This window comes from Dasypus novemcinctus, chromosome 4, assembly GCF_030445035.2.
Source record: "Dasypus novemcinctus isolate mDasNov1 chromosome 4, mDasNov1.1.hap2, whole genome shotgun sequence".
NCBI classification, from domain to species: Eukaryota; Metazoa; Chordata; class Mammalia; order Cingulata; family Dasypodidae; genus Dasypus; species Dasypus novemcinctus.
In genome coordinates this window covers 112,491,735-112,563,823 of record NC_080676.1, presented here as the reverse complement: position 1 = coordinate 112,563,823, position 72,089 = coordinate 112,491,735, and positions in this window count along the sequence as shown.

Below are 72,089 nucleotides of genomic sequence, written 5' to 3'. Positions count from 1 at the left end.
TTAGAAACTGGAAACATGGTGACCCTTGTGTTAAAGTGGCAGGTAATTTGGCAGAATTGAGTTCTGATGTCAGAGGGAAGGCAGAATTTGAGAGTGATGGGGTTAGTTAGCTGAGGAGATTTGCAAGCTATGTGTGGAAAGCACAGTCAGGTTATTCCACATAGCTTATAGTAATATTGAAAGGAATAAGTTGAGAACTGAATTCCTGTGCACACACAAAAAACAGAAAAAGATGGTTTAAAAATGCTGAATTTCTGGAAAGTGAGTCTCCAGAGAACAGTGCTTCATGTGTGGGTGTATGGAATAAAGCTGGAAACCAACAACAGGCAGAAAAAGGGAAAAATCACAAATATATGGAGATTAAACAACACTCTCTTAAATAATCCATTTGTGAAAGAAGAAACTGCAAGAAAAATCAATAAATATCACATGACAAATGAAAACAAGAACACAGCACATCAGAACCTATGGGATGCAGTGAAGGCAGTACTGAGAAGAAAACTTATAAGCTCTCAATTCTTACATTAAAAAGAAAAAAATAGCTAAAATTAATGACCTAAGTACACAGCTGTACAAACTAGAAAATGAAAAGAAAACTATTCCTAAAGCAAGCATTGTGAATGACATAACAAATATCAGGGCAGAAATAGACGAAATTGAGATTAAAACACAATAGAGAGAATTAACAAAACCAAAAGTTGGTTCTTTGAGAAAATTATCAAAATTGATCAATCCGTAGCAACAATGACAAAGAGAAAAATGACAGAAGATGCAAATAAATAAACTAAAAAATGAAAACAGGGACATTACTACTGACCCCACAGAAATAAAAAGAGATCATAAGAGGATACTGTGAACAACTGTATGTTAATAAACTAGACAATGGAGATGAAAAGGAAAAATTCCTAAGATTATATAAACAACCTACACTGACACTAGAAGAAAGAGAAGACCTCAACAAACTAATCACAAGAGATTGAAACAGTCATCAAACAACTCCCCAACATGAAAAGCACAGGACCAGTGGCTTCACATGTGTATTCCAACAAGTATCCACAGAAGATTTAACACCAATCTTCTTCATACTCTTCCAAAATATTGAACAGGAAGGAATGCTATCAATTTATTCTATATTTATTTTAAAATAATAAAAAAAAAGATTTTTAAAAAATGCCTTGAGAAAGTTATGGTGCAATGCACTGTGATTTGAGATAGCAAAGAATGGAAGACACCACTTGCTATTTCTAAAACTGTTTAAATAATATTGATTGAAAGAGAAAATAAATATATGTATAAAAACAAAACAGAAAAATTGTAAGCTAATAAATTCCCATTGTTCAAACCAAATCACTCAATATTACTTATTTTAAGCAGCCTATGAAATTAAAACACCAACTCCTTAGCAGTCACTGAAATATTGCACCATTCCATTAAAAATAAATCATATTTAAATGGCAATATTCCCTCTGTATTTAATATCTAAACAAGGACTTTCCAATAGAATAGACTGTTTTGTTTGAAATGTTCTATAGGAGCTGCTCAATATGGTGGTATTAGCCACATAAGGTTGTTGAGCATTTTCATATAACTGGTGAGCACAAGGAGCTAATTTTTCAATTTTATTTTCCTTTATAGAAGGTACCAGATGTTGAACCCAGCACCTCATATTTGTGAAGCAGAAGTTTATCCTCTGAGCTACCCCAGGCCTCTCATATTCCATTTTATTTGGGCCTCCAAATAAAATATATTTTAAGTATAGGTATATTTTTAAGTATAGGTAGCCACAGGTAGTTTATAGCTAGCATATTGGACAGCACAGCCAAGTTCTAATCCTCCTCATCCCCCAAAAAGTTGCCATTTATTTATTTATTTATTTATTTACTTTACAAGACAGAAGACAAGGAACAGGAAGGATGGTTTGATTTAATTCACTTTTAATTTCTTTTGATTTATTCAACTTCAGTACTTATTGTGTGCTAACTATGTGCTACAGAATGCATTAATCAGAAGGTGTTCTAATATGAAGATATAGATTCTTCCAGAAAGAGGTCATAGTGTAAAGAGCACTGTCCCTCGTTGCCTAGAACACCCTTAAAATAAAGATACTTAAAGGGGAAAGGCAAGTACAGAACTAAGATGCCTATGTGCATGTGTATGTATGTATATATGCATATTTGTGTTTGTGTGTATGTGTGTCCATTTATAACACTGGTATATCTGTATATGTGTGTCTGTTCATATGTTTATGAGTCATTTCCTGGAGAGAGTACTCTGACACTGAGATTTGTACAAAGGAAATTAATTTTCTTGAGATAGAACAGAGAAAGAAGTTGATTTGAAATACAGTCACAAAAAGAAACTTAGTTGATCCCACAGGTTTCTGGAGCTCAGAGTTATCACACCCTGGAGTGTGGGGGACATCCACTCATCAGTGGATTAGTCTAGAGACAAATCCAGGAGAGGGACTTGGGAAACCTCCAGGCACCACCTCTGAGCTGCTCTGTGAACAAGCCTCAGGGTGAAAATGTGTATGTGTGTGTGTGTGAGAGAGAGAAAGAGAGACAGACAGACAGACAGAGACAGAGACAGAGAGACAGAAGAGAGAGAAGGTAAAATAGAATTTAAACATGATTCTCAAAGTCCTTTATCATTTTTTCCTTCAGTTAGAAAAGAAATAGAGGTAATATAAGAGTAATTTAACATTCATCAGATTTATTTTATTAAAGTCCTTTAATTAAATGTGCTTTGTAGAGAAAATGCATATTTCCACAATGCTTCATAATTTTAAGAGGTCTGGAAATTATGAAGTCCACCTAAGTGCCTCTTAGTAGTTTCATGGACCTCAGGTGAAGAGTTCATATATATATGACTAAGAAAACAGAAGACATGTCACGTAGCTAAACTGGAATCATAGCAGATGAATAATGACATGAAAAGTCCTAGATTTTAAAAATCTTTAGAGCTGAACCAAAAGTTAACCAGAAACTTGCTTTTGGGTGAAGCATCTAGGAATCAAGTCGTGATGTTAGCAAAGCAGTTTAAGGCCTCTAAGGCTTTTAGATTTCACACTGCTATATCTGAAAGTGAAGAATTGGGGGAAGTTGGAGATTAAAGAAAGAAATGAGGAGGAAAAGGGAATGTGATTTGAAAATTAAATGTCCTTTGCAGCATTACATCAATGGAAGCAAATGAGAGCATAAAGATTAGTCAAATTGTCCATAAAGGAGAATGGCCAAGAAAACGTTTTTCATGTTTTTTTTTCCTTGGCTGAATTAAATTAAATCTTTTAAAATCCTTCTTGACTGAGTTATAATATCTTAAATTCTTCAGCATTTTTCCTAACAAACACACAGTATCTGTGAGTTATTATTTGGAAAAGAAGAAAATAGCCATGTCCTCAGTTGTAGTAAAACCTTATGAACTAAAGAAAATAACATGCATAACTCTGACAAGACAGTCTGGGATCTCTAAATAAAAGGCCAGAACAGCTTGGCTTCTAGCACTACCCTGGGAACATGGGAATGGAGGCAAGTGTGAAAACAAAAGATGATTTGTGGTTAAATGCAATGGAGACTTGAAATCTAACTTTGTGTTGTAAATGTGCCCTAGAATACAGGGGATTTCTTTCTATTAGGAATTTTTGTTTAACTTTCTTCTTGCTTTTGTTTTTACTTTAGGGTTTTATCATGAGAAATTATCATCATCAGAAATGGTCACTAGTTCACATTTTGGTAAAAGTTATAAAGAATGAAGTTACCTTTAACAAAAGGTCACACTGCTTTGTAACTAAAGCATAGCTAGAAAAATGTTCCCCAAAAGAGGCTACATTTTTATTCAGTAATTTTCCAATTAATATAAAAAAGTGTTTTCCAGTTTCTAGAAGTAATGTGGTTAATTTTTGTGTAAGAATGGCCTAACAACCATATAGAAAAGTTCATAAAACAATGCCCAACTTAATAAATTCATGTCAAACATTACCTAACAAAAAATCTATCAATGCCAATGCCCAAAAGCACTACTTGTACTCCTGTGAAAACAAAATTCCTGATTTTTCACTTCAATGGTAATCATTACCTTTTTTAAGGGTTTTGTTGATTTCTCTATATATCAGAACTACTTATTTTAGTAACATAAAATTAATAGAAAATCTAACAGAAAATTTTCCATGACATCAAAACTTAAAATTTAACAACTACAAAATTATATGAAGAGATATGCCAAACCTATTCCTACCTGAGTATCTTTGCTATTGTTATTTCTTCTTTCTGGGTTATCCATTCCCCTGATCTGCAAAGAAACAAAAAAATCTTCATTTTTAAAAAACAATTAAATTCTCTTTATTTCAGAGCTACCTTTATATGGAAACATTGCACATATCCTAGAGATTTTCCAAGAAACAGGAGCTGGAAAAAAATTTTGAGGGCAATTGGGAGAACTTAATTGTCCAAGTTCTGGAGACCATGCTTCCTAAAGTTCTTCCATTGTGGAGATGTGTAAATTCTGGCCAGGGTGCACTGTGACTAGCTCTAAAGGTAGTATCCATGATGGCTCTATCCTATCAGCTTGATGTTGGTTTAAGTTTAACACTTCTTCAGAAAGGCAGTCCCTGACCACCCAGTCCAAAGCAGTCATTCTTCAGTATCTACTCTTTCACCCTATACCATTATTCTCCATATAACTTACCACCGTCAGATATGCTTGATTGCTATGTTATTTTCAATTTAGCAATTTCCAGATTTGGCTGCTTGAGAGTAGGAAGCTGCTGGTTTGCTTCTAAAGTCCCAGTGTTCAAACAGAATAGGAGGTGTTGAACAAAATAGTTGAGTGAGTTAATTAATATACAAAGCTCTTCTCTTACGTCTATGGAGAAATTCATAATTTCTATAGTGATAAAGACATGTTTGAAATATAGTAGAAGTACATTTCTTTAACTTTATTTATGACCTAGTTTCTTCCCTTCTCCATCAACACTTCATCAGGCACAAAACTGATCATGTCTTTCTCCCTAGTGGCTTTCCATCACAATGAGATAAAGTACAAACCTCTTTGCAAATCATGCAATACCCTTTATAAACTTGCTGAGGATTTTCAACATCACCTACTATTACTTTTTTCCTTCTCTTCTATTAAACAATTTATACTGCAAGCACTATTACTGTACCATGCTCTTACATACCTCTTTAGCTTTGAGCATACATTTTTCTTGGTTTATAATGACCCTTCTAATTGGGTCCAGCTGCTAAATTCTTGCATATTCTTTAAAAAGCACAAATCAACTTCACACTGATTAGCTTTTCCTAAACTCATACAACTAAAGAGAATTTGCTCCTTGTTAGTTGTCCTGTCCAATGAAATGGAGAGTAAGTGTTGCAACTCTGCTGAAATGCAGGGTTAAACTGACACATGTATGGATCAAAGATTTAAGTCTCTGGGACATATATTTATCGAGTATAGTGCTAAGTATAGGTTCAAATAAAAGGGGCAGAAGAGCCATGTGTAGAGAACCTATAAATGACTGTAACTCTGTTACATCTGGGAGCATAAAATCCAAAGTAATTCAGGATGCTGAATTCCTCATCTATCTGCCCAACTTACAGTTTCTGGATATCTCTAGAGCCCTCAGGAGCCCCACTATTTGAGGTATTGTGGCAGTAAATGAGATCCTGCTGAGCTAACAAGGAGATGATGATGGACAATACCCATCCCAAGGAAAAGAGAGTGCCTGCACTGCAAGCAAGGTAGTTCTATCCATCAGCTCCCATGGGATCTAAGCTACCTCTCAAATAGAAGCAGAGTGGGCATCGCCATCCCCAAATCCTCAAGATTAGGGAATGAAGAGTGGACTAAAGTCAACTTATTATTATTCTACTATATACATTATTATTCTAGCAGTGGAAGAATTTGTATCATTGACATAAAGGCAGTGGCCACCAGAGATTCTGAGGGATGGGAGAAGGAGGAATAGGTATAATATGGAGGCATTTTTAGGACATTGGAGTTGTCTTGCATGACACTGCAGTGATGGATACAGCCATTGTATATTTTGTCATAATCTACAAAATTGTACAGGACAGAGTGTAAACTATAATGTAAACTTCATTCCATGGTTAGTAGTAATGCTTCAATATGTGTTCATCAATTGTAACAAATGTGCCACACTAATGAGGGATGCTGATGTGGAAAAGTGTGGAAGGAGAAGAGAGTGAAGCATATGGGAATCCCTTATAATTTTTATGTAACATTTATGTAATCTAAAGCTTTTTTAAAAATAGAGAAAATAACTAATAAACAAAGAAATATGAATATTTTTTCAAAAGGGAATTTATTACTACTTCCATTGTTTTACCATAACTTTTTTTTTTATTCATTTCTCCTTGATTCCTCAGTCCTTCTGTGCTCTCCTAAATTATAGGGGCTAGAACTCCAGTTTTATTTGGCATTTCTTAGGTGATATAAGCCTATTCAATGAAAGTACTCAGAAGGAATTTGGAAAGTGGAAGAAAGGCAGACACTTTTTACTGCTGTGGTGGCTTGTGTGCAACGTTTAGTTGATTGGAGTTTGAAGTGGAAGGATTCCCTTTTCCACCTTTGGTTGCCCTAAGGATGTGGAATGGTTGTGAAGTCTGCAATAGACCCTGACCACTTCTTGAGCTTTGAGTGGCACCAGTAGTGCCTTAGCTTCAAAGCCTATAAGCTGCCTTCTGAGTTGTTTCTTCAGCCTTTCTATATTGTAAGCACCTTATTCCCTTTTTAGGTCCATTTCCTCCATGGTACACTGAATAATGTACTTAACTAACCTGGATGGATTTATGACTCAACATTTCATAAACACATTGAAAGGATTAATATTTTCTAGCACATAACATGAAGATTTTAAAAAGGGTTTTCCAAGGGAAAGGTGATATTTATAGGGTTTCAGGGTTACAATTCAGAATGACCCCAAATCCAACATTACATTTTTGCAGATAATATTGTTCTGGAATTTTAGGAACTCCTTACTTTCTTTTTGAAAAGCCAAAAAATAGAGCTTCCTAAATGGAAAGATTCTTATGATTTATTTGAATATTTTTAAATTAGCCAATAAAAGTACATATAATAATATTAATATATTCAGTAAAATTATTTGCTTGACCAATTTGATGAACGTGGTAGTACAAAAATATGGAATATAATACTGGTGTAAATATCATGTAACTATAGATTTATAATGTCATTATATTAAATAAATATTATTTCTATTAAACAGGACAAATTGCTATTCAAAATAACTTATTGCACTAGTGTTTTATGTTCTGTATTTTCCCCATAGATTTAAAATTAAATTTGACTGGTCAAAATAAAAATTTGGGACACAACTTTGCATCTGTGCTGTACTCATCCTATAAACTAAAAAAATAAATATGATTAATAATGATAATACAATATGTTAGGTAACAAATTGGTTATAAAGAGCTGTATCTCCTTGAACTTTACTCCTTATTTTCCAAAGACTATGCTCCTATAAATGTCAAACTTCAGATATCCTACAGTTTGCTTTAATAAAGCTTTTTACCAAGGTTTCAATAATAATTCTAAGAATCTTATATCTATTCTAACCTAACATATGATAAAATGGAGTTATTCGGAAACAAACAGCAAGTCATTTCTCTCTGCCTAGATAGAGTATTTTTCATTATTCAAAATCATATTCTAGGCACACGGTAATGCAATCATCATGGTAAGACTGTCAGTAATAACTCCCACAACCTAAGTAACTTCTTTGAACAGCTGCTCTGATGCAATTTTAATCCTATGTTCCTCTGAAGGATAACAAATGACTATGTCTATAGAAATATTTGAAATCTTAATGAGCCATCTTGTGAAGACATTTACGTGTGCTGGCAGAGAATGCCCATTTTCTTACATGACACTTTCTGTCTTTAAAGCTTGTTTGAACATTAAAGACAGGGATATTCCCTAAGTTCAACATTTACACATATGCAATCAGACAAAATCTGAAATTTCATTATAGAGATGAAGAAAAATCCAGAACATTTCCCTAAATAATATATCCTGCATTAATAAAGTAACTCCTAGAGAAAAAAAATTCATTTCTTCATGCATCACTTTCTGACATAAACCATTGTTGCTGAAAGATGTAAATTATGAACATCTCAATTATGATTTTAAGAATTATAGACAGAACTTCTTTTGAAGGCAGTAACATCTTGTAGGTTTAGTCAAGGCCAAATTATTGACCTAGTCATTATTACAAATAAGAAAACATGATTTATAGAGTGAAGAGCTTTATCAAAATTCAAAGAAAAAGGAATGAAAGTAAAAATACTATGAGCGATATATTGATAATTTTTAGCATGACACTGAATCATTTCCAATCATTCTTTAATTTTTTTGGATTGGATCACATACTATCATATTCCATTTAATAATAATGAATTATTGCAAACATAAAGAGAATTAGAAAGGAGAAAATTGTTTAAATGTTCATCAAAGTTTTAGAGGTCTTAATATTTGGCATTATTTGCTTCTAACTATTCTTGCCCAGATTTGTATTAATTTAATAACATCTTCATAATTCTTTAATTTTCATTCTTTTCCTCTTTAGGCAAACATTTGACATCAAACTGCTAAAATATTTTCTTTAAGGTTAGTACTATCTTCAGTTTATATTTTTTGCTGAGTAAGTTTCAATTATAAGATCAGTTTTAAATTGCTTGAATCAAATTTCTGTTTTTTATTGTCAATGTTATATTTTAAAATATCCACGTGCTTTTTAATAAAATATATACTTTTCAAATTGAGTTACTAATATTAAAATATTTAGTTTCCTTTTCAATATCAGGTTCATCTATAAATATATCCTCATTTAAAAAAAAATGTGTTATTAGTTGCTTTTTTTTGTTTCCAATATAATGTTTTCCATTTTATCAGATTTTCATTAAACTGGCTTTTTAAATCCTTTCCAAATAACCTTTGTTTTCTATTTCATTATTTTTAATGCTGCTGTTTTTTTAAATAGACTTCAGTTTTTAGAATATGTGGTAATTTAAGATTATTTTATGAATCCTAAAAAGAGAAAGATTATGTTTTTAAACTGTTCTTGCGGGTGGGAAACCTTTTGATTACATTAAATTCCATTGAGGGCTCTTTGATTAGATTACTTGATAATATTGCTTCAAAGCTTTGGATTGGAGCATGTCAGTGAGGTGTGACTCAGGGTGAATGTTCATTCCCTTGCTGAGTCTGATAAAAAACCATGGAGACACACAGAAATAGGGCAAATAAAAGGAAGCCATCATATTTGATCCTGCCATGTTAGAGGTTCTGCCCAGAGCTAAGCTGCAAAGACAGAACACCTCAAGAGGCTCAAAGACCTGAGGCCCAAAGAGAGAGAGAGAGAGGAGGCCTGGGAAAAGGCCAATCCTGTGCCAAGGTTACCTACAGCTCCAGAAAGGCAGAGGTCTGGCAAAGATTGGTAGCCATCTTGCTTTGCCATGTGGTAGCTGACTTTGGTGAGAAAGCACCTCTTATGGCGGCCTGAAATGGACTTCTCATGGCCTTTGAACTGTCAGCCTTTACCCCAAATAAATACCTTTTATAAAAGCCAACTCATTACTGGTACTTAGCATTGGCAGCCCTTTGACAAACATAAACGGAATGGTTTCAAGGTTATAAGAAAATTAGGCAGAAAGTACAGAGATTTTCCATATAACCCATCTCTCCTAAACAAATAGTATCTTTTTTACTATTTTGCATAAATGTGGTATATATATTACAACCAATGAATCAATATACATATATTATTAATTTTTTTAAAGATTTATTTTATTTTCTCCCCTCCCCTGCCTGTTGTCTGTTTTTTGTGTCCATTTGCTGTGTGTTCTTCATTTTGTTCACTTCTGTTGTCAGCAGCACAGGAATGTGTGTTTCTTTCTGTTGTGTTGATCTTGCTGCCTCAGCTCTCCATGTGTGCAGCGCCTTTCTTAGGCAGGCTGCACTTTCTTTCGTGCTGGGCAGCTCTCCTATGGGGTGCACTCCTTGCGCGTGGGGCTCCCCTATGCAGGGGCACCCCTGGGTGGCACGGCTCTCCTTGCGCACATCAGCACTGTGCGTGGGCCATCTCCACAAAGGTCAAGGAAGCCCGGGGTTTGAACCACAGACCTCCCATGTGGTAGATGGATGCCCTATCCACTGGGCCAAATCCGCTTCTCATACATTATTAATTAAGTCCATAGCTTACATAAGGTTACAAGTTCTTTGGGTTTTGACCAATGACTAATATCATGTATCCAGTGATAAATGGCTAAATCATACATATGATTTTTCAGACCTAACCACAGGCAATTTTAAAGACTTTACCTGACTGTCCTCACAGGGAAATAGCTGCTTCCTAAACAGACATGGTACATTGCCATTGCATTGCAGTCTCAGAAAGGATTTGCAGTCAAGGACATAGGGCCCCTTCACTGGTCATGCTCTTGAGCATATTTGTACTCCTTGTTCAGGTACCTCCATTTGAGACCCAATAGGGGGTTCATAGCCAAGGTGTTCCTCAGGCAACATTGCTGAGACCTCTTTATCATGGGGAAGTTGGGGGGAGACCTTGAAGACACTTCTCCACTCTGACTAGGTACTCAGTAGTTTTCCACTCTTCTCCCCTATTATGTCTTCCCCAGTACTTGGTTCCATAAAATTACAGAGGCTTCTTTTTTCAGACTTTCTCAGCAATGAGACAGCCCCACATCTATGCTGATCCATGTGGCACTGTACCAGCAATAATGTTCCATGTGGAAAGTGGAATGGGAGGTGTTAACATCTTTCTTTTGACTTCTTGATCATGCTATTACAGTAAGTGATTAAAGGCTTAACTGTTATTATATGATTGTCTTAAATGGCTAACATTGGCACTGGTAACTTGATTCAGCTCCCTTTCAGCTTAGCTACACTTTTGACATGGACCATCATCATATCAAAAAGACATTTTTTCTTAATGTAAGAATGCCCCATGATCTAAATACTCAGCCTCACCTTCACTCTGGCAGCCACTGATCTTTTCACTCTCTCTACAGTTATACCTAATACAGAAGATAATATAGTTGGAATAATACAGCATGTTGCCCTTCAGGCACATGTCTTTCACTTAACTATATGCATTTAATATTTCCTCCATGTCTTCTCTAGCCTGGTAGCTCATTTATTTTTATTGCTGAATAATATTCCATTGTATAAATGAACCACAGTTTGTATATCCATTTCATCTATTGAACAACCTAAGGATACCTCCACTTTTTGGCAACAATGAATAATACTGCTGTAAACATCCTTGTGCAGATTTGTGTGGACTTAAGTTTTTAATTCTTTTTGGCAAATACCTAACAGATCAATTGCCAGAGCATAAGGAAAAACTATGTTTCATTTGCTATGAAACTACCAAACTGTCTTGTGAAAAGAATGCATAGTTTTGCATTCTCAACATCAATGAATGAGGGTTCCCATTGCTCCATATCAATGACAGCATTTGATATTACTAGTGGTTTAGATTTACCATGTTGTTTGTAGTTCAACCTTTTTTTTTTTAGTTTTTTTCAGTTGACCGTTGTGACAGTTTATGATAATTTTTTTGAATCCCTAAAAGTGAAAGATTATGTTTTAAACTAATATATTCCTCTGGGTGTGATAACCTCTGATTGTATTAGATTCGGCTGAGATGACTTTGATTAAATTATCTGTCAAGATTAGAGCTTTGATTTAGCCAAGTCAGTAAGGCATGACTCAGGTTGAGTCCCTGCCCCCTTGGTGGGCTGATATAAATGGATACTCACTCAAGAAGACACTAGAAGAGAGAGAGCTCTGTCATGTTTGATTCTGGGGCCATGGGAGATATGGATCATTTGCCTGATAGCCTATAGCTGACCTTGGGAAGACAGCTGTGGTGGATATAAGAAGCTCTGAGAAACAAGCCCTAACCAGGGTAGAGAGAGGACTGGAAGCCTGGAGGAAAAGGCAGAGATCAACAACCATGCTTCAACATGTGGTAATCAACTTTGGTGATAAAACAACCTTGAGTAGGACTCTTCAGATTCTTGCAACTGTATTCTTTCATCCCAAATAAATACCCCTTGTAAAAGCCAACAGATTTTTGGTACTTTGCATCAGCACCCCGTTGGCAGACTAATACAACCATTTTATTCATTATTTCAATATTTCTATTTTTAAACCATAAGTAGGTAAAGTTATGAATTGACGTCTAAATACATCTCATGAGTTTAATGCAGCATTAGTTTATTGTCATTCAATCTCTCTCTCCCTCTTGCAATTTATAATTTTTGCTATTATATTTATCATTGAAATGTTTTCTTTGAACCATGCAATAATCTTTAACCTTAATGCAACTTTGGCTCTTACTAAAATCCAAATTCTTGTCTGCCTTTGGTATGCGTTTTCTTAGTATGGCTTTCCATCATTTTCTTCTCCATTTGAAGTAGTTCTTTGTATATATGTTATTAATGGACAAACAAATTTTTAATGTATGTTACCCTGCCAAATTTATTCATATGTAAATATGTCATATATATTTTTAATATATTTTTATTAATTTAAAATTTTTCATAGTGTGGCTTGAGTTTTATTTGTTTTATAGTGTTCACATAACATTTTATTTCTTTGGACAGTATATTTTGATTCCCTAATATAGGCACTGTTGCAATTACTATAGTCACAATTTTTCCTAATCCTTTTAACATATGATTTTATATAATCTTTTTTATTTTTCTCAATATTCACTTTCTTATATTTAAATATGCTTTCACTGTTCTGGTGCTTTCTTTAATCAGTTCAATATAACTTTTTATCCTTGGATATAAAATAAGGGGCAGTAACATTTATGCTACTTCTTATTTGCTCTTCCTCATCTTTTTAAAATTTTCTTTGTATTTTCCCTATATTGTCAGAGTTTAAAATATATATACTATCTTGTATGGGAAATCTACACATCTGTATGATTGTTTTGGAAGTTTACAATATCTGTAGCAAAAACATATTTTAAAAATATAGTATAGGTTGAGGGAAAAATACACCCAATGTAAAATAAGGACTATAGTTGGTAGTAATATTTTGACTATGCTCTTGCATAGTTTGTAACAAATGTTTCATTCCAATGCAAAGAGTTGGTGGAGGGGTGATGTATGAGACCCCTGTGTGATGTTATGTATGTTTATTTTGTAAGCTTGCAATCTTTTCTACACCCTTATTGTTTATGTGTGTTCATGTATGAATGATATACTTCAATAAAAAATATAAAAAAATACATACTATCTTTTAAAATCTTATTTGCTATATTCTGTCTTATACCTATGTATTATTTCTCTTAACTCTATGACAAATTACCAAAATTTCAACAGAATAAAGTAACACAGGCTTTTAAAAACTTATTTCACAGCTTTCATGAGTCAAGACAGCAAGCATGGCTTAGCTGAGTCATCTGCTGAGGGTCTTACAAAGCTGCAATTAAAGTGTCAGCAAGGGCTTGGTCATACCTTAGGCTCAGGTTCTTCAATTGATTTTCTTGCAAATATGTGAGGGGACTTGCTTCTTCAAGGCCACAGGAAGAGATGCAGTCTCTTGACTCCTTTTATCTCCATCCTCTAAACTTTTCTTTGGATGGCTCACTGATTAGATCAGACTTCAGTCTTTCTTTCATTAAGAACGTTAACTAATTAGAGAACTTAATTACGTACACAAAATACTTTGTTCTTTGTCATAACAGAAGCATTGCAATAGCCCATAAAAATTTGCAATGATCTACTGGTAGGAAGCAAATATTAGGTGTCACTCACACTCAAGGTGATAGGATTATACAAGCAATGGGGGATTACATTACTATTCTGCCTGACCAACTCATAAGGAACTTTATTCCTCCATTTCTTGATTGGTAGAAGTTTGTCTTCTAATGATTTCTTCGAGCTCTTTTATGTTTGACAATATTAATTTGTTGCTTTTATATTTAAGTGACAGTTTGCATACTCAAAAAATTATTGGTTCATACTCACTTTCCTTGAGGGATTTGTTGGCAATGATACAGTTCCTTACAAAGTTATCTGTTGTGGAAAATTCTAAGGCCAGCCCATTGAATTGCCTTTATAGGTAGAATGAAATTTTGCTTCACTATCAATGGACTCTTGTAAGCTTTGAAATCATTTAGCTGTATTAAGATATTCCTATATTGATCACACTATCATTTTTTTCTACAACTGATATACCTTTTAATTGGCCATTCAATACTTTTTTCAATAAAATGTTCTTGAATTTAATGTTTATTCCTTTTTAAATTTTAAATTTTGTGAATATTTTAATTTCTCTTTCATACCACATATCGCATGTTTTGTGATTCCTCCAAGTAGTTTTTGATGCCCCTTTAGTTAGTCTGATTTTTCTCTTATGCTTCTTTTGAGAGATCAGCCAATATATAATTAATTTATAATCCTAGTTTGATAATTGCCACTGAGACTTTGTATGTCTGTTTTACATTCTGATTTTACAAAGTGACAAATTACATAGTTCTTAAATTTCATGGTCAGAATTTTGATCTTCATCTTCAATTTTTTTCTGTAATGAAAGGTTTTATTTTGTTTTTTGTTTTCTTCTTCTTAGATCTTGTAGACCCTATGTTTGATGTTTTATGTTTCATGAGATTTTGAATGGTGTAATTACTTTTAGGATCAGCTTTGATTGGGAGGTAATGATCATGATATACAATAACAGGATTTTTCTTTATGAAACAGGAGTGTGTGTGGAAATAGAATCTCTTGGATTGTATATCTGTCAGAAAGCAACAGACAGTTATTCCTAGGTAACTCACTGTGAAGCATCATTCTCCACTACCATGCCTTATGGAACAACCAAATTTCTGCACATGACTTCTCTATGGAATTGTTTATTTATTGCCAATTTCCTCATTCCTCTTCTTGCCAAACAAGGTTGGAAGGAAGAAGTTTCTCCCACCAGTCAATATATATATATACCCTTGTCTCCAACAAGCAGTTATTTGTTTTGAATCTCAAGATGCATCACCTAATTTGAATTAATTAACTTGGTTTAATTGGCATTTTGTGAATTTTCAGCCCTTGTCATCTTTCAACAGGGTATCTGTTTAACTCCTTCAAATAACCTTTCCCCACATAATGTGGTGCATGCTGCATAAATCTAGTACCATTGCAAATACATATTGCATTTCATATGTTTTACCATTCATTATTTTGAGAGATTTCTGAAAGAAGTATTGGAAAACCACATTTCCCCTTGCAATTTTTAAAATATAATTCTACCCTTGAGTTCAGAGTCTAAGAACAAAAAACTTCAAAAAAAATTATTTACTATTTCTATCCTGTATTCTTGTTGAAGAGGATTCTGTATATTAGTTTTTATTTTGTTTTCTTTTAGTGATGGTGTTAGATAACTATCTTGGCCACTGTGTAGTTCAAAATTAAATCTTAAATTTACCTACAAATTTGAAGGAATTTAACTAATATTCTATGTAACTAGTTATTTACCCCAGCATTTCTTCAGATATATTTTGAAGCTGAGAGAAAAATATCTTATATCACAATTTAGCAATAAAATTAAACTTATTTTTAAAACAAGTAATCTGTCTTTTCCTGCTTATAACAACAACAATAAAAATCCCTTAATCCAGTTTTTATGAAGTTTCTCTAGGGTAAAACTTGAAACAGATATATTTTATTTACCTTTTACAGTACTTCAAGTAAAATATAATGATGGAACTGATTTTTTCCTCCAATTATCAAAATTTCACATTGATTGTATCTTCCAATATTGCTCTGGATTTCCCTCCATGTTCTTTTCCTAAAAAAAAATTATTAACTTTTTGTTTGGCTATCTCGGTCTATCCCACGTATCTCATAACTTGTATCTTCTTTTCTTGTGAATTGGTGGCAACGTTCTCAGTAGTGTAGCCCAATTTCCTAAGATTCTCCCCACTTGCATATTATCTGAGGACTATCAATTGTATTACCATTTCCAAAATTTTCAATTCTTTGTCATAGTCAAAAATTCTTGTTTCAGTCTTCCCTGCTTTTATTTAATCCTGTTTTTGTATTTATATATTAGAGAATCATAAATATGCTAAAGTAAATACGTTTTTTTAGCCCATGTTAAAACAGTTTCATCTACGTCTCACATGCTATTTATTGTTATGTTGCTTTTTTTCACCTTCCTAGCATTAGTTTTCTCTTTTATTTTGGATTTTGGTATGTTAAGCCATTTGAAAGAGGATTTTTTTTTTTTTACTTTTTAAATATATTCCTCTACTTTTTAAAATTTCTTGTTTTATTTAAATTTTCTTTTATTTTCTCTTAATCCACTCTTCTGTAGTTTCCTTCCTTAGCCCAAGTCCTCCAAGTTCATGATGAAATTTTATAAAATTAATGAAATGTTGTACTTCCAGCACTATGATTTAGGGAAAGCTCTGAACTAATCGTGGAGCTACCATGTATCTTGTATTAGAGTATATGTTGAAGTTGTATATGTTTCTTTAAATTATAGCTTTAGGAGAAAACTTGCCAGATAAAATGTAGATTGTTCAGTTAAATTTTGCTTTTTAGTGAACAACAGACAATTTCTTAGTATAAGTAAGTCTTATTATGTTTAGTATTTCTACTTGCTAAATCAGGCAACCCTAGTGAAGATTAGTTCTTCAGTGATTTTTCTTGCCCCCTCTGATGGGAAGGAGAACTTAAGTTGACTCTTGTTCCCATATCACAGGATGCACTTGTCCTTTTATCATACAGGACTCAAATTCTTTTTTTTAAAGATTTTATTTATTTATTTATTTAATCCCCGCCCCCCTGCCCCGGTTGTCTGTTCTTGGTGTCTATTTGCTGCGTCTTGTTTCTTTGTCCGCTTCTGTTGTCGTCAGCTGCACGGGAAGTGTGGGCGGCGCCATTCCTGGGCAGGCTGCACTTTCTTTCGTGCTGGGTGGCTCTCCTTATGGGTGAACTCCTTGCGTGTGGGGCTCCCCTACGCAGGGGACACCCCTGCATGGCAGGGCACTCCTTGCGCACATCAACACTGAGCATGGGCCAATTCCACACTGGTGAAGGAGGCCCGGGGTTTGAACCACGGACTTCCCATGTGGTAGATGGACGCCCTAACCACTGGGCCAAGTCCGTTTCCCTCAAATTCTTTATGATCATTGTATTTCTCTGGGTTCAGAACTCCTAGTTTATAACACTGTTATCTTATTCCAATTTTTTTCAACCTGGCCATGTCTTTCCAACTAGCTACCTGTTTAAAGTTTCCTTCCTTTTTATATTTAAGCTGAAAAAAGGCATTGCAATATGAATTTACTGTACTATCTTGACCATAAATCCACTGTGTTTTTAAGAATTAAAATACAATGGGGAAGCAGATGCAGCTCAAGTGGTTGAGCAAGTGCTTCTCATGTACAAAATCCTAGTTTCAATCTCCAGTAACTCCAAGAAAAAAAAAACATTGGGCCTGGAAGAATGTTTTAAAGTAATGCCACCATAATTTGCTAAGCTGCCTTTTGTTTTTTATTTTATTCTTTTTTGAAGTTGAAATAATGTTTACCTTAAAAAATAAAATAAACACAATGGAAAGAAGTAAAGCATCACAATATTTTTCAGTGTATCTAGTTATTTATATAAATATATCATATTTCCTAATATAATTGTATATATATCAGAGAAAGATGTTTATAATTTCTCAATCAAAATTAAAACCAGTCTGATACATTATTGAAAATGCAAGTATTATCTTGCTATTGAATCACAAATCCAGTAAATATTTGGGAGATCCTGTCATTTGTATTCTGCAGTGTATAACACTGAACTTTTATGAAGTGCTTTATTATTAAGGATTAACTACAAAATTACCTTTTAATGGAATCATAAATCTTTAATTACAGTTCAATACGTTGCTGACTTAAATTGCTTTTGTACTGAAACGATTCTATTATAATATACAGTATATGAAGAAACAATTTCCTTACCTAAAATGAATATCCTAATTTCTAAACATTGACTAGGTGCACTTTGTGGTAGATATCATTTGGGACCCCCCCAAAAAACAAAAACACTCAGTAAGATATTCTATTTCCTAGAAAAAAATGCTTACCTCTACAAGGTGTCATTATTCACAAGAGAAGACCAGAATATGGATAAGGTTGAGGCTTTAAAGATCACTGTTTCAAACTACAAATGGAGTCTGGACTTACTTTCATAGCGCCTATGGCAATGTTAGAAAAGTACAACAAAAAACCTTTACTCAAAAATACACTATTTAAAGATATATATTTAAAAATACTTAAAAATTCATCTTTACTTTTAATGTGCTATATAGCTAACTAGTTCTTATGGAACCACATGCACAAATATAGGTACATATACACATACATACATGTATGCATGTTTATATGAGTAAACATTTAAATAAAATGATATGCTGGTTATTTAAGCACTAAAGCAATACTATCAGACTTAATAAATCTTAATATTTTGATCCAAAACAGAGTCGAATTTTTTAAAAAGATTTATTTATCCTTTTATTCACACCCCGCACCCTTGTTGTTTTGCCCTCACTGTCTGTTCTCTGTGTCTACTCATCTACTCATCATCTCTTTAGGAGGAACCAGGAACCAAACCTGGGACCTCCCTCGTGGGAGAGAAACTTTCAATTGCTGGAGTCACATAAGCTCCCTGGTATCTTGTATCTCTCATTGTCTTTCCTCTTTGTATCTCTTTGTTGTATAATCTTGCTGTGCCTGCACATTGTTCCAGCTCACCTTCTCCAGGAGGCTCCAGGAACTGAACTCCGATCTCCCATGTGGTTGGTGAAGAAGACTCAGTCACTTAGCCATATTAGCTTCCCCCAATCTGAATTTGAATACTGCCTTCACATTAAATTCTTTGTAACAGTCTTTTTAAAATAATACAGTTCTCTCAATCTCATTATCATAAATAAAATTGGGAATAATAATAATAGGCTAGAATTATTAAGCATTGATTAAAATATATACCTTACTTAGTAGCATAGTACTGTACAAATTATTTCTAGTATGCTCTTTGTGCTATAAATAATCATAATGTAAATTTATCATGAATATCTTTTGAGTATATTATGTTACATGCTCTGCTGTTATTCATTGGCTGCTATTGTCAGGCAAACTGGGTCCTTTTACATGTACAATGTAGTTGGTTTTCTTTCCCACTAAAATTGTTTACTTTTTGGGTGCATATTTTTTTAATTTGCATTTTTTATTATACTTTAACTACCTTCATGTTCCTGTTATTATAGTTATGAAGTTTTTTGTGTATGCCACTTTAGCACCCATCCTATTTTGGCTAAGCCACTTGCCTCAACACTGAATGTGAGCCTAGTTAATAAGGAGCTTTCCAGCCTTGGGCATAAACTTCCCTGAACCCAAACCTACATATTTGGCCACAACCCACACACCTCACCCAAAATCCACAACTGATCCCAAATGATAAGTTAATCATCCTCAACACCTTCAGTCCTCAGTTCTTTCAAAATTTATGTGTGTGTCTGCTTTAAACTAACCAATCCTTGACTCCTACAGGAAATCTACTAACTTCCACGTGGAGCTACAATACAGGCATTAGCCTATGGGTCCCTCTTCCCATCTGCTTATTGAGCCACTTAAGCCAATCACACTTCCCAAAGACTCCTCACGGCACACCTCTCTCTCCACACATGAGTGAGACAAACTATCTTTGCCAATGCATTTTGGTACTGGTTTTTCATTGTGACACACCTAAATGCCACCTAGACCCAAATTTAAAATACAACATAACAAGGATGTAAGCTGACACCTACATGGGTGAAATCTATGATAAGCTGGAAGTGAGTATTTGTACAAGGAAGGGATAAAATGGCGGAATAGGGTTACCTTTGGGTGGGGCTTTGCAGGCTTGAGGGGGGCTAGGGATGGGAGGATGGGTAATATTGCCCAAGAAATTGGGGAGAGGGTGGGGCAACATACGAATATAGGAGATTGTCAGGTATGTGGTTTAGAGTATAATGGTGAGAAAACTTTTTCAAAAATATAATAAGGAAGGTTACCTATTTAAGATGCTTAAAGGGGATAATCTGACACAGAACAGGCTCCTAGGGAGTATGTGAATGCTCATTTTGCCGTAGTGGGTTATATAATTGGATAGAGACCCATATAATGAGAGTGAAGGTATATCCACACCCTGGGGAGGACTGATGTTCTCAAATAGAGGGAATTGTATCTCCCGAGAAAAATGGTGGCTCCCAGTGCATTAGGGCAGTTGAGCATGTCAAGCCCTCAACACTGTTGCAAGTATCTCTGAACATGGCCCTTCAAGCAATGAAGATTGACTGTCACTGTGGGCCCTAAGGGCAGGGGGAAAGAGGTATTGAATAGATGGAACCAATGTAACTGTGTGGGCAATAGAAGTGTTCCACAAGAGTACACAAGGATGGATATAAGACATGTTAAATTACACCAAAAATATATAGAGGCTGATAGGATAAAATATAAATCATAATGTAAAACATAACTAAAAATATAGGAAATTGTATAGTCTAAAATATAAACCACAATGTAAACCCAAATATTACCTTATTTGAAAGCTATTGTCTCAATATCTGTACATCAGTTTCAGTAAATATAACATGAATATGTAAAAAGATTATTGTTGTGGAAGGGTAAAGGTTTTATGCTGGATATGTGGGAGTACTGTATATTGTATATATGAATTACTGTGATTTAAAACTTTCATGAAGATAAGCTTAATAATTAGGAAAAAAAATAAAAGATAGGACATAGACACTGAGGAAAAGATGGAAGTAGTTGGCTTGCCAATTTGCATGCAGGGCAACACTTATTGCAGTGATGGAAGACGAAATACAAAAAATAAAGCTTTTGCATTTTTAAGTTTTTTGATAGCCCAATTTATTTTTACCTCAATTTTTCTAAATTAATATGTATTCTATATCTAATCTTTAAACTCATTACTATTCCATTTTACTATTAATGGAACCTGGAAATATATTGGGCTTTGCTTTTGAAGAAGTTTTGGATCACAGAGAGGTTCAACAATGGCAAGGGAGGAATACTGGTGTGGGATGTTATTGACAGGGGGCACATGGTTGGCAGGGAGTCCTACAGGGCATATACCCAGGGTACATAAAAATGTTTGGATATATTCATAGTGGTTACAATTAAAAACAACAACTGAGGGAGTGCTGAGTTCCTAGCCAGGGGAGCCCTATCACAGTCCCTAAAGAAGAGCAACAATCCCCCAAGTCCAACCACAAAGACCAAAAAATAAGGGAGGTCCAACAATGAGCCCTTGATACCAATAACTATGCTTGTGAGCCTGTGCACCTGAAATAAGAACAAGGCCTAGAGCTGCAGGGTGCCTAAGAGTGACCTCCTGAGAGCCTCCATGTTGCTCAAATGTAGCCAGTCTCGAAGCCAAACTCAGCATGTAAATGTGTTGCCTTCCCCCCAGCATGGGAGGACTCCCAGGATGAGCCTCCCTGGTACTGAGGGATTACTACCAAGTACCAGCTGATGATGTAACTAGAAAATGACCTTGAATAAAAGGGTCAACTCGGACCAGCAGAATATCTCAGTCTACATATAATACCAGGAGTTAAAAATGCTTTTTGACCTGAACAAAAGGGGGAAATGGAAAGGATAAATGAGTTTATATGGCTATGAATCTCCAAAAAGAGCCAGGAGGTTATCAGAGGTGTTGCCCTTATGCACACCTGAACAGAGTACCAGGGACAGATTAAGTAGATACAACCCCAGGTATTGGTTCTCCTGAGGGCTACAGAGACCCACAGATTCTATATGGTCATGGCAGATGGAGTTCAGTGCCATGTCAGTTGGCCCTACTTTGGAGTTTGTGTTTCTGTGTGATGGAGCTGGACTTAGATGTAATCTGTCCACAAGTCTCTCCTTTTACTTTTACTGGAACTGTAGTTGGTGCTGGTGTTTAAAGTATACCCAGGGGACCTGAATCTCTGGACTGACCATGTGATAGCCAGGCCCTGAGCCTCAACAGACATTCAACTCCTACACTCTGGTTTATTTGACTTACCTCACTCATCTAATATGGAGGTGAAGGTCAAGCACCACACCAGGGAGCCAAGACTGCCTGCAACTGATAGAATTGCATCCAGCATCCATGTGGAATCTAAGCCCCCTCTTGATATAGATGTGGAATGGACACAACAATTCTAAGGTCCACAGGATGGAGGAATAGAGTATGGATTAGAGTGGACTTACTGATATTCTATTCATGGACTATTGTGATTAGTAATCAAAAAAAATGTGGCATTGCTGTGGAGAAAGTGGCCATGGTGCCTGCTGGGGGTAGGGAGTGGGAGGAAGAGATGAGATGTGGGGGCGTTTTTGGGACTTGGAGTTTTCCTGGGTGGTGCTGCAGGGACAGTTACCAGACATTGTATGTCCTCCCATGGCCCACTGGGTGGAAAGTGGGAGAGTGTGGGCTATGATGTTGACCATTGACCATGAGGTGCAGCAGTGCTCAGAGATGTATTCACCAAATGTAATGAATGTCTCATGATGATTGAGGAGATTGTTACTATGGGGAGTGGGGTGAGGGGGGTGGGCGGTATATGGGGACCTCATATTTTTTAATGTAATATTAAAAAAATAAATAAAGACAAAAAATACATAACAAATCCAAAATATCTTTTTTTAAAAAAAATCTCATTTGATACTGATGAATATGGCTAGCTCACTGCAATTTTAAAAATGCTAATAGAAAAATTCCATAAGGGAAAATATTTAGGTGTTTCATTTATATGTGGTTAAATTGCATCAATGAAGAAATTATTTCAGGGAAGAAATAAAAACAATAAATTCATTTTTTGGAAAAAAGTGATAAGTAATTCCAAATAAAGTTCCCTAAAACAAATAAAGTAGGAAGCCTTAGTTATTGGATATTCAATAAATGAAATATATGTAGTACATGAAAAAAATGGAAGCTATCTTGATTTTATTAACATTATTACACCTTTTTATTCTTATCAGTGGTATGTAAACATAGTAAATCTCTAATGTTTATAAACAGACATGGTATGGTTACCAAAAATAGTGTAAACATTCATTATTAGCTCTACAATGAATATAAAAAGGTGTGTGGTACAAAAACATGATTACGCTTGGATAATCATGGATTACACTTGGGTTAATAATTTTTTTAAAAATGGTAGAATACTTCTGAGTTTTCATTTATATATATAACTTTACCAAGTAGACCAGAGTAGTATTATTTGTTTAATAAAGACTATAACACTCTCTCTAAGCCTTATTATGAGATGCAATAATATATACTTATTTCTTATGTGTGGAGAGTGTTAAATACTTAAACTATATAGATAATTAGAAAAGGTAGGGAAGTGTTTCTATTTTAAACATAAGGTTTACATGGAGGGTCAATTTAGTAATTACATTTTAAATGTTACCTTCCCTATCCTTGTAAAGATTATAAAGAATATGTAGCACACTCAAAAATATGTTTAAATGTTCTATGGCTAACTAAAAACAGTAAATTGTTTGGAGAAAAGTTATACCAATAAAAAAGTTTAAAACATCACACTTTCATTGTGGCCATTTGGAAATTTTCCAAATTTCTCCCTTTCCAGGTACTTATTCAAAACTTGCCAGGTAGTCATTTGAGTTTCACAGTACATAAAGCACTGAGCTTATATATTTTTTCTTCTTTTCAGTCACTGGAAGAATATTAGATTCTTCCTGATTATGGACTATTTCAACCATTACATCTATCCTTTTAAATCTGAGTCATGAATAAAGAAATAAAGTTTTACATACAAGTGCTTTTTGTGTCCTATATCCTATCACTTTCTACCATTAATTTCAGTTTCAGTTGTCCCGGACAATTTCCATTTAAGTACCTGGAGTCTTTATGCTTTCTGTCTCAGGCCCTTCTCTGAAATCACAGGACTCTACCTGGCCAGTGTGCAAATCACATGGTAAACCCTCAATCAGTGATGAATTAATGCCCTGACTTTCCACATTTCAGATAAACAGTGCTGGGAGGCTATCCGTATTCTGTTCAGAGGTCCCAAATGAATTTGGGTTCTTTGAAAACACATTCCTATTTTTAGTTACTTTCTTTTTTGGTGTATTCTTCCTGCTCCCTCAATAAGTCTTCATGGGAACATCTTAGAATAATATATCTTCATCCAAATCCTTTTCTCAAATTATTCTATCAAAAAACAATAAAGAAAATGACAACAACAATAAAAAATCCATGAAGATTTCACACTATTCACAGATAGTGTGATTGTTCTAAGGAAATGAGTTTGTAATTAGAATCAACTTAAGTACTAACACTATTGGCATTTTCCAAATGGGATAACAGATGAAAAGAAATTTAAAAAACACTTTAAAATTTAGATTTACTTCTACATTCATGTGAACACTGATTTAACTATTTTTTGCTATAGGAATGTAAACAATATCTTAATTTTATTATTTCATCATGGATGTTCAGAACACCAATCTGAGACTTCAAATATAGAGGACCAAATATGGAAAAGGAAAATGAAAGGGACATGTAAAGATAGTGAATCATCTGAGTTTGTTTTATATGTTGGCAGTTTTCATATGGGTAAAACCAAACTCATACCTGGTGTCCTTAACCAGAAAAGTAAACAAGCAAAAATTTGGGCAATTTATTTTAAACAATGATATTGTATAATTCTTGAAATGATATTTTAAAAGAACCTTAAAATAGTATATTTCTTAAACTATACATCAATTTAAAAATAACTTAAGGCCAGTGAGATCATTTTAAAAATTTATTTTTATTAGAGAAGTTGTGAACTTATAAAACAATCATGTACATGTGTGGAGTTCCCATACAATAGCCCTCCTCACACTACATTGTTGTGGAACTTTTGTTACAGATATGAGATAATATTACCACTAACTATGGTCTACAGCATACATTTGGTATATTTTCCATACCCCATGTTATCAACATCTTTGGCATTGTTGTAAGAATATTACAATATTGCTTTCAACTATAGTCCATAGTTTACATTAATTGTAATTTCCCATTCTTCTCCACATTCTTACCACCTTGCAGAAGTTATGCATATTTGTTCTAGTTCATAAAGGACATTCTTATATCTGTACTATTAAACACCATTCTCATTCACCTCTGGGTTCACTTTGTTATTCAGTCTCTAGATTATTCTCTAACTTTCTTTCAACTGACATTTACATCACTAGACTACCCTTTCAGACTCAATCCCTTTTATAAACCAGCTGCATTCATTCTACTCACTGTTACCATCAATTCTATCCATTTTCACTTTTATAGTCAAGTTAATTAAAACTTCTACATACATTAAGCATCCCACCAGCAGTGAAGGAGTGTTCCTATTTCTCTACAATGAGATCATTTTTGCATCAAAAAATTGTTGAGGAAACTAACACAAAGGAATAACAAAACAGAAAATAAAAGTTCAATCAAAGTATGACCAAAATTTAATTTATTGAAGTTAGTATTTTAAACATTTTCTATTGTTCGTAACTCCCTTAAAAACTGAACATTAATAACAGAAGCACACATTCCATAAGTATCAGCTCTATATTGGTAAGATATCCTATGAAATTTTATGCTACCCATGCCTTTTCATCTTTTTGTAACAGGTTTAGAAATGTACCCTAAAAATATAATTTAAAAATTATGTGCACATTGAAGGACTTCCTGTTTCACTGACTAAAAAATTTGCAAAAAATAAATGTCTAACAATTAAGAGATTGACTACATGAATGGAATATGTCTATAAAACAGATTAAGTGACTTAACCTTCCACTCAAATCCCTTAATCTTGCACCAGTCTATGCACCATAAACCAATAGAAAACCTCTCATAATATATTAAAACAACTATTTTCATATATTAGAAAACAGGCAGTACAGAACTCTGATCATTGTAACAGTATATAAAACAAGATGATCCTTCATTTATACTAACACTAGAAACTGTTTCTAAGCTTTAAGTCCTGAGAGAAAACTTGGTAGTCTCACTGAGTTTAGTAGATATGGAGTATGGTTCTGTATCATTTTATCAGGCAAAGACAGATAAAATTTTCTGAATTTATTACCAGGAAAGAAAGCTGTTTCATAAAGAGAAACTCTGCACAGGGATCCACTTGAGACTTTGGCTGATTAGTGATCATTATAGGAAAATACCTAGGTTGGAGAGACAACCACCAAATGCCAGTAGGCAGAATGATTTCCAAAGTTCTTGAAAAGAGTGAGAATAGGTTTGAGTTCCAACTGGCTAGATTGAAACACTTTGTAATACTCATGAGGTTATCACCTCAGTAATGGTATATGGCAATTTCATACTATTTATGAATTCCAAAAGGAGATATTGATTATGTTTGCAAACTGGTCTGTTCCTCTGAGCCTGATGCACTTTGATTTAAATTCAAAGGCTTTATGTTTCCTTAATTAAATTAAAATTAGGGCTTTGATTTGACCACATCATTAGAGCAACTCAGTTTTAGTGCCTACCCCCTTTGTGGCTGATTAATGGATACTCAATCAAGAATATAGGAAAAGAGATACCCAGAGGAATAGAGAGAGCTCCACAGACATGGAAGAGGAGAGAACTTATCAGCTTAGGTCCTCCAGGAAGAGGGATGAGGCTTTCACCTGATAGTGTACAGCTGAACTTGTGAAGAGAGCAGAGCAGCTGAGCCCAGAAAGAAATGAGCTCACTAGTGTATGGTTGAGATCAAAAGGAGCTGGGAACCACAGAGCCTTAAGAGGAAAGAGGAAAGCTGAGTCCTCTCAGACATTGCCCACCATCTTGCTTCAGCACATGGCAAGTTTGGATAGGAAGCAATCTTGAATTGTTCTTTTTAGGAGTTTGTAGCAGTAAGCTTTTATCTTAAATAAATACCCTTTGTAAAAGCCAACATCTTTCTGGTACTTTGTATAAGTACCCCTCATGGCTGACAAATACAGGGTCCTAAGTCAGTCTTTAAAAATTTTATCTGTATCTGTTTTAATGAAGTTTGAAGCAAGTGTTGAAAGTACTCAAGTAATTACAACTATTTGCTTGGTGCCATAACAAAGTCTAGTGCTATTTAATGTAATGCTGCACAATATACACCCAATACATAAAAATCAAAATGTCTGGTATCCACTTACATGGTTGTCAAAGGATCAAGAAATTATGATCACAAATAGGAGAAAATAAATCAATAGAATGTGACAGACAATGGAAATAGCAGAAAAATATTTTAAAGTTTTGAAAAGGGTGAAATAATTTCCAAATTTGATTCAAAATGATAAACACAGAGATCCAAAGAGTTCAATGAATCCCATGCAGGGTAATCTGAAAGAAAGTCAGTCAAGGGTACATTATTACATTGCTTAAAACTAGCAAGAAATGATTGGGTGAGGCTCACTGAAAGGAAAGAGGTAGAAATGACAAAAATTAATATTATGGTCATGGCAGATGGAATTCAGTGCCATGTCAGTTGGCCCTACTTTGGAGTTTGTGTTTCTGTGTGATGGAGCTGGACTCAGATGTGATCTTTGCCCATAAGCCTCTCCTGTTACTTTTACCGGAACTGTAGTTGGTGCTGGGGTTTAATGTATACCCAGGGGACCTGAATCTCTGGTCTGACCATGTGATAGCCAGGCCCTGAGCCTCAACAGACTTGCAACCCCTACACTCTGGTTTATCGGACTTACCCCACTCAGCTAACATGGAGGTGAAGAAGGTCAACCACCACACCAGGCAGCCAAGAGTGCCTATAACTGAAAGCAGGAGAATTGCATCCAGCATCCATGTGGAATCTAAGTCCCCTCTTGATATAGATGTGGAGTGGACACAACCATTCTAAGGTCCACAGGATGGAGGAACAGAGTATGGATTAGAGTGGACTTACTGATATTCTATTCATGGACTATTGTGATTAGTAATCGAAGAAAATGTGGCATTGGTGTGGAGAAAGTGGCCATGGTGACTGCTGGGGGTAAGGAGTGGGAGGAAGAGATGTGATGTGGGGGCATTTTTGAGGGTAGAGTTGTCCTGGGTGGTGCTGAAGGGACAGTACCAGACATTGTATGTCTTCCCATGGCCCACTGTGTGGACTGTGGGAGAGTGTGGGCTACAGTGTGGACCATCAACCATGAGGTGCAGTGGTGCTCAGAGATGTATTCACCAAATGCAATGAATGTCTCATGATGATGAAGGAGGTTGTTTTTATGGGGAAAGGAGTGGGGTGAGGGGGGTGGGGTGTATAAAGTGACCTCATATTTTTTTAATGTAACATTAAAAAAATAAAGACAAAAAATTTAACATTATAAAAAAAGACACATTTAAAATAATGCAAACATTTTTAACCTATACTTATTTTCTCAATGAAAATATCTTTCAAAGATGAGTGTGTAATAATGACTCATATAAATAAAAGCAAAGAACCTGTCACATATTTGTGTTATATGAAGAATTAAAAGAAAGTCTTCAAGCAGAATGAACTGATATCAGAAGGAAAAGTTTGTCCACATAAAGAAATAAAGACATTTTTTCCATCAAATTTAAATCCATTTAAAAGAAAGTTTACATTTTAAAGTAAAAATAGTAACAGTTTATTGCAGTTTTTATAGTCAATTAGAACTAAAATATAGGACCAAAATAGTATAGTGAAAAGAATAATTGAAATGGAAGTAGAATGTTACAATGATATTCAATTTTATTTGAAGTAGCCTAATATTATTTAAAGATAGATTGTTATCAGTGAATTATTAGAAATCAATAAGAAGACAAGCACCGGAATACAAAGGCAGAGGTCATAACAGAGACTTCATGAAGGAAGATGGACATATGGCAGATAAACACATCAAAAGATATCTGACATCATTTATCATTAGGGAACTATAATTTAAGACCACAAGGAGATGCAAATTTTCACACTCTACAATGGTCAAACATCAAAAGACTTAGAATGCCGAGTGCAGGCAAATACATTAAGCAATTGGAACCCTTATACAATAACATTACTGGTGAGAATGTAGATCAATTTAATAGTTTCTGATAATGTGAAATTTATCTTTACCATATGAACCACTTGCAAGTAATTTACTCAAGAGAAATAAAAGCAAGCATTTTTCCAAAGATAGGTGCTCCAATGTTTATAACAATTTCATTCATTATAACCCAAAATTTTAAACAAAACCAGAGTACATTGACTGGTAAGTGGGAGGACAAGCTTTATCTCCATACAGTGGAATACTACAAAGCAATAAAAAGAAAGTAATACAGATACACGTAAGAATATGGGTGTATCTCAAAAGCATTATGCCAAGTAAAGTGAGTTAAACACAAGAATATATACTCTCTATATTCATTTACTTGAATTTCAAAGGGAAATGAGTGAAAATTCCTATCAGTGGTTTCAATGGGATGGAATTAGAGCAAGCAGAGTCACTATAACAGTACTAAAGGGGGATTCTTGCAATGATGGAAATGCTCTGTATTTTGATTGTGGCTTTGGTTACATTACTGCATACATTTATCAAAACACATGGAATTGAATGATTAAATTAGTAAATGTTACTGTATGCAGATTATACATTAATTTAAAAATCCAGAATATTTTCCCTTTAGATGTGGAAAAGCATGTTGAAAAATAAATTATTACTGAAAAAGTGAAATGCACATCTTCTAACATTTTACATTGTATGAGTCTAATTTGGTTTAAAAAATTTATTCAGATGTGAATTTTGCAGAAGGTTAATTGAGATTATTTTTTGAATGTGTTATTATCTGATATTTTTCTCTAATTTTTGGTACTCAATTTTCTGAAAACTATGTATTGCAAATAAATCTACATTGTTTAATAATATTTAAAATTAGTATAATATATAAATATACAAACATTATAGATAAACACTTCTCCAGAATAGAAAGAGATAAATATTTTAAGACATGTTAAATTAAGGTAATATTCTCTATAAATGAATTGTAGTAATCAATCACTGAAATTGTATATCTATTTCAATATAAAGATGGCCACTACTGCCTAGGAATTAAGGGCAAAACAAAAAGTGAAGAGGAATTAAACATATGAACCTAGAATACAATTTAGGAAAACAGGAAATTGTTTTCCAAAGAATCATATCTGCAAAACAATAGGAAAAATTTTCAATGACAACTGAAAAATGTTTATTAACTATTTAAAATCATTTATGTATAACCATTAAATATATATTGTGATTTTATGCATAATTGTATTGTAAAACATGACAACATAGTCTGTTTTTCAAAATTGTTGGGAAGTTTTTCCACATTTATATGCTATGGAGAGGTCTAGGAAAAATGAAATTTTAGTCCATCAGCCAGATGGTTTGTCTGCAGAGTGCCAATACACCACCTGTTTAATAACAGCTGCAAAATGAACTGTATATTTTTTCTTTATTTTCACGTTTGGCAAAATGTAGAAACAATCATTATTTTATATACATTTTTTTAACTTGAAGTATTTATCATTATTCTATATCTAAAAACAAATAAATTTATATTTTGTGAAAAAAACTTATAATTTAGGATTAGCACAAAAGCAGAAAACAATGAGCCTCAGAAGTTTTTTGGGTATACTCTGTGACATAAGTATTCATATCAGTTTGAGTCTTTCACTGTTTATTAGTTCCAGAAATGTATTTTTCAGACTGTCTTTGACATATCTGCTACTATGTTCCTATTGTTATAAAACTTCTGGTGAAGAGTATTTATAATGAATTTTCTTGTACAGAAGTAGAAACTTGATTGATAAAGTAATTTAGAGGAAATTTTTTTGTTTATTTATATAGCTCATACCATGGATTTTATCCACAGTTTATATTACAAAAAAAATTAATAAAGCTTTCTATCAATATTAGCAAGTATCAGAGCCCCATGGCTATCATACAAGTCTGGTGATTTAATATCAACTACATTAAAATATATCATAAGCAAAATTTATATGTTTTATTAAAATAATAGTTGAATTAATCACAGTCTGATGATAAACTAAAAATGTATTTTACCATTGAGGATCACTTGTGCATAGGCTATTTATATAGATAATATATAAAGACGGAATTCAGTTTTATTAGTTTAGAAGATTCTTAATATTTTCATCATTAATACATATTTGAATAAACATGTGTTCTCTACTCTTTTTATTACTTTCTCTGCACATTGTAGTAATAAAATACCATAGCCAGTAATTACTGCTTTTGCTGCTTGACATCTATTATTTATGTATCAATGAATGAGGTATGAATTTGACTACTTGTCAGCTAAGTTTTATTATTATAATGAAGCACAGCCAGGGCATATATCTGGTATAATTATGCACTAATTTATATATAAACTAGTGTAACTATATATATATATATATATATAGTATAATTATACACTACTTTAAAAAGTTATATTGCTATTTAGATATGGATTTCTATAATTTTCCTTGATCTTGAAAACTTACAAATCTAAAATATTGCTTGACCTGATCAGCCCAATATTTTGTTGTCTTCTAAATTTTTCTTCTGAAATTCAGAAGTTTCCCAGAGTCTTTGTAATCTTATCCCTAATTTGTTTCACAGAACTTTTTCTTTCTACATATTTATCATCATCATTTTTCCAGCTATGAGTAATGACCTTTGTTGGATTGTGACAATTACATATGCTAAGTCATTCTACTAAGTAAATGTCTAACAAAATTCTCTCTTCTAAACATCCATTACTACAATAAGTTTAAATCAAAAGTGTTTGATAAGCATAACATGGCATTTTAGAGTAGAAAAACCAAATATTTAATTTATCAAAATAGAAAAGGAAAAAAACAGATTGAACGAAAGACTTTACCAATGCCTGCTGATTATTTTTTTTAGTTTACATTTTTAATTATCTTTTTTTAAAGATACATAAGTCACACAAAATGTTACAATAAAAATATAAGAGCATCCCATATACTCCACTCTCCACATCCCCCACTCCTCCCACATCGACAACTTCATTCATTAGTGTGGTACATTCATTGCATTTGATGAGTACATTTTGGAACATTGCTACACAGCATGGATTATAGTTTTTGTTGTAGTTTACACTCTCTCTCAGTCCATTCAGAGGGTTATGGCAGTATATATAATGTCCTACTTCTGTCCCTGCAATATCATTCAGTTCAATGCCAAATGTCCAAAATGCCCCAATATCACATCTGTTTTTCCCTCTCCCTGCCCTCAGCAACTCCCATGGTCACTGTCTCCACATCAGAGATACAATTTCTTCCATTGCTAGAGCCACAATAATCCTATAGTAGAATACCAGTAAGTCCACTCTAATCGACATTTTCTTACTCAGTCCTGAGGACCCTGGAATGGTGATGTCCACTCCAACTCTAATCAAGAGGTAGTTTGGATATCACATGACTGATGGATGGAATTCTCCTGCTTGCAGTGTGGACTTCATTAATTTATTTTGCAAGATCTTTTCAAAATAATCTTCTCATTTTTTCTTCCTTGGCTTTTATGGTATTTAGATTACTTACACCAAGAGGGGAAAAAAATGAAGACATTGGAGCTACTGAAATCAAGGACTTTCAAAAGTGAGATAGAACAATATTTGACATAAAATTTGCATTTACCACATATGTTTGTGTGTGCATGCACATATATATGTGTTTTTGCATGGCTCACCATACAAAAGCAGTATTGCTTTTCTGGGCAAATTGTATCCATGACTTTTTAAAAGAGATTTCATATTTAGCCTTCATTTTTATTCTTGTAAGTCTACCTCGATATATGACAATTATTCTCTGAGATTTGTGTTAGTGCTTATAATTATTCATTCTCTTAACAATTTATTGTTTATCAATACCAAGCATAATACATGGCATCACAACAGAGACTATTGTGGGCAAAGGCATGCACTCTTTCTTTGTTTTTAATAAGAAAGGAGTTACTACATCCAGTCTTATGGCTCTCCAGCCAATAATATAGGTTATGCTTTCAAAAAACTGTGTGCAAAATTGTACATGTTTTCTGGATAATCATGAGGGGAGAATAAATATAGATTTATTGTAAAGAAATTCTGTAGTTCTCTGTTTACCTAAGGCACACCTATAGATATAAAGATAAAAATATATAAAAATGCATGGATGAATACGTTTAGTAATGTATATGTGGATATTTATCATGTGATACTAGTATTTTAAAACTAATTTCTTAATGATTAAAATTTATTTTTTCCTGAGTTTCATTAAAAAATTCATATCTATGCTAAGTAATCAGGAAAATTACCAAGGGCAAATAACCCAAGAAGGACTAACATCCTAAACTCTTAATGACTTATAAATTAATTAATTAATTGTCCACCTAAATTTACCTAAATAGTAATTCATTCCTTTTCCTCTTTTTTGCTTTTTCTCTTTGCTTTTTCACTCATCTGGTCCCCTATATCCTCTTTCTCCCCATTTTATTTTCTTCTTCATTTATTCTTCCTCCTTATCTATTCTTCATATTTCTCATTCTTCTCTGCCAGTACTTTTATCTTTCCCACTTTCTTTCTCTTTCCTTTCTTACTTACTCTGTTAGCCAAAGGGGTGCTAATGCAAAATACCAGAAACCTGTTGGCTTTTATAAAGAGTATTTATTTGGTGTAGAAGCTTATAGCTACTAGGCCATAAGGTGTAAGTTACTTCCCTCACCAGTCCACTGCCACATGTAGGAGCAAGTTGGCAGCCAATGACTGCATGGGTTTAGCTTCCTGGATTCCTCTCTTCCTGGGACTTGCCCCTCTTTGGGCTCAGCAGCTCATTCTCTGGTCTCTGCAGCTGCAAACTATCAGATGAATGGCTTGTCTCTCCTTCTGGGGCCTTCTCTCTTTCCTCACGACCAAGTTCCTCTGTGTGTTTACTTCCCAGGGCTCCTGCTCAAAACTTGAGCATCAAAAACTCCAACTCTGTCCTTTGCCATGTATTTTATCTGTGAGTCCCCATCCACCAAGGGGCAGGGACTCAACACACTACTGATGTGTCCCAATCAAAGCCCTAATCATAATTTAATCTCAGCCAGGTATAGACAAGTTTACAAACATAATCCAATATCTATTTTTGGAATTCATGAACCATATCAAACTGCTACACTACTATCATGATTATCATTTCCATCATCATCATCTTCTTCTTAATAATTATTTACCTACAGATATCCATTGATTGAACATCATGCTGTGTCATTCTGGGATTATTTCATAATATTACTTACTTTTTGTGCTTACAGATTTTCATGCCATAATAAAAACCTCAAGGGATTTTGGTGTATATCGCTCATTATAGCCCCAGTAGTATAGAAGGTGAATCCTTAAATGGCATAAATTTAAAAGGAATCTCAATTGTTTGTGATTTCCTCTTACCCAAAAGAGTGGTTTGAATACTATCTACTTCTTCACAGTTCAACAGTTCACAGTTCACAGTTCATCAGAAGACAATTATTTAAAACCTCTTTAAACACATACTAGTGAAAAAGATGAATGTGATGAAAACACATTTCAAAAAGCAATGCAAGTAAGCGGGTGTGGCTCTAGTGATAAGGCCTATGCCTACCATATGGGAGGACCTGGTTTCAATTCCTGGGGCATTCTGGTGAAAAAGAAGAAGAGGAAATGTGCCTGCATGGTGAGCCAGTGCCCACATGGTGAGTCAAGTGCCTGTGCAGCAAGCCAAGTGCCATGTGGTAAGCCAAGTGCCCACATGAGGGACCAAGTGGCAAACTGAGTACTCACATGGTGAGCTGAGTGCCCACATGGTGAGCTGAGTGCCCATGCAAGTGCCCACATGACAAGCTGAGTGCCCACCTGAGTGCCCGCATGGTGAACTAGTGCCCACGCAGTGAGCCAGTGCCCACATGGCAAGCTGCAGACCCGTGCAGAAAGCTGAGTGCCTGCATGGTGAGTCAGTGCCTGTGCAAGTGAGTCACATAGCAAGATGATGATGCAAAAAAAGGAGAGATGAAGGCGAGAGTCAAGGTGAAACACAGCAGAGACCAGGAACTGAGGTGGCACAACTGATAAGGAAACTTTCTCCACATCAAAGGTCCCCAGGATTAAATCCCAGTGAATCCTAGAGGAGAAAGAAGAGAAGAGAAGACCAAAATAGAAATAGATAAAGAAGTTCACACAGCAAATGGACACAGACAGCAAAAATAGAAGAGCAAGGTAGGGAGGGGAAAACTAAAAATAAAGCTTTAAAAAAGAAAGAGCAAAAATTGGCTCACAGTTACAGGCTACACCTCTAAAAAATGCAATGCAGTCTATAAATTGCTTTCTATACAATTACAAAAAAAAATTCATGTCTTTTTTTTTCCAGAAAATCCCTTTGCAATTCTGTTCTGTAATAAGGTGAATTGAAAGGCTATTTCATCTAAGATGGAAACAAACAATCAAATAAATTTCATACTCGTTACTTTCTTACTTTGGCTTTATTATTTTATTAATATTAATGCCTATGATTTTGTTAGAAAAGCTTTATTGATTCTGTATCATAATAATCATATAAAACTGGATTTTTCCAGTAATAATATGAAAGTCCACTAGCTCATCAGAAGCTTTCAGCCATCTTTTTATTTTTTTTTTGTATTTCCAACCACATTTTACTGCTCTCCAACATAAAAATTAATCACCAAATATATAATGCCTGCCATATACAATGCATTATATTCCCTGTCCTTCAATAGTGCCAAAATTTAAAATATATGTTTCTCAACACATATCTGCATAGAGAAATAATGGAAGGAGAACAAATATTTGAAACAAATAAACACAAAAAAATATAATTATTTCCCCCTTAAGATACGGTGGCTTAATAAATATCAGTGAAGGAATAGATCTCTATTTTAATCTCCTAATGATATACACATATTTAATGCACTTTAAATTGCTCTAGGTGACTCAGAATAACATAATTCTTGTGGGTGAAATAAAAAGGAGTACCAAGATCAAAAACTTTGTTGGCATTCATTTCAAATTATGGTTGTCTTCTTCTCACAAAGTGCGAATTTTAAGTATGTGCACATGAGCACCACACAATAGCATCACTGCACCACTATCATGCCTATCCACTGCAATACTACACTCTTCCATCTTCTCATAGGTTTTGCCCAAATAGGCATGGTTCAGTGGATGGACACCCATATAATGAGCAGGAATATGTTGGATTCCCATCCTGGGGAGCCCTGCTATAGTCTCAAATGGAGAAGTGGGAGTCTCTGGAAAGCAAAGGCAGTACCTAATAGAGGAGAGAGACCAGTTTGTCAAGCCCTCAATGTTCCAAGTAACTATGAATCTTGTTCTTCAAGGTTTGAAGCTTAATGGTTGCCACGGGTCCTGAGGGCAAAAGGAGGGAGGAATAGAATAGATGGAACATTGGGGCATTTTGGGGGCAATGGAATTGTTCTACATTATCTTACAAAGATGGATACAGGCCATGTTAAATTTTGTCAAAATTTATAATATAGGGAAATGGACTTGGCCCAGTGGTTAGGGCATCCGCCTACCACATGGGAGGTCCGCGGTTCAAACCCCGGGCCTCGTTGACCCATGTGGAGCTGGCCCATGCGCAGTGCTGATGCGCGCAAGGAGTGCCCTGCCACACAGGGGTGTCCCCCGCGTAGGGGAGCCCCACGCGCAAGGAGTACGCCCCCTAAGGAGAGCCACCCAGCGTGAAAGAAAGTGCAGCCTGCCCAGGAATGGCGCTGCCCACACTTCCCGTGCCGCTTACGACAACAGAAGCAGACAAAGAAACAAGACGCAGCAAATAGACACCGAGAACAGACAACCGAGGGGGGGGGGGTTGTTGAATTAAATAAATAAATAAATCTTTAAAAAAAATTTATAATATAAAAGTATATGGTCCAAAATGTAAACCATAATGTAAATCATTGACCATGGTTAGTAGTAATGTTTCAGTATTTGTACATCCATTTTAACAATGTACCATCTATATCTTAAATGTTATTAATAGGGGAAAAAGGGAAGGATGTTGGGTATATGGGTGTAGCAGTTTTCTATAGTTATGAATTCCAAAAATAGATGTTAGATTATGTTTGTAATCTGGTTTGTACCTGGGCATGATTAAATTATGATTAAGGCTTTGATTGGGCCACATCATTGGGGACTCACAGATAAAAGGCATGACAAAGAACAGAGTTGAGGGTTTCTGATATTGGAGTTTTGATGTTGGAGTTTGATGTTGAAGTATTAAGCTGGAGCCCCAGGAAGTCAGTATGTAGAAGAAAGAGAAGGAGGGAAGAGAGGACATGAGCCAGGAGAAGAACACATAGAAATAAAGACAGATCCTTAGATACGGCAGAAACCCAGGGAGAAAGAGCCAATCACCTGATAATATACAGTTGATCTTGTGGAGAGAGGCAAAGTCTAGAGATCCTCATAGTCCACAGCTGACCTTGTGGAGAAAGAGGAACTGAGCCCAGAGGAAATCAGGAAGCCCGAATCCTTACAGATGTCAGCAGCTATCTTGCTACAACATGTGGGAAATAGACTTGGTGAGGGAAGTAACTTATGCTTTATGGCCTGGTATCTGTAAGCTCCTACTGCAAATAAATGCCCTGTATAAAAACCAACCAATTTCTGGTATTTTGCTTCAGCATCCCTTTGGCTGACTAATACAATGGGAATCCCTTATTGCTGCAATCAGCTCAAATAGGTTGGCTCGAAGGGAAGTCAATGCAGATCTTTACAAAATAATGGACAGAGAGAAAAATGCAAGAGAGGAAACAAAGCTGGGACCAGGGGACTCACAGCTTCTGGAACTGAGAAGATTGACCCTAGTTTCCACCTAATATTTATTGGGAAACTACCAATCAGCTGTTTGTTATTAGAACTGCAACTTCATCTACAAAAATAGGGAATAACTGCGTCATCTAACAACTCCAACATCTACAATAGAACAGGTATAACATTTACAATAGGGAATAGGTCAGCCAGTTTCCCACATTTCCCCCTTTCTGTTTTTGCAAAGTCTATGCAAATGACATTTCACTGATTAATAATGCCTCCTGCATGATATTTTCACTTTTAGGTTTGAACAATATTCACTAATTTTTTTTTTCTTAGTATATTCAGTCCCAGGATTGTTCAAACTTAAAACAAGAGACTTACATCAAGGTATGTTTATATATCACTTTCAGTTCATCAGATAATGTAAGTACACAATATGTTTCATGATTAAAGTTCTGATTAGTATTCAAGCATTTTATACATAATCCATAACTGTAACAACAAACAACAAGATTTCCAACTAGCAGACATTTAATAAATAGAATTTCATTTCTCATGGACTTATTATTTCCAACTGTCAAGGTTACATAGGTCAGTTCTTGATCAAAAATGATCTCATTTTCCCCAGTTTGTATAGTGCTCTTAGCATCTTCACTAGACCTGGGGCCACATCCAATTCATAGGCTAAGTCAAAATCCAACTTCTCCGTCTTTTTATTTTTTATTTTTTAAAGCAGCCTATTGGAGGTCCTCCTACTCCCATGAAAGACCTTTCCTAATTAACACATCTCAGTGAGGAATAAAAGATTTTTAGTATTCCAACAATATTACAGATTCTATTAACATGAGAAAACATTGTACTTTATCAATTACAGCAGAGAGTATAGTTTTGTCTCACCCAAATACTTAAGAATTTGTTTGAGCAGCAGGAACCTTACAGCTTATCTCAATTGTTTTCCTTTTCCAGGCCCTTAAAATACCATTATCTCTGATGTTTCTTAGTAGGGTCACTGCAACAGGTTTCTTCTAGATTCATTGCCAGCAGGCCAGGGCAGAAAGCCTTGAAGAAATGTAAAAGTCCATGGTGGAGCTTTTCACACAGTTTTTGCGCTTTTTGTGTTCATTCAGGCTTGTTTTGCTTTCACAGAACATCTCATTGAATGCTACCACAATACTTTTACAACTTGCTATATGCATCCTAGTTCTGTCCCACATATCTCCATTTTATTTTAGGACAAAATACACTTTATAACATTTCATTTAGCATTCCCACAAACTTTTTACCTTTTTCAATATTCACTTAACTTTTACATCTTTCATTTTATCCTTCCTTTCTCTTTTTTTCTTTCCTTTTACTTTCTATATCTCTTTTTCTTTTTTCCTTCCTTTTTCTCTTTTTCTTTCTCTTTCTCTTTCTGTCTTTCTTTTCTTCTTTTTCTTGATCTCTCTTTCTCTTTTTTCCTTTTTCACACACACTGAAACCATTACAACACACACAGTGACATTGAACAAACACAAAAGCAGTTCCAAATCTATTAATCTAGAATTTCTTCATTGCTTCCTTTCATGATTCAAAATTTGTTTTCCAGTTTTCCTCCTCTCAAATTCTTTCTTAATCTCATTCTGTCCCCAAGCCATACTTGCTTTATGATGCCAAGCTTGAACAAGTTCTGTAGTTTAGATACTTTGATGTAAAGCCATTCTAGTCTTTGAAATGAGACCCTGCCATGCAGTTTCCAGTATCTGTCTCTTCATCTGCATGACCAGAAGTTCTGGGTTCCACAGAAACTTTTGTCATCTCTTGGCATTCATGGTCTGGCTTTGTTTGATGAGCTGGTACCCACACAGGACATTCTCCATCTCCTGAGGAAACACAAGCAAATCCTGGAGGACTTCAAAGGCTTTCTAAGCCACTAGGGGTTGTGTGGTGTTCCACCAACGTTAGTTTCACTCGAGGTGATCCTTCTTCGCTTTGGGTCCCTGTTTGGGCACCAGTTGCTGTGAGCCTTCTTCCCTTTGTGCCCCATGTTGGGCACAACTTGCTGTGATCAGCTCACAGTAGGTTGGCTTGAAGGGAAGGCAATGCAGATACAAAATAATGGACAGAGTGAAAGACACAAGAGAGGAAACAAACCTGGGACCAGGGGACTCAAAACTTCTGGAACTGAGAGGCTTGACCCTAGTTTCTGCCTTGTATTTATTGGGAAACTACCAAGCTATTAGAACTGCAACATCATCTACAATAATATGGAACAATTGCAACATTGAACAACTCCAACATCTACAAAAGAACAGGTATATCATTTACAATAAGGAACCATTTCCTTATTGTTTCCCACAACTCCCTATTATTCTCTTTGTGACTTTTTTGTAACCTAAAGCTTCTTTGAAAACAAAATGAAAAAAATAAGACACTGGGGAAGTAAATGGAAGAAAATATCACTGTACATATAAGCAACAGATCTTATAGTGATGAAAAAATGTGATGTCAATATATTTTTAAATTTTATATTTTTTATTTCAATTAAAAATGTATTTTATTTATTATTTTTAAAACTATCATTAGTTCATTCTCTTATTAATTTATTTAATTATTTTATTGGCTTCATCTTTGAAGAAATTTTGATCACAGTAGAGTTATAACTCTCTCCTCGGAGTATCATTGGTTCAGGGTGTCAGTGATACCTATAAGACATATGAATGTTGCTCAAGTGTTCATGGGGTATTGTCACACAGGCTGGAGATTCACACGATAACTGAAAGAACCTCAAATTCAAATCCTTGGGAGCTCTGCCTCATTCTCTAATCAGACACCAAGAATCCCCCAAGTACAGGGTCAGTGATTAGTGGATGAGTATGGTCCATTGATGGGCCCTTGATATTGGTGATTATCTTTATAAACCTTTATTCTTGAAATTGAATCTTGCATAGTCATATATACTGTCTAACAGTTACCTCCTCAAAGCCTCTTTTGTGCTCAAATGTGGCCTCTCTCTAAGCCAAACAGCATATAAATTCATTACCTTCTCCACAGCATGGGGCATGACTTCTAGGGAAGAGCCTCTCTGGCATGGAGGGATTACATCCAAGCACTAACTAGCAAGGCAACTAGAAAAAGATCTTGACCAAAAGGGAGACAGGGTAAAGACAAAAGAGTTTACATAGCTAAGAAACTTCAAAGTGAGTTGGGAAGTCATTCCAGAAGTTACTCTTATGCATGTCTCAGCAGGATCTCATTGATTGCCAAAGTAAATATTGTCTCAAATAGCGGGGGCTCCTGAGGGCTCTGCAGACATCCAGACACTACAGACAGGGAACACAGCTCAGGAGTTTGGCACCCTGCCAGTGGACCCTACTTTGGAATTAATTCTCTCCAGTGTAACAGAGTTGGACTTAGTTGTGGTTTCCCTACACATGGCTTTTCTGCTCCTTCTATTTGAACCTATAGTTAGTACTAGATTTGATAGGTGTATGTCCAACAGGTTTAAATCTTTGGGCTATCCATGTGTCAGCTGGGCCCTCAATCTTAACTGAGTTGCAACACCTGTTCTGTAGTTCATTGGATTTACCCAGGACAACAAACAAGGATATGATGATGGTGAACAACTATCCCAAGGAACAGAGAGAATCTGCAATTGTAAGCAAGATGGTCCCAACCATCTGCCCCCTGGGATCTAAGCCCCATCTCAATTAAAGTTGGAGTGGGCACCACCTTCCCAGAATCCTCAGGATTGGGGAATGAATGATGGACTAGAATAGACTTGCTGTTGTTCTGCTACAGACTTATGGTTTTTCTATCAATGGAAGAATTTTATCATTGATGTGGAGGAAGTGGCCATTGGAGGGTCTGAGAGGAGTGAGAAGAAAAACTAGGGGTAATACAGGGCCATTTTCATGACTTTGGAATTCTTCTGAATGACCTTGCAGTGGTAGATACAAGCCATTATATATCTTGCCATAACTTCAAATTGTGTGGGAGAGACTGAAAACTACAATGTACATCCACACTTAGCAGCCATACTCCAATATGTGTTCATCAATTGTAACAAATGTACCACAGTAATCAAAGATGCTAATGTGGGAAAATGTGGGAGATGTAGGGAGTAGAGCATTTGGGAATCCCCTATAAATTTATGTAACATTTATAATCTAAGTATCTTTAAATATATATATATTTAAAATATGTGCAGATGTCAGACCCAGCTATGTCAAACCTTCTACTTTACTTCCTTGGCCATGGTGTTTATTGGTTCCTTGATGGCTTCATAACCCAAGAAGGACTAAATAAGCCATTCACTGACATTTAAGGTCCTATAAACAGAGAGACTTGATCTCAGATTCTCTTGAGTTGCAATATATGTACTGTATCTGTTAATAACTCTAGCCTTCCCAGTCATACATTGTATAGAAGTAATTCTATGCAAGAGTAGAAATTTTACATTGACAAAATGAGGAAACAGACACAAGAGATTGAGAGTCCTGGAAGTCCAGAGGTATTCCTGTTAATGAAATTTCTTTTTGCTTTAAACCTAATCTGAATCAAATTGATATTTCCTTACTTTAATCAGAAGATTCATGAATAACACAAATAAGTCTGATTTCCCTTAGGTTTGGTTATATCAATGGAGATTCAAGGTTGAGCATTTATTAATATTAAGAAGGCTTCCTAACAAAAAACAGAAAGAGAATGAGGAAATTGGGACAGGAATGGGAAAGACATCAAAAGAGGGTACAATAAGAAGCAAAGTTCTTCTGAGAGTAAATTTTAGTTTCACTTTACAAGGGTCTCTGGAGACAATGTAAGTCCCTACTCAGAGAAGCCCCAACAAGGGTTAGAGGAACTGGAGTACTTACAACTCTCAGTCACTAGGATTCAGGAGACTAAGGATATTAGCTGTACATGACAGAAGAGGTAAAATAGGATCAAGCAGCCTTATGGCAAGACCTTTGACAAGAAGATGTTATTGTTGACAGTTATAATTGGAAGCTTACTGAGTAGCTGTGATGGTTATGGTAATGTGTCAGCTTGGCCAGAAAATTGTGTTCAGTTATTTGGTCAAGAGAGTACTGGGCTAATTATAGCACAAGGACTTTTATGTACTTTAATCACCTGTGAATTCATTGCATAGATAACTGATTACATCTACAATCACACAAAGGGATTTCCATCAGCAGTGGGTAACATTTTATGCAATCAGTTGAATGCTTTACATGGTGAAGTGATTTCTTCAGTCAGAATTTTCCAGCTCAACTTCAGATGCCAATGTCTCCTGGGAACTCATCAAGTACCTTCATCTGAATCCTTGGTTTGCAGCCTGCTTGCAGAATTTCAACTTGTGCATCTTCATGGTCATGTGAGAGAATTTTACAAAATCTCATACTATTTACATATATTGCCTATTGATTCTGTTTCCCTAGAGAACACTGACTAATACAGTAGTCAATGTACATGCAAATGGTAAAAGGCAGAAGGGATATACATGAATCACTGTGCTTATGTTTTTCAAAAGAAAAGATTAGCATCTAAAGTTCAGAATTATATGACTTATTTAATACAATAAATTTATGGTTTATTAAAGTATAATTTAATCAGAAAAAATATGCATTTTAAATACACAGTTTGGTGAATTTTAACAACTGTATGTAGTAAGTTAAATCTCAGTCATGATGTAGAACATTTCCAGCCAGCTAAACTGTATCTTGGACTCCTTGGCAGTTCAGCCTTTCTTGGATTTCCAAACCTCACTTCACTAAACTGCTTTTGTCACTATAATTTTTCATTTTCTAGAATTTTGTTTAATAGTATCATAGTGTTTTTCTTTGGTATTTGTCTTTTATCACATAGCACAATATTTTTGATATTCATCCATATTTTTTTCTGTAAAAATATTTAGTTCCTTTTCATTGCTGAGCAGTATTTGGTAGTATGCGGATACAAAAATTAACTTATTTACTTACCATTTCAGGAAAGTAGTCTGTTCCTTATTGTATTCCTACAAGAAATATCTGAAATTTCCATTTGCACCACATCCTTGCCAGCTTTGGATATAGTCAGGCAATTGATTCTAGCAAATCTAGCAATTGTACAGTGATATCCCATCAAATTTTAATCTGTGTTTTCAAATGAGTAATATTATTGAGAATATTTTCATTCATTTATTGGCTACTCCAAAATCTTCATTTTTGGATTATCTATTCAAATCATTTGCTCATTTTATGGTGGGGGAGGGTGTGATTTTTTTTCCTTAGAAATCTCCAGTTGTTTCAGCACCCCATGCTGAAAGGACAATATTTTTCCCTTTAATTTAAATTGGCAATTTGTAAAAAAAAATTACTGTATGAGTTTATTTCTGAACTCTATCCACTTCCATTAATATATACATCTATCCTTACCACTAAGTCTATGATGACAGTTTAATATGCAAATATATTGTGATGTTTTTTGGTATTTACAGATGACATTTAAGTTGGTTGAAAATTTTATTCAGACAGTATAGCTTTCTGATTTTTGCCCTCTTTTTGTAACAATTAATGATAGAAAAATGTTGATATCCCCAATAATAATGATAAAGTTGCCTAAATCCAATTTAGGTTTGTCAGTTTTCAGTTACCTGTTTTGAGGGTCTAGTATTAATTTTTTTAAGATTGTTTTATTTCTGCCAATTGAAATTATCCTTATTTTCCTTAACCCTGTACATGACTCATCTCCTTAAAATATTCAATATTTTCTTAAAGATTAGTTTTGTTTGCAACTCTCACAGGTCATTATAGTTTTCTAATGATTCCATTTGCATATAGTTTCTATCACAAATTAAGGTAGAAAATTCCCTTCACCGGAGCCGTTGTTCTATAACACTTTGATATGTATTTTCTACATGTTTCAACTGCACAGTTAGAATGCCAATATATGTGAAAATATATCATAAATTATTTTTTTGTATATTTAGCCACTGCCTCTTGTGAATGAATGTAGAGCATCTGATATAGTATTAAGCTCCAAAAATCTTATGGGTGAGTATATATCTGTTTGTGTTGCCAGAGAAGGTGGGCAGAATTATCAATATTATTTGTTTCTAATCACTCTCAAAGGAGCTAGAGACTAAATCAACACTTGTCTTATAATATTCTGTGCATAAGAGGAATTGAAACATGGTATTACAAATCTGATCGTGATGATCAGTAGTATGCCAAAATTTTTAAGTTTGTTTTCAATGAACTTAAAAGATAAAAAGAGAAAAATGGCCATATCTAATTTAAGTGTCCTCTTGTTATTTTCCCCAAAGTGATGATAGGTATGTTTATTCTACAGCCATTTTTTTAACCAAAGCATTTCACTTATCACCGAAGAGATATTCCCATTGTCTACCTTGCATACTGTGGAAAATCTATTTCTTAGAACTCCAGTTCTCTCAAATACAAAAGATGTTTTATATGTTATGATAGATAGCTTTCATCTCCTCTAAAGTTCTTAAATACAAATACTAACTGAAATTTTGCAGTCACTTATTTTATTTTCAGGTGTGATTTAAAAGATATGGGGTGCAGTTTATGTTATTATTTTCCATTTGTCAGGTTAACAATTAAATTGAAGTAAATCAAAGAAATTTATAAAACTGTATGGAGATAAATACAAATATAAGTCCATTTAAACATGTTTGATTAACATTAATATCCTCTGCATCATTTTTTGGTTTTGTGGAGGTAACACTATTCCTCATCCAGAGCTATATGTAATGCCAGTGCAGGTATCTACAGATATAGCCATCGTCCTTTCTTTCCGCAGTGTTTTATTTCTTATTCTTTTGTCTCCAAGCTCCTCAACTTTCATGCCTCTCATAGACTCCAGTAAGCTTCTCTTGAGCTTTCTAGGTTTGACAAAGTTGTCCTTCTGGCCTGTTCTTGCCAGCTGTCATGGCTCATAGTGCAATTTAAGCCTCTATTGCACACTATTATAAATCCAGGTAATGAAAACCACAAACTTCTCACAAGCATTATGAAGTTGACATCTGTCGAGATAAATATTGTGTAGTCAGGGCAGAGAAGATGGTTTAGTTGGCTAAAAACAAGCTAACCTTGATATTTCATTTGAGAATGCTTTAGATGCTCCTTGAAAGTCTGAAGGTTTTGCTTAAGTTGATTTTATGTAAAAATATACAGATTTGTATTATGTCCTTCATAAGTAATAAAGTTTTAAAGATTATCTTCATATTTTGGAGGATAAGGATTAATAATATTTCTAGCCCATTTTCCAAAAAAGGATAATTTTCTAGTTAAATTTCATTTAATTATTTACTATATTTCATTATAGTATTAATATACATTATTTAAAGAAAATATACATATATCTGAAAGTAAAACGATGAGAACTGTCATCATAATTTATACCACCAAAAACCTAACAGAATTATTTACATATTCTCTACACATTTTAGTATCATTAAATTTTTATATGGCATATATATGCAAACTTGTATTTTTTGTTCAGTAATATTTATACCATAAGCATTTTCCGTGTTATTATAAAATTAACATAATAATATCAGCATGAGGTTATTTTACTGTTTTCCAGCTATCATTGACTGAAAGTGTTTACTGAGTGCTTTCATTGCATCTAATACATCAACAATCATAAAAATAACTTCTAAGATTGACCATTTCCTATAGGTCAGATGAAGTACTAAGTGATTTATCTGTTTTATCTCATTTAACCCTAATAATCATCCTAAAAAATCATATTGTTATTTAATATATTATACATATAAAATAATTATTGTATTTTCTCTATGTTGTAGGCAATGAAAAAGACAAATGAGTAGAATTATTTCTCATACCTCATAGTGTTTAGCTGTATATAAGTAATAGAAAAATGAAACTCAATTTTCAGATACAATGCACAAGAAGGGAAAAATTATTCTTTCCCTCCATTCCATTCTCTTAGTATATACAAAGAACATTGTAGAAACAGAACAAAGCTGATTATTAGGCAAAAACATATGAGAGTTGAACTCCTCTATGATCCAAAATTTCTTAAAAATGAAGCTTAATATATTGTCAAATTAAATTAGTAGGAAAATGAAATACCAATGATAGGATTAAAGATTAGAAATAAAATACATACTAATTTAGAAAAACTAAAATAAAGTAAAAAATAAACTGGGATATTAAAAAATGAAAAATATCATAAAACCTTGTTTCTGATATTTTGCCTTTCATCATTGTAATAGATTTTTCCCTGTATGTACAGTGACAGGGCAATCTCTTTCATTCCTTCTTCAGTATCTACATCCTTTTATTAAATAATTTTTAACTTTCTCTTGAAAAAATTTTAGATAACATTAAAGTCACATATACAATAAAAGGGACTCCCATATATCCAATACCAAGCCCATTCCCTCTTCTCCAGAAGTGATCTTTTTCATGTTCATGTTATATTTGCTACAGCTGAGGTACAGATATTGAAACATAGCTACTAACCATGGTTCCATTTTGGCTTACATTACGGTTTGTATTTTAGACTGTACACTTTGTAAATTTTTAGTTACATTATGATTTATATTATGGCTTACATTTTAGACTATACACTTTTATAAATATTTGGTGAAGCTTAACATGACCTATAGCCATCATTGCATGATCTTCTAGAACATTTCCATTGCCCCCCAGTTATCCCTGCTTACAACTATTCTATTCCTCTATCCCCCTCCCCTCAGGGCCCACAGTGACAACCAAGCTTCACTGATTGGACTGGATTCATACTGTGGGGTGCTATTGATAGGGGACACATGGTTGGGAGAGAGTTCTCCAGGGCATATATATAGGGTATATAAAAATGTTCAGATATTCATTGGGTATTGTCATAGTAGGTAGAGTTACAAGTGACAACTGAGGAGGTGCTGAGTTCCTATCCAGGGGAGCTTTGTCACATTCTACAATGTAACAGCAACAATCCCCCAAGTGCAAGGGAAAAGACCAGTGAAGAAGGATGGTCCAATGATGAGCCCTTGATACTGATGGCTATGCTTACAAGCCTGTGCGCCTGAAATTTCAACTAGGCCTAGAGCTGCAGGTTGCCTAAGAGTTACCTTCTGAGAACCTCCATGTTGCCCAAATGTGACCACTCTCTAAGCCAAACTCAGCATGTAAGTGCATTGCCTTCCCCCACTGTGGGATATGACTCCCAATGATGAGTGTCCCTGGCGCCAAGGGAATACTACCAATCACCAGCTGGTAATGCAACTAAAAAAGCTCTTGAATAAAAGGGGGAAATGATAAAGACACATGAGTTTATATGGCTGGGAGACTTCAAAATGAGTTGGGAGGTCATTAGAAGAGTCATGCCTATGCACATCTCAGCAGGATCACAGAGAGAGCTAAAGTAGATACAGTGCCAGGTACTATTTCTCCTGAGGACTATGGAGACACACAGGTTCTACAGTCATGGCAGATGACTCTGGAGTTCAGTGCCTTGTCATTGGGCCTTACTTTGGAATTTGTGCTCCTGAGTGTGATGGATTTGGACTCAGATAATGCCTTTCTACACATGCCTCTTCTATCACTGTTACTGAACCTGTGGTTGGTGCTGGGGTTGGTGTATACTCAGGAGACTAAAATCTCTGGACTGTCCATGTGCCAGCTGGGCCTTGAGCCTCAGCAGGGTTGCAACAGCTACACTCTGGTTTGTTGGATTTACCCAGGCCAGCTAACAGGGAGGTGAAGATGGTCAACCACCACAGCAGGGAACCGAGAGTGCCTATAACTGCAAGCAGAAAAATCACATCCATCAGCCATGTGGGATCTAAGCACCCTCTTGATTTAGAGGTGGAGTGGACATCACCATCTCAGAGTCCACAGGATGGAGAAATAAAATATGTATTAGAGTAGACTTACTGATATTCTACTATAGAACTATTGTGACTCTAGCAATGGAGGAAATTATATCATTGATTTGAAGACAGTGGCCACAGTATTTGCTGAGGGCACAGAGAGGGAAGAAGAGATGTGATGTGGGGACATTTTGGGGACTTGGAGTTATCCTAAATGATATTGCAGGGACAGATACTGGACATTATATATCCTGCCATAATCCACTGAATGGACTGGGGAGAGCGTAAACTACAATGTAATCTATAATCCATGCAGTGCAGCAGTGGTCCAAAATGTATTCACCAAATGTAATGAATGTGCCACAATGATGAAAGAGATTATTGATGTGGGAGGAGTTGGGGTGTGGGGTGTGGGATATATGGGAACCGCATATTTTTTAATGTAATATATTTTGTGATCCTGTATCTTTTAAAAAAAACAGACAATAAAAATGTAAAACAAAAACATATAAGAATAAAGAGACATTGTTCAGCCACTCCCTTTGAGCACAGAGAGTGAGTAAAAATATGCCTAGTGCTAATGTATAGAAATAAGGATATTGGAAAAATAATATTTTCTTTTTGATAGGAGAGTGAACATCAAAGACTAAGAGCAAACCAGCAGAAGTATTTTTAAGATTGATGTGCTTTTTATCATCAGACGCTAAGACAGGAAATACTGAAAAATAACTTTATAACCTACTATATACTGTTTATAGGATTTTTCTGTGTAAATATAATAGAGCACATATTATGTTTGTGTAGGTGTGTCTTTTGTGTTTATTTCTCTAGATATATCTTTAATACTATTTAAATTCAAGTTACTCTTAATTTTTTTCAGTTTAATTTTACAGGGAAGTTGAAAATAAAAGAAAGAACCATGCCCCTAAAGTCATAATTGTAGTACCTCCCTCTCTACAATGGAGAACTACTCAATTGTTCAGAAGAAAAAGGTCGAACTCAGTGAAGTCAGATTAAGTATCATATGGGAATAAAAATGAACAATCAATATAGTATGCTATCTTTTTTCTGTAAGAAAGAATGTTGAACATAATTATAAAGGCATATTCATTTAATTTTAAAAAGAAACTTAAGGATGCAACATGAACCAATGGATTTTTTACTGAAACTGAATAAGAACAAGGGAAATGGAAGAGAGAAATAGATACATTTATATGGTTTGACATTGAGTCCTACTTATACTTCACTTTTATAAAAAATGAAATTCCACCACCTAGATAGGAAAGCACAATAAATGGTTATAAAAATCAAATAGGAAACAAACAAAGCAAAAAATAAATCTAACTCTATATTAAAATTGATAATACAACTATAAAGAATAAGTATTATTTCAATAACTTTTAACACAATTCTCTGAATGTGTAGATTTAGTGATATAAATTTGTTTAATCAGATGTTCTTTAGGGAAACAGAACAAAAGGAGATAAATATATACCCATATATTTTATATAAATATTATGAAATTTATTATTGTAAATGGTTCATGTGACTGTGGAGATAAGGCAAATCCAAATTCGGTAAGGCAGACTGCAAGCTGGGAACACTGATTGAGGTTTAATGAATTCCCAAGGAGAAGCTGGCTTGCTGAAGGAGAGATGGAAATTCTCCCTCTAGCTGCTGACATCATCACTTCTTCTTTAAGGTCTTTAATTGATTGGATAAGACTTCTGTCATTGTTGAAAACAATTTCCTCATTTGACTGCAAATGTGATCAGCCATAGATGTACTCAAATGCCTGATGACTTAAAATCCATGAAATATATTCACAATAACAATCAAACCAATACTTACTTGACCAAACAACTGACCACCATAACCTGGCCAAGTTAACACATGAACTTAACCACCAAAGAGCAAAATATACAAGAACAAAATGAAATATAAAGGTAGATTAAAGGTAGGTTAAAATAAAGAAAGTAAGTTTAAGAATGTTGGGAACCAGGGTTTATATTAATAGTTTAGGAGGTAAGTGTTAAATAAAATAAGAAAAACTCTATTGCTAAATATGAATTGGAAATAAAAATATAAAATCCCAATTTAAATATATATTTTGTAGATCTTTATACTGAAATGATCTAGAAACAATAACTTTCCATAAGCAATTGCACACATAGTACCTAGATCTTGGTTCTAAAATATCTCCAATATAAGAAAGGGGCAAGACTTAGAAAAATTGTGGTTTTTAAGCATGAGGACAAGGAAAATAGAAGAAATACACAATGAGCACAGGAACTAATTAAGTATTAATATGTTCATGTCAAAATACATGCTGACAATTTGCATGTAAAAATGACTTTTATCAACTTAAAATATCATTTTTTGCTTCTTTCAATGATATAACAACTTGAAATCTTAATTTTTTTGGTATGAAAAATATGTCCACTTTAATTTTGTTAAATATATTAGAAATCTTATTCCATTTTCTTGATTTCAATCCATTAGTTTTAAACTCTGTGTTTTAGTTTGCCAAAGGGCTGCTGATGCAAATTACCAGAAATGTGCTGGCTTTTATAATGGGGATTTATTTGGGGTAAAAGCTTACAGTTCCAAGACCATGAAATGTCCGAAGTGGGTCATCAGCAGAGATACTTTTTCACCAAATCAGTTATTTTTGATCCTGGTATTGTTGCTGTGTGGTAAAACAAGAGGACACTGATCTCTAGAGAGGTCTCTGCCTCCTCCTCCAGAATCTACCATCTCTTGGAGTTCAGCCATGAGCAACCAAGCATAAGGCTTGTCTCTTTCTATACCTCAGCTCTTTGAATCTCTCAGGGGATTCTGTTTTCCTATTGTCCTCTCTTTCACATAGTAGAACCAAACATGGCAGCTCCCTTTACCTCTGTCTGTCTGTGTCTCTCTGTGCCTCCATTTATATCAGAACCAGCAAAAGGTTAGAGACTCAACATGAATCATGACCCACTGAGGGAGTCCAATCAAAAGCCCAAAAGTGATCTTATCAAGTAATCTAATCAAAGACCCCTCAACCAATTTAATGCCATCAAATGATATCATATCCACAGGAATGTATTAGGTTAAAAATCTTCTAGTTCTCTTTTTGGGATTCATAAAATAATCTCAAACTGCTGCACTCTATATATTCCAAAAACATGTAGTCTTTGAGGGAGAATATGGGATCCCAATATGAAAGTTATATTTTAATTAATGGGTTTAACATATTCATATGTGTAATGCTGATATGTTTGAATATATATTTATATTCATGTTTTGGGTTATCTATTTGCCATTTAATTTGTCTTATACATGCAACTTCCTACATTTTGTTGGTTTTAGTTTCCTTTGTTTATTTTGTTAAATTTTTAGAACTATATATTCTATTTCAAAACTTCTAATGAATTTTCTGAATATATTTGATGGATAACTTTAAACTTAAAATTTCTAATACAGCTGAAACTGACAAAAAGCACATTTTACTCTCTGTAAATACATTAGTATTGGCTTAATTTTATCCTATCCTTTCCTTAACTAATTTTCCCACAAAATACATGCACAGATTGCACACATCATGGAAATTCTAAATAATTTATGAAAAGTAGAGCATATAATGATGTGATTCATCCACATATTTAAAAGCCTCAAAATACATTGTAAAATAAAAAATAACAATTTAACTGAAATTATATTTTAGATATCATTAATTCAAACTATATCACTATCTAATACATGGATTGGTGGAGCTAGTTAGATATGCTATATGTAAAAATATCATTTCTGAAAAATATGCCCAATTATTTTGTAAATATACTTGTCTTTATTGAAGGGAATTGGTGTCATCTGTTCTAAACCCATTTATGATGAAATCTTTATATGCTTATGTAACGTAAACAATTCTGTTCAAAATAAATACCTGGTGACAAAATAAGAAAGATCAATCAACTTGTATTTACTTTAAAAGAAGTTCTTACAATTAAACTGTTATATGGCACATAGGCAGTTGAGAAAAGTCATTAAATAAATTCATTAATTTAAAAAAATACATAGGTCTAAAATTAGAGTTGAATCTCCATAATCAAAGAAATTCAACCATAAAATATTGGATATGATTTTGTCATCTTCAAAATAACTAAAATGATGCTATTTTTTGAGGAATATGAGGAAATTGGTATTGAGATGAGACTACATTATGTGGAAATGCTCTGCCAAAGAGAGCTCTAATTGTTATAAGACAATGTAATTGATTATTGTTAAACATTTTTATAAAATTGAAGCAAAGTTCCAACTAAGAATATCTAAGAATACTCTATTCTCTATCATAAGTAACATATATACTGTTTATTTTCCTTCTATTCAATAAAGCAAAATAACTATTTTGATTTACAGTTGATAATTACATAGACTATACTTAGCAATATAAAGCAATTTTTAAATTTTCTTTATAGTAAAAAATAGTGCGCTTTAAATTACTATGATTTATCATAAAATACAGCTGCTCTTGGGGTGTATCCTTTGCATATATTGTGAATCATTTCTGAATAACATTTTGTGTTTTATTTATTTCTTTTTCTACTTTCCTGGTTCTTTGTTTACAAAATCTATTTTTAAAAATCCAGAATAGTTTTCATTTCCTATGTTTGGAGATTGGAGATTATGTTATTTTCTTTTTCTACAGACATTTTTTCAATAAACATAAAACAAATAAAGTCTTTTCAAACTTAATCACAAAGAAGTAAGGTTCACTTTTGCTTTGACAATAGTTATATTACATATAATTGTTTTTTGGTGTTTTTTTAAAGATTTATTTATTTATTTAATTCCCCCCCCCTCCCCCGGTTGTCTCTTCTCTGTGTCTATTTGCTGCGTCTTGTTTCTTTGTCTGCTTCTGTTGTTGTCAGCAGCACGGGAAGTGTGGGCAGTGCCATTCCTCCGCAGGCTGCACTTTTCTTTCGCGCTGGGCGGCTCTCCTTATGGGTGCATTCCTTGCACGTGGGGCTCCTCTATGCGGGGGACACCCCTGTGTGGCGTGGCACTCCTTGCGTGCATCAGCACTGTGCATGGGCCAGCTCCACACAGGTCAAGGAGGCCCAGGGTTTGAACCGCGGACCTCCCATGTGGTAGATGGATGCCTAACCACTGGGCCAAGTCCATTTCCACATATAATTGCTTCTGACCTCTCCTATAACTTTAGATTAAATCATAACAAATATCTCTAGGAATATATTTGTAATACATTCATTGTAAGTCACTTATATCTTGATAGATGGATATATGAAGAAGCATGTGCAATCATTCATTATATATTAGAGGCAAAATATCAAATGATATGTAATTATATTATTAAAATGTTTAAAGGGTTATTATTTTACATTTTTTAAAATGAATACACTTGTTTAGCAATTTCACATATTGTTCCATTAACAATTCAGTCAAGTTTCAGTTATCTTCATTAAACAATATTAAAATTTGTTTTAATAATGCATTTGCATGTAAATATATTCAACAAAATACTGTCATATTATTTTTATGCTAAAGTCATTTAATTAATATAACATTGGTAAAAAAAATGTCAAAATGACCCTTATATTTCTCTGTTTATTGAAAATTCTGGAGACATATGTTGGGAAAATCATGTCAAAAGTCCTAATTAGTCCTGACTGTATCACCAATGTATGATGTGTGCATGTTATTAAATTGTAATATTTAATCCTCATTTGCTAACAAAGATAAGAAAATATTCATGTTCACCTTATATTTTCAAAGTTGGCAAGAAGAAAAATCGAGAATTTGATAAGAAGTTACTTTTAAATTTATGAAATTTCATGGGTGCATTTTTCCTCTGTACTCTTTACTTTTTTCTTTTCTCAGTCTCAATTCAATATTCTAGTGTCATAAATTTTAGCCATATAAATAATGAATAGCATTTTTCCTACTTTCTTGTAAAAAGAGAAACAGAGGGTAGATTTTTATTATATTTATTTATTGTTTTAGTTATAGAAATAGAAACAGTTCTTGATAAACAGTAACTGTTTCACAAAAAAATGCATTGGATTGGAGTAAAACAGAACCATGCAAACCTTCTTCATGGTCCAAGTGTCTTTACAAATGTGGAAAAATCATCAATACATTTTTCTTAATTAGTATATATTGAGGACTGTTATGTGTCAGAAATTATTGCAAACATTTGATAAGGCTAATAAGTCATAGATTCAAGAACCAAACCCAGGAAATTTGTTTCAGAACCATTTCTTAACCACTGTACAATGCTGCCCTTTTGTGTTAATTCATTGGGGGAAATAAATTTTGTGGGATTATAGTAACCTGTTAAATTATTCAACCATTATAAAGAGGAGTTTTAATCTAAATTTTTAAGTTTAAAATTTAAACCAAGAACCAAAAATTTTAAAAGTCGTCTACAGAGTTTGTAAGGATAAGAACACATGTTCTTGGAAAACAATGAATATTCATGTGGGTGGTAGAAAGATATAGAGTCTAGAATAGAAAAAAAGAGAAAGAGGAACTTTAAAGTGATATAATTTTTTATTTCTCTCCCCTTTCTTTTGTGCTAGGTGGCTCTCCTTATGGGGCTGCACTCCTTGCGCTTGGGGTTCCCCTATGCGGTGGACACTCCTGTGTGGCAGGGCACTCCTTGTGTGCATCAGCAGTGCACGTGGGCCAGCTCCACACTGGTAAAGGAGGCCAGGGGTTTGAACCACAGACCTCCCATGTGGTAGATGGATGCCTAACCACTGGGCCAAGTCCGCCACCTCAAAGTGCTATTTTAATAAAGCCATAGTTGTCTTAAAGAAAAATATATATAAGCTTTCTGTTAGGAGAAAGGACTTTGGTACCAGGATTGTCAGGGAGGAATTCTATGTGGACTTCTTCTAGTCTGTGTGATATTAGACATGTTTTGTAAAACCACTCAACTTAAATTTCCACATTTATCGTATAAGCAGGTTAAAAGTTCCTTGAATGAATTATTTTGAGGATTAAGAAATGCAATGTATGCATAAATTTAAAATGCTTAGTCAAGTGGTAAACACTAAATAAATGCAAATAATTATAACCTTGATTTTAAAAAGATCATAGGCAAGTGTACCAGGATGGAAAAAGCTAAACCATTCTGTATTAGTCAGGTCTCTCAAGGGAAACAGAATTAACAGTAAATATCTGTAAATAGTATGAAATTTTATAAAAGTCTGTCATGTGACTATGGGGATACACAAGTCCAGGTTCCACAGGCAGACTGCAAACCAGGAACTTGATGAAAATTCAGTGAAGGTCCTTAAGACATTGGCTGTCCAAAGATGAGCTGAGACATTCTCTCTGAATCCTGAAATCACTTCCCCCTTTAAAACATTCAACTGATCGGATAAAACATCACTCATTGCTCATGGCAATTTCCCTGGTTAATGAATATGTAATCAGCCATCTATGCAGTAAACTCACTGATGACTAAAGCACATAAATGTCCTTGTATTACAATTAGCCCAATGCTTGTTTAACTAAACAACTCAGCACAATTACCTGGCTGAGTTGGCATATTAGCCTAACCATCACACATCCTAAACATCTTTTTTTATTTATTTATTTTTTTAATGTAATACTTGCAAGCTGAGGTTTCTAGGACATGGAGAAAGCTCTGATCTTTTATTCAGGAAACTAAGTTCCTTCTCTAATATGGCTCTGTCATCATTTAAGCTCTTTTTAGTATTCAGTTAGCAGCTACCAGTAAAGAGAAAATGTGTGAAAAAAACACAAGAGTCACAACCCAATCAAGATGGCAGAGTGAAAGGTTTCAGGACTCTGTTAGTCTCACAAAACTGAACTAGCAGAAACATCATTCTCAAAACTCCAGAAAATAAAGGACTGCAGAAAGAAAGCAAGTGTTGAATCAAGAAAAGTTACTATAAAACTTGTTAAATTTCATGGTGCCTTTTTTGGCCAATCTCTCCACTCCTGCTTGGTTCAGCAGGGACCTGGTGCCTACTCCTAGTGTGAATCCAGGCCCCAGTTCTTGAAAGAGCAAAGCAACTTTCATGCACATATTAGGAGCATGTATCTCTGGTCTAAACTATATGGTTTGTGGCCTGAGAGAATAGAAATCCCAAAACTTGCCTTGGACATAGAAGAAATCATACTGATCTTTCCTACAGAATGCTGTGAGAGAGCAGTCAGGTCATGCTGCTTAGGCATGGTATTGCTGGCTTTAGAACACTGTGCAGTGTGCTGGGCCATGAGGAAACCGTTTCCTAAGGAAGGAGAATATTCAAGCTATGTAGATAGGGGAATTCCTATGTCCACATTCAAGATAAGATACCTGTGCAGAAAGTACCAAGGAGGTCATTATGCCTGGTCTGATGCTATTCTCTAAATTCATTGTATGGATAAGCTATGAAGGACAGCAGTTGCACAGGTCAATATGCAGATTGGAAGAGGTGTTTTTTTGTTTGTTGGATATAGTTGGATATAAACTAAGCAACAGAAGCCTTAGAATCTAAATTCGAAATTCTAGTGATAAGACCTTAAAATTTCAAAATGCTCAGGTTTTTATACAAAGTTACAAAACAAACAAAGAAATAGGAAGGAATGACACAGTCAAAAGAGAAACTATCATTGAGGAGAATGAGGAGAATGAGGCCATACCAGTAAATGACTTTTAAAAATGTACAAAGTATGCTAACTTATCTAAAGGAAAACATGGACAAAGAAATAAAGAAAAGCAGGAAAATGATAGGTGAACACAAAGAGAGTATCAATAGAGTGATGGAAATTATGAAAATAAACTTAACAGGTCTGAAAGCCCTAGTAACTTAAATTTAAAGTTCCCTGGAGTAATTCAACAGCAGATTAGAGCTGGCTGAAGAAAGAATCAGAGAACTAGCTATAAGACAACTAAAATCATTCAGTCTGAGTAACAGAAGGAGGAAAGAATGAAGAAAATGAAGACTCTGAGATACTTTAGGACCCTTGCTTTTAACTCTGATAGATTTTTGGACAATATTTTTATATACAAAGTCATATCATCTGCAAATAAAGATAATTGTAGTTTTGATTTTCCAATATAGATTCCTTTCATATTTTTGCCCAATTGTCCTGGCTAGGACTTCTGTGTTATATAGAAGTGGCAAGAGTTAAAGTCCTCTACTTCCTGTACTTACAAGGAAAGCTTTCCATGATTTATCAATGAGTATGATGATAGCTGTACATTTTTCAAACCAGCACTTCATTAAAAGTTGGAGAAAATATCTTTCTATTCATAGTTCGGTGAGTGTTTTTACGACACAATAGTGTTGAATTTTGCCAAATGCTTTCCCTCTGTGAATGGAGTTGACAATGGGTCCCCCCTTTATCCTATTAATTTGGTGTATTAAATTTATTTTTGTATGTTGAACAAAACTTACATTCCTGGGATAATTTTTACTTAGTTCTGTCACAGAATCTTCCATTTTATAAGCTGCTAGATATGGTTTATTAGTATTTTGTTGAGGATTTTTGCATATATATTTCTAAGGGATATCGGTTTATAGTTTTGTTTTTCTGTTTTCCTTGTGATGTCTTTGTCTGATTTTGCTGTCAGGGTAATAGTAATCTTGTAGAATGAGTTGGGAGAATGTTTTCTTATATTCTTGAAAGAATTTATGAGAGATTGTTGTTAATTATTCTTTAAATACTTGATAAAATTAACTAATGAAGGCATTCACTTTTGAATTTTTATTTGTGGTAAGTTTTTTTTTTTATTATTAATTCAAGGTATTTACTTGTTATGGGTCAATTCAGAATCTATTTATTTTTTGAGTCAGTTTTGGTTGTATGTGTCTCCTTAGTAATGTCAACATTTTATCTAGGTTTTTAAAATTGTTGGCATAAATTATTCATGATACTCCTTAAAATACTTTATATTCATGTTTGTACATTACTAACGTCCCCTTTTTCATTCCTAATTTTGAATTGCCTTTCTTTGGTTCTTGATCAATCTAGCTAGTTTTGTCAATTTTGTTGATCTTTTCCAAGAACCAGCTTTTGATTACATTGTTATTGTCTATTGTTTTCTATACTATAGTTAATGTATTTCTATGTTATGTATATAATGTATTTCTATTCTAATCTTTATCTTTGCTTTCTGATCTCTTTGAGTTTGGTTTGCTCTTTCCTTTTTTTTTTTTTTTTTACTTTGTTAAGGTGAAGATTATTTGAGGTATCTCTTCTTTTTCAGTGAAGGCTTTTAACATCCATAATTTTCCCTGAGCACTGTTTATCCTTTATATTATAAGCTTTGATATCTTCTGTTTTGTTTTAATTCATTTCAAGCTTTTTCTAATTTTGCTTTTGATTTATTCTTAGACCCATTGGATATTTAAGAGTGTGGTGTTTAATTTCCACATATTTGTGAATTTATCAAAATTCCTTCTGTTATTAATTTCTAATGTCATACTGTTGTGGTTGGGGAACATAGTTTATGCTAATTTATCATTTTTAAACTGTTGAGCCTTGTTTTATTGCCAAATGTATATTCTATCCTATACAGTGTTCTATGTGCCCTTGAAAAGAATGTGTATTCTGCTGTGCTGTGTTTGTATGGGGTATTGTGTATATATATATACATTTGCTCTAGTTGGTTTGCAATGTTTTCCATTTCTTGTGTTCTCTTTCTGATATTACATCTGGTTGTACTGAAAGAAGCAAATTGAAATTTCTAATTATTATTGTTGATTTGTCTATTTCTCCCTAAAGTTCTATCAATTTTTGCAGCATCCAATTTAGGCCATCTTCCCACAATCCTCCAATATTTTATTCTTGATGTGATTTGAAGAAATAGCATTATTTATGTCAAACTGCATTCTTTTTTTATTGTCAAAAATCAATTAATGTGTATGACATAAATTGCATAATGTGAGTATAAATTGTTTGAACTACTATTATTCTACATCAAAGAAGTATGGCTATAGATGGATTAAAAACTGACCACACATATTTACTATTATTGTGACATTTTCCCATAATAATGAATGATGGTCTGATGTTTGAGTGAATTTTATGATTAATAATTGGATTTCATTTTTAGGATTGAAATTAATATAATCTAGAATTTTTGAAATTATCTTGTTATTATATGAAAATCACTTTTAAAATACCAAATAAAACAAAAGTTTCCATGGAAACAGTTATAATCATTAATGCATTTTTATACCTGGAATTTTATAAATAACATTTTGAGTGAAAACTTAAAACATAATTTGTTTACTGAGCAAATATGTAGACAGTATTCTAGGTGCAAGTACTACCGAGTAATCAAAATATGTAAGGCCCCTGGGGAACACAAAGTCCCCAAGGAGAATAATGATTAAATAATGAAATTAATTTAATTTCAGGTATGAGAGATATGAAGAATACCAAGAAAATATAATAGAGATGAAGCTGGGGTTAATGATACTATTTTGGAAACTGCAAGAGGGGGAGGGTTCTATAAGATAATGATATATTTGAATTTGCCCTGAAATAGCAATAAATGACAAGTCAAGTGAATATTTCAGTGAAGAGACTTTCAGGCAGAGTAGGGTAGGGTAGCTACAAAAACACTATGTGTCGAATTTTCTTGCAATTAGTAAATAATTACATTAGTAAATAATTTCATTAATTAATAGCTAAACGATTTAACAAGCAAAATAATAATGTTGCACATGACAATTTGCTTTAATAACAATTCTATATGCTGATTTATCATATTTGAGAAGTTGATTATAATCTTAATAATAGATTATGTATTTTGAATATATAAATACACTTACCAAGGATATAGCAGGAATCACTTTATGCAATGTTCATGCAGATTCATGCACACAATTCTATTGACTATTATATACAAATGTATAAAATCATATTTTTGTCTATATGTTACAATAATCTTTAATGATCTTTTTAAAAATATTTCTGCCTACAGACATAATTAGTTTGAAATACTATATGCATAAAATATTCTGAAAAGGGTAAATTACAAAACTTATCTTCTATCTGAATTAAGTAGAAGTTAACTTTGAATGTAATGTTTATTTTATTTAAGGGAATAGCTATACCTTAATGAATAATAAATAAGAAAATGGATGTAAAGATATATCTAAAGTATTTTAACATAGAATATTTATAGATGGTTGTCAGAAATGCATGAAGTTTAGTGTCTAAATGGACTCATTATGGTTTCCATATTTCCCTTTCTTAAGTCTTTCAGAGTTAGTCAATTTTACTACACATACATAGGGTATATCATAAGGTACATCTTTTATTGGGAAATATATATTGCTACATTCTGATATGCTGAAATTAGCAGCCATTGCTATTTCCAAAATGGAATTAGGACTGCATGTTTAAGTGAGTGCAAACTTTCACTGTAAATGTATGGATAAATATTATTTAAAAGCATGGTATATTGGGTTGTGTATACAACCACCACTATTGTCAGAAATTTGAGTGAATAATTTAATCATGCCTATTTATTTAGTGATAATTTCATGAATAATAATTGTGTGCTTGATGTTTAACAATATACTTTTGCATGCATAAATATACAATTTCCCTAGATCTTGTCAGGATGAAGATATATCTGCTAAAGTAGATATGAATATTGAAAGAAATTAAAGCATGAACAAATAAAGTAATATAAATTAATCAAAGAACAGAAAATTTTGGTATTAATAAAGAATTTGAGCAGAATTTTAGAATTTTTCAAGAAAATAAGTTACATTCTAATTTGGGGAAATTTATAAACAAATACATTTATAAATATATATAATGTGACTGAAACTCAATTGTGAATATGCAATTATCTCAAAAGTAAAAACCTCAATTCAAAATGTGAATGACCCTTGTATATGTGTATCTATTTTTGAACTCTATATTCTGTTTCATTAGTCATTATGTCCATCATTTTACTAATACTACACTGACTTGATTACAGTTTCCTTGGAATAAATCTTCAAGGTGGATATTGTGAATCACCCAGAAAAAGGTCTGAGATTTTATCCTACTTGCACAGTAGAAGTTTTAGCCTGCCCCAGTTTCATAGATACTGGCAGTAATAAAGGGTCTCCTGATATAAAGAAAAGGGACTTTATTACTTATTGCATAGCAGACTGCATGAGCTTCATGTTTGCATGTCTCCAATTGCCCGTAAAGCCCCATGATGATGAGGCAGAGGCAGGTCCCGATGTATACTGTACAGATAGTAGGTTTGTTCTGCAGGTAAGGAAATCTTAGTTTAAGAAACTTACACGGAAACTTCTACCAAATCCTTGTCCTCTAGAGGGGACAATTATTGAGGATATTATCTGTAGATCTGTTTTCTGAACAAACATCCTCAAAAAGATATTCTGGAACAAAAGCTTTTATGTGTCACACAGAAATACTACAGACCATGAAAAATTGTCTCCAAAAAGTACTTATTCCTTTTTTCTAAAACTTTTTGGTTTATGACACATTTTCCTATAGTATGTTACTAAGATAGGTACTCTGATTTATCTCACCAAATGGACTGGGAACAAATCCACTCAATTTGTCTCATACAGCATTTAATTAAGGCTTCTATTAACCAATCTCAAAGCACTGAGGTCAACCTGCAGTAGGGATCTTGACCATTCTTCCTAGAGTCCCAACTCAACAAATTTTATAAACCATCATTTACTGTCTTACAACACAGGTGATATTTTCTTTAAATTTATTTTATTTTATTTTGAAAAAGCATTAGATTAAAAAATATTATATTGAAAATATAGCAGGATTCTAATATGTTCCACCTTCTCCCACTCCCGCACTTTTCTCCATTAATAACATCTTTCATTAGTGTGGTACATTTGTTACAATTGATAAACACATATGAAGTATTGCTACTAACTGCAGATTAAATAGTTTACATTATAGTTTACACTTTGTACCTCACAATTTTATAGCTTTTGACAGAATGTGCAATGTACAAAGGCCTGTATCCATTATTGCAATGCCATGTATAACAATTCCAATGTCCCCCAAATTCCCAATATTAAGCCAATTCTTCCCTCTCCCTCCACTCAAAACCTCTGGTTGCCACTGCCTTTATATTAATGTTACAAGATTTTCTATTGTAAAATATTAATAAGTCTACTTTAGTCCATAGTTCCATTTCCCCCTTAGGTTTGTTCATTCCTCCATCTTGAGGATTTTGGATGATGATGTCCACTCTGTTTCTGATTAAGAAGGGCCTTAGATCCCATGGGGCAAATGGATGGAACTGTCTTGTGTGCAGTTGCAGACACTCTCTGTTTTTTGGAATGGGCATTGCCTACCATCATTCTTTTCCTAGTTGTCCTGGGCTAATACAATGAACTGGAGAGTAGGTGTGCAACTCTACTGCTATTCAGGGCTCAACTGGCATATGAACAGAGCAAAGATTTAAGTCTCTGAGAATATTTAACAAATATAGTGCTAACTATAGATTCAAGTATAAGGGACAGAAGAGATCTGTGTAGGGAAAATATACATGAATCTAACTCTGTTATATTGGGGAGCATATATTCCAAGGCAAGGCCCACTGACAGGGTGCCAAATTCCTGAGATTGTTTGCCTGCCTATAGTCTCTAGATGTCTCTAGACCCTCAGGAATCCTTTTGCATGAGGTCTTACTTACTGTGGCAGTCAATGAGATACTCCTGATATGTCCATAAGGTAATCTCTGAAATGCTCTCCTGACTACTTTGAAAACTTTTAGACATAACTCATTTGTATTTAATATTTACTTTTTTGGTCAAGATCTTTTTCCAGATGCATTGTGTATTACTCAGGGTTCTTTTGTATTACATTTACCCCAGTGCTTGCTTGAACAAATAGATTAGCACAATTACCTGGCTGAGTTGACACAATAGCCTAACCATCACAGTCCACCTTTTGTTAACTCAGCAACCATACACATTACCTTAAACCATACTTAGTCTCTAAGTAAAAACAATAACAAACATGCATATATATATTTCTGCCTAACAATGTTCAACTCTACTGCATACAACCAGAAATGCATTAATTCCATATAGAATAGGGTGCAAATTCTTGGGTAATATTCATTCTCAAACCTGGCATCTTCAAATATTGTGACATGAAACTGACAAAAATTGTTATATGATAAGAGAAAAGTTTAGGGAAGAAGACAAAGAAATAAAACAAGGAAGAAAGATTCATGACCATTAAATTTCTCGTTTCTGTAACTGGTCATGTGGCTGAAGTTCATATTCATCAGTACCTTCTTCCAATACCCATTCCATGTTTCCATTACCCTCAGCAAGCACTTCAGCTGGCTGTGGCTCTTTGCCTGGTGGGGTGACTCAAACTTTCATTCCTGAATATTCTGGGCCCTTGTTAGTCCTCCTTGGATTGGGTTGCAATTTTCCATTGACTTTAATCATAGGACATGGCAGTACTAGGATATGCCCTAGAGGATCCCCTATATTCTAGGCAGACTCTTCTTTATCCCATTATGTAGATGCAGTCCTACTTCTCCTTGATAGTCAGGATCAACTACCCCAGACAGTACAGTAATTCCCTTCTTTGACTGTTGATTCAGAGGTAAGAGGAGCCCAAAGTGGCTGGGTGGCAGTTTTAACTCCAGTTCAGTGGGATCATTGTTGTGGTCCCTGGTGACAGCACTCCTCCTTTTGGAATAAAACCTATAGACCAGCAGAGTTTGAGGTTGCAGGGACAGGAAGCAAAATTTTTCCTAGTGGGTCACTAGGGGTAATAGTGAGTGGTGCCACTCGCATTCCCACCCCTTAATTCCTGGACCCATGAATCCTAGTTTTGGGAGAAATAACACCATAGAGCAGACATTCTCCAGGAGCATACACAGCCTCCTGGAGAACATTGCCCAAGTTCTGCAAGGTATTGTCACCTAGTTGGCACAATAACTGAGTCTTCAAAAGGCCACTCCACTGTTCTTTCAATCCAGCTGTCAGGGTGATGGAGAACATGGTAAGACCAGTGAATTCCATGCACATGTGTCCTTCCCACATATCATTTGTTGTGAAATGGATTCCTTGATCAGAAGGAATGCAGTGTGGAATGCCACAAGAGTAGATAAGACATTCTGTAAGTCCACTGATGATAGTTTTGGAAGAAGCATTGCAAGCAGGAAATGTAAACCCATATCCAGAGTATGTGTCTATTCCAGTTAAAACATATCACTGACCCTTCCATGGTGGAAGGGGTCTAATGTAGTCAGCCTGTCTGTCACCAGGTAGCAGCCTGGTCACCTTGAGAAATGATGCCATATCAGTGGTTGAGTGTGGATTTCTGCTGCTGGCAGATTGGGCACTCAGCAGTGGCTGTAGCCAAGTCAGCCTGGGTAAGGGGAAGTCTGTGTTGCTGAACCCATGCATAACCTCTGTCCATACCTCCATGCCACTTTGTTCATGACCCCATTGGGTGATGAGAGGAGTGGTTGGGGAAAGAGCCTGAGCCTTAGCCACAGAGCAGGTCATCTTATCCACTTGATATTAAAATCTTCCTCTGCTGAAGTCACACTCTGGTGAGCATTCATGTGGGTGACAAATGCTTTCATGTTTTTTGCCACTCAAAAAGGTCTAGCCACATACCTCTTCCTTGGACCTCTTTGTTACCAATTTTCCAATCATGTTCTGTCCAATTCTCTGACCATCCAGCCTAACCATTGGCAACAGCCCAAGAATCAGTGTACAAATGCACTTCTGGCCATATCTTCTTCCAAGCAAAATGAAAACCAGGTGCACTGCTCAAATTTCTGTCTGCTAGGAGGATTTGCCCTCACTACTGTCCTTCAGGGATGTCCCAGAAAGGGGCTGTAGTGCTGTAGCTGCCCACTCTCAAGTTGTACCTGCCTATCATGCAGAACCATCTGTAAACCAGGCCTGAGTTTTCTCTTCCTCAGTCAGCTGATTGTAAGGGACTCCCCAAGAGGCCAAAGCTGTGGGCTGGGAAAGAGAAGGTAATATGGCAGGATTGGTGACCATGGGCACTGTGATACTTCCTCATGTAACTTATTTGTGCCTTTCAGGACCTGCTTAAGCTCTATCTTGTATATACCACTTCAACCTTATTATGGAGTGCTTCTGTACATGCCCAGCTTTATAGTTTGGTGGGTCAGACAATACCCAGCTCATGATAGGCAAGTCATGGCTAATGGTAACTTGATGGCCCATGGTTATGTGCAGTCTCCATGAAGGCCCATTGCAAGCCAAAAGCTGTTTCCCAAAAGGGGGGTAGCTATCTGCAGAGGATAGCAGGGCGCTGCTCCAAAATCTAAAGGGTCTGCATTGTGATTCTCCTTTAGGGGCCTGTCAGAGGCTCCAGATAGCATTTCTCTTTGCCAGGGAAACTTCCAGCACCATTTGATCTGCTGGATCATATGGCCCAAATGGTAGTGCAGCATGCACAGCAGCCTGGACCTGAAGCAGATCTTCCTCTTGTTCCAGTCCCCAATAAAAACTAGCAGGTTTTCTGGTCACCTGGAAAATGGGCCAGAGTAGCACACCCAAATGAGGAATGTGTTGTCTACAAACTCCAAAGAGATCAACTAATCAGTGTGCCTCTTCTTTGGAGGAGGAGCCAGATGCGACAACTTATTGTTCACTTTAGAAGGGATATCTCAACATGCCCCACACCACTGGACCTCTAGAAATTTCACTGATGTGAAAAACCTTGTATTCTAGTTGTATTTATGTCCCTTCCTCTCTCAAGCAAATACCTTACTAATAAGTCTAGAGTCTTTGCTACTTCTTGCTCACTAGGTCCTATCAACATGATATAATCAATATAATGGACCACCGTGATGTCTTGTGGGAGGGAGAGATAATCAAGATCCCTATAGACAATATTATGACATAGGGCCGGAGAGTTGATATATCCTTGAGGCAGGACTGTGAAGGTATACTGCTGGTCTTGCCAGCTGAAAGCAAACTCTTTCTGGTGATCCTTACTAATAACAATTGAGAAAAAAGCATTTGTCAAATCAACAACTGCATACCAGGGACAAGGGGATGTATTGATTTGCTCAAGCAGTGATACCACATCTGGGGCAGGAGCTGCAATTGGAGGCACCACCTCATTAAGTTTATGATAATCTACTGTCATCCTCCAAGATCCATCTGTTTTCTGTACAGGCCAAATAGGAGAGTCCAGTGGGGATGTGGTGAGAATCACCACTCCTGCATCCATCAATCCTTGATAGTGGCACTAATTTCTGCAATCTCTTAAGGAATCCAGTATTGCTTTTGATTTACTATTTCATTAGGCAGGGGCAGCTCTAGTGAAATAGCCTTTCCAACTGTAATAGCCCTTACTCCACAAGTCAGGAATCCAATGTGGGGATTCTGTCCGTTGATGAGCACATCTATTCTAATTATGCATTCTGGAACTAGGGAAATAACCACAGAATGGGACTGGGGACCCACTGCACCTACTGTGAGATGGAACTGAGTTAAAACTCCATTAATCACCTGACCTTCCATAAGCCTCTACTCTGACTGGTGGGCCACAGTAATGTTTTGGATCTCCTGAAATTAATGTCACTTCTGAGCCAGTATCTAATAATCCCTGAAATGCCTGATCATTTCCTTTTCCCCAATGCACAGGTACTCTGTAAAAGACCGTAGATTTCCTCAAGGAAAATTGGGAGGTAGATTAGCAGTATAAATTTTGGGGCAGTTTAACAGGATCCTTCCAAAAGGAGACCTGTCCTTCTGCTCATTCAAGGGGCTCTGGATCTGTAAACTGTCTTAAGACTGGGAACTGATTAAGAGGCTGAGATTCTCTGTGTCTGTAATTTGAGTAAGGGTTTTGTTCAGTCGACCTAGAACTCTTCTGTTTATACAGATCCAGAAGAAATTTATTAGACTTCCCTTCTATTTCAGGTCTAGGTACCCCATGATGTATTAATCAATGCCATAACTCTACATAACTCAGACTATTTTGAGTGTTCTTTTCATTCTGCCTTTCATTGTGGTAGCCATGCCCACCTTGACTTTGGTGATTAACTGCCGATACTTGAATTTTACCAGACTGTAGCCAATCATTCCCATAATGCTTAAGGATTCTAATTCCATCACAACCCTCCCTACAGTAATATCTGGACTACAGAGAAGAGCAACCACAGACCTCTTCAGGGAAGATGGAGATAGTCTTACAAATTTATTTCTCTCAGTCCTGTTAAAGGTGTGCCCTCTGTAAATTCCTGGGGTGGGTGTGCAGCTCTAAAATGGTAAATCCGTTCTAACATTCCAATCTCCCTAAGCCTTTGAATTCCCTCTTCTACTGCATATCAGGGCAAATCGAGCATCCCAATCTCAGACATGCTAAGCCATCCTTTGGTCCATGTTTCAGTCAGCCAATGAAACAAACTGGTTAGAGTCCTTTCTAACTCTTTGAACTATAGTGTTGAATGCAAAATTTCTGCTAATTGGGCTCATATCAATAAATTCAGTTTGATCCATCTTTATATTCCTTTCACAATTATCCCATACCCTTAGTATCCATTCCCACACATATTTCCCTTATTTCTGACTATATAAGTTGGAAAACTCATGCAGTTCTTTCTGAGTGTACCTTGCTTCCTCATGGGTCACACTTTGTATTTCACCTTTGGGGGCTTGTGATTTTAGTCTAGAATTAGGTCTGGAAGACAAAAGGGGTAGTGGGGATTGGTAGGAAGAAGAATTAGAACTGCCTTGCAAGCTACTGACCTTAGGGCATTCCCTTGCATTTTCTTCTGTTGAGACAGGATTAATCTCTTCACACAGGGGTTGGAAGGCAGTTTCCTCAAGGCAGACTGGAGGCTTGGCACTGCATCCTGGAGTTTGGCTAGTGCATGCCTCATGGCTGGAAGTTGTTTCAGACTCCCTGGGGCAGGCTAGAGGCTGGATGAGACAAGGTACGGTCTGGAGAGAGCAGGCCATCACAGGCTTATTTGATAAAATCTCAGCAAAATTCAGGTTTCCAATGTCTCCACCAATATTATCATCATCCCATATGTCTACATCCTAATTGTCTGGGTTCCATTCTTTTCCAATCAATGCCTTCACTTTAACTGCAGAAACCCTAAAGGGTTGAGATTTTAGTTTCCTTTATAACTCTGCTACTCGTACAATGAGTATCTGAGTTTGGTTTTCAGATATTTCAAGCCTGTGGCTACAGGAGACAAGATTTTCTTTCAGAACACACATAGAAACTTTTGCATCATTCATGTTGTGTTTAAGTTTCAAAATTGAAACCTTTAACTCATCTCTTTCTTTTGTAACAATATCTAGATTGTCTAGGAGGAGTCAGCCACTATCATTATACCATTTGACTGCACAAAACTCTTTTATGGTGTTGAGAACACTCACCCAGAACTTTGCTTCTTATAAGCATGGGAGCAGGGGAATCCAGTGATGATATTTTGTGTATCTTGATTGCCAACTAGTGCCATGGACTTTTAGCAGCCTCTACATCAATTAAAAGGGAGGCTTCAGTATCCTTGAGTTCAATTAGAGTAGAGATCCAATTGCAAAACTCCCAGAACCACCTCAGACACCCCATGTTTAAGACTCTGTTCCTCAAGATCCACTCCTGGTATCAAACTGTATTAGTCAGGGTTCTTTAGGGAAACAGAATCCATAAGAGATATCTGTCAATTCTATGCAATTTTATAAGTCACTCATGTGACCATGGGTCCAGGTACTGCAGGCAAGGTGCAAACCAGGGGCTCCAATGAAAGTCCATTGGAGATTCTGAGAGGTGCTGGCTATCCAAAGGTGAGCTGGGAAGTTCTCCCTCAATGCTGGAATCACTTCCCCTTTTATGGCATTCAACTGATTGGGTAAACCCACTCACTGTTAATGACAATCTCCCTGATTGATGTAACTGTAATCAGCTATCTTTGATTTACCACTGCAGTAAAGTCAATAGTGACTAAAGTCCATAAATGCCCCTGAATTACAGTTAGCCCTGCACTTACTTGACCAAACAACTCTATACAATTACGTGGCTGAGTTGACACAATAGCCTAGCCATCATACATTTCTAGTTGACATTTGGTAATAATCCCTCAGTGCCAGGGAGGTTCATCCCCAGGAGTTGTGTCCCATGCTGGGGGGGTAGTTAGTGCATTTATATGTTGAGATTCACTTAGACAGAGGCCACATTTAACCGACATAGAGGTTTCAGGAGATAACCCTTTGGCAGCATATAATAATAGGCTATGTTTCAATTTCAGAAGAACAACGTTCATAAGTACAACCATCAAGTGTCTGGCATATTGGTGTTTCCTCTTTCACTAGGGATTTCCCATGAACTCAGGGGATTATTGCTGCTTTATTAGAGGATTTGGAAGGACTTCCCAGGATGAGAATACAATATTCTTTTGATTATCATGTGAATCACCACATGCCAAGACAACACCCCATGACCACTTGAACATATTGATATGCCATAGAAATATGCCACATGTACACCCCTCCCCACACATCCCCCCATCACTGGCACCCTTCACCAGTGATCCTTGCCTGCCTTGGTTGTGACTCTTCTGCAATCTAAAACCTCCCCAAAGACAAAAAAATAAATTTCTGTATTGAGTTTCTCATTTGTTCATGGCATTTCCCCCATAGAACAGAAGGTATTAGTGATTGTACTTCTTCTTGTCCTATAAAAGGGAACTTTAGGACAGTTATGTCATTCTAAACAACTGTTATCACCAAACTGATGTCAACCTCAATGCCTCCTAGAGAGAAGTTTGTGTTTAATTAAACATTGAAAGTTTCCCTATGGTCATTCCCTAAAACAATATTTACCATGTTTGGGGGAGGGTAGCAAATTAATGCTTGGTTTCTATACTAGATGTACACTCTGAGAGTGCATATTATGTGTTTACAATTGTTGTGTCCTTGCAAGTGAACCTTTTATCAATCATTGGTGGAGCTGGAAGAAAAAGAATTTTAATTCTTCTCTCTCCACATATCTCCTCATTTTAAATGAATACTCTTCCTAACAGCTGGGTTGTTGTTCTCCCACTAAATTCTCAAATTCTGCTCATCCCATTATGTTAGCTTTTAATTTAACCTTTTGAAAAATCTTACCCTACTCTTTTTTTTTCTTCTGAAATCATCAATTATAAGAGGAATAAAAGCATTTTATAAAAACAATCTGAAATTGTTGTGTTCCCAAAGTTCCCTTCTTGACAGTTTTCTGTGACCTGAAACTGGTCCCAGTAGATCATGACCTTAGAATAATCCATTCTTGTGGGTATGAACCTATAGTGGGTGTGTCCTCTTTTTATGAGATCACCTCAGTTAATGACTTTTGTTTAGATTATTTTGGTAGAGCAGGAGCCAGGGTGGGTTTTTTGTTTTGTTTTGTTTTCTAGTATTTATCATTTTAAATATTTTAATTTGATATTGACATAGATTTTTAAAATATATTTTTTATTTTTTATTTTTAAAAGATACTTAGATTACATAAATGTTACATAAAAATGTATGCCCCACTCCCCACACCTTCCACTTTTTCCCACATTAATAACATCCTTCATTAGTGCGGTACATTCATTGAAATTGATGAAGTAAACACGGCATTAGAAACAAACAAACAAAAAACAGTAACAATGACATTTGCATTTACCCACATTATAACCCTCATTAGAGATCTTTATTTCTTCATTCAACTTTGATAGATTGTTTATTGTCTTTTCCTTTCAGATTGTAAAAGTCTCTTTAGTCTCTCTTCTTATGGATTGTCAGTGATGATGAAATCCTTTGACTTTTTTTAATCTAGAAATGTCTTCATCCCTTCCTCATGCTTAAAGGACAATTTTGCTGTATATAAATTTGTTGGTTGACAAGTTTTTGCTTTCAACCTCTATATTATCCCACTACCTTCTTACCCTATGGCTTTTGATCATCAGTTAATCTTTTTAAGGCTCCCTTTTATGTTACATGTTGCTTCTCTCTCACAACTTTCAGAATTGTTTGATTATGACATACTGTGACATGAGCTTATTTGGGGTTATCCTGGTCAGAGTTCATTAAGAATTTTAGATGTGTGTACTCTTGTCTTTTGTTAAATTTGGGAATTTTTTAGTAATTATTTCTTTGAATATTCTCTCTGTCCCTTTTTCTCATTCTTCTTCTGGGAATCTCACAATACATATATTGGCATGTTTTATGGTGTTGCACAAGTTCCTCAGACTCTAATCCTTTTTCTTCACTCTTCCTTCTGGCCCACAGACTGCATAATTTCAAGTGTCTTTAAGTTCTCAGATTCTTTCTTCTGCAGCTCCAATCTGCTGTTTAATCAGTTTACGGAATTTTAAAATTCAGTTACTATGATTTTCAGTT